The following is a 55,966-nucleotide window of genomic DNA, read 5'->3' on the forward strand; positions in this document are numbered from 1 at the left end:
TATGAATTTACCTATTTTTCCAGTAAAAGAAATTAGAACAAGTGATTGCAGATTGACCGTTACTATTAGTGATTAGTGAGTGGTAATACCACTTTGCTATGATATTTATCCCACTTTCTTATGTGTTAGTCCAAAATTAGTTAATTCTATCTACATGCATAACATGTGAGCTACGTATTCTATGTGACACATGCCGTTATATATATTAACCTTACAAAAAAACAGATTAACAAAAATATTTGAGTATAGAAGTTGACCAGCGATCTGTTAGTTTTGTGTACTCCTAAAGCTATATATACACCCTTCTTCTTTAAAATTGGAGGAGACAGAGCCACAGCAGCTGTCAGTCTGAAACATACAATATTTATGCAACTTCTTCCCGTTTCATAAATTTTCAAAACCACTTCTGGATACACTTTCTGCTCCAGCACTAAACCCCATGGATACATGCTTTTTCTTTGCATGAAAATTAAACAAGGTTTTATAAACTCTTTCTGAACCGTATTGGGAAGGGAAAAAATAGTAAATATGGAGAGTAGTAGTGGAGATGTATATAGAGTGAGCAGTGCTCGTCTGAGCAGTTCAAACATTTGGAGGAACAGTACCATGGATGTTTTCTCCAAGTCTTCACACGATGAAGACGATGAAGAAGCGCTGAAATGGGCCGCCATTGAAAAACTGCCAACTTACTTGCGTATAAGGAGAGGCATTCTCACCGAGGAAGAAGGCGAAGCGAGAGAGATTGACATCAAGAATCTTGGATTGTTGGAAAGGAAGAATGTGTTGGAGAGGCTGGTGAAAGTTGCAGATGAAGATAATGAGAGGTTCTTGATGAAGCTCAAGGACCGGATTAATAGGTAAAGTTTCAAATCTTGATTAGCTAATTGCTTGTATAGTCAACAACTGAATACCTTTTGTGCATTTCATGGGCAGGTTGAAATGCTTCAATGAGCTTTTCTAGTTGTGTTTTGATGGTGTTTGAGAAAAGTTGTGTGTCTTTTCAATTTTTGATTTCAGGGTTGGACTTGATATTCCGACGATTGAAGTCCGGTTTGAGCATTTGAATGTTGAAGCAGAAGCTTATGTAGGAGGGAGGGCGCTGCCTACACTCTATAACTTTTCTGTTAATATCTTGGAGGTAATTCCTCTTTAAATCATGGAATTGAAAATGGTTAATTTCGTTTGTATATGACTCGACCCTAATGTGTAAGACATTTTTTTCTTGGTCAAATTTGAAGGGATTCCTGAGTTTCTGTCGCATTATTCCAACTAGAAAGCATCCATTACCAATCCTTGATGATGTTAGTGGAATTATCAAACCAAAAAGGTAAATGGACAGAGCTAATTACTGATATAATTAATCACCATGCCTACTCTTTTAAACTGTCCATTTCTCATTTTTCTGGTTCATTTATGCAGAATGACACTGCTTTTAGGCCCCCCAAACTCTGGAAAAACCACATTGCTTTTGGCTTTGGCTGGTAAACTTGCTAAAGATCTAAAGGTGAGGATATTAAATTCCAGTCTTGCTTACAATCCCTCAATTTCAGAGTTGTTTAATCTCATGAATTATAAATTTGTTCATGAATTTCCAGTCTTCTGGGAGAGTTGCATATAACGGACATGGGATGGAAGAGTTTGTACCGGAGAGGACATCAGCTTATATTAGTCAGTATGATCTCCACATAGGGGAAATGACAGTAAGAGAAACACTGGCCTTTTCAGCAAGGTGTCAAGGGGTTGGAGGACGTTATGGTTAGTTGAAACATTGAGATATTTAAACTACGGGTTCTAATTTGAAGAATTTAAGAATCTAAATTTTTTTCTGGAAAATTTTCAGAAATGTTGGCAGAGTTATCAAGGAGAGAAAAGGCAGCAAATATTATGCCAGAGAAAGATCTTGATATCTACATGAAGGTATGAAACGGCTGGAAGAGAAAAATTAATACTTCTAGTACTTTTTTTATGTAATATATTTTCACCTAATGCAAACCTTCTTAAAAGAGCCATTTTCATCTAACTAGAACTGCTTTTCAACTTTTGCAGGCTGCATCATTAGAAGGGCAGGAGGCCAATGTAGTTACAGATTACATACTCAAGGTTGGTTCATTATCATTCTGTATGGTTCTGTATGATCCTATATATTACGATATTTGAATTATTTATTTCAGATGCTAATAGAAACTTTTTGCAGATTCTGGGACTTGAAGTTTGTGCTGACACCATGGTGGGGGATGAAATGTTCCGAGGTATATCTGGCGGACAAAAGAAGCGAGTCACAACAGGGGAAATGCTGGTTGGACCAGCAAGAGCACTTTTTATGGATGAGATATCAACTGGTTTAGACAGTTCAACAACATTTCAGATAGTGAATTCCCTCAGACAAACTATCCACATCCTCAATGGAACTGCTCTTATATCTCTTCTCCAGCCAGCACCGGAAACATATGGCCTGTTTGATGACATAATTCTTCTGTCAGATGGGCAAATTGTATACCAAGGTCCCCGCGAAAATGTGCTCGAGTTCTTTGAGTATATGGGCTTCAAATGTCCAGAGAGGAAAGGAGTTGCTGACTTCCTTCAAGAAGTAATATTCTAAATGAGACTCCCCTCTCTTGTTTTACCACTTTATTGTTCTTTAGAAAGGTTGGACTTCATTTTAACCTTTCATTTCTTGTGCACCATAGGTGACTTCAAAGAAGGATCAGGAGCAGTACTGGATACAGAAAGAAGAGCCTTATAATTTTATATCTTCCAAGGAATTTGCTGAAGCATTTCAGTCATTTCATATTGGTCGAAAACTAGGTGATGATCTTGCTACTCCATTTGACAAGTCCAAAGGTCACCCTGCTGCTTTAACAACTAAGAAGTATGGTGTTAGCAAGAGGGAACTGCTCAAAGCCTGCATTGCTAGAGAATATTTGCTGATGAAGAGGAATTCGTTTGTGTACATTTTCAAAATGACCCAGGTATGTGGTATTTAAGCACTAAACCTTTAGTGAGTGAGGATTTCCATGATCTGTTGGAAAATATTTCAAATCACTAGACATTCAACATATGAAATTCAGTGAAGTATGCATATTAATTTCTTGTGGTGTTTGGTTTCAGCTCACTCTATTGGCCTTTATATCAATGACACTATTTTTCCGTACTAAGATGCACCGGGATACAGTTGAGGATGGTGGGATTTACATGGGTGCTATGTTCTTCACAGTCATCATAATTATGTTCAATGGGTTCTCCGAGCTTGCATTGACTATCATGAAACTTCCTGTATTTTTCAAGCAAAGAGACCTTCTGTTCTATCCAGCTTGGGCATATTCCTTACCAGCATGGATCCTTAAGATTCCCATCACCTTTGTAGAAGTTGCCATTTGGGTGTTCATGACATACTATGTAATTGGTTTTGATCCAAACCCCGGAAGGTGAGAAAGAAAACATCATAGACATCATATTTCCTATTTATAGTTCAGACTTTTGGTCTCAGAGTTTGATGCCAACCCCTCAATGGCAGGTTTTTCAAGCAATATCTTTTGCTCCTATGCATTAACCAGATGGCATCCGGATTATTCCGATTTATGGGGGCATTAGGGAGGAATATAATTGTTGCCAACACATTTGGTTCATTTGCTCTACTTGCAGTTCTGGTTATGGGTGGCTTTATCTTGTCCCGAGGTGAATATAAATGAGTTTGATCAATCAAGAGTTTTCATTTCATCCTGATCATATGTAAAATATTACTGATGACTTAAAATATGTTATTTTGCATCAGAGAATGTGCAGGCGTGGTGGTTATGGGGTTATTGGATCTCACCAATGATGTATGGCCAGAATGCTATAGCTGTCAATGAATTTCTTGGAGACAGTTGGAGTCATGTAAGCATAAAAGTTACAGGAATTGGGGAGTTAACTTAGAAAACATTTTTACTGATATTTTTGTGGATGTTTTTGAATTACAGATTCCTCCTGACTCAACAGAGTCGTTAGGGATCATGGTCTTGAAGTCTCGTGGGGTTTTCGTACAAGCATATTGGTACTGGATTGGAGTAGGAGCTACAATTGGATATATATTTCTGTTTAATTTCTTCTACACTGTGGCCTTGCATTATCTTGATCGTAAGTACCTACAATATGTGTTTAGTCTCTTCAAAACTCTAAATGATAAAAAAAATTTAATACTCTGAACAATATTCCTGCAGCGTTTGGGAAACCTCAGGCTGTACTCTCCAAAGAAGCTTTAGCTGATAAAAACGCTGCTAGAGCTGGAGGAAACATAGAGCTATCATCAAGAGGAAAGAACACTTCAGGTGGCCGTGGCTCCAAAAGCTCCTAAACTTTTGTCTCCCTTCTTGCTTGTGTGTTCAATATATAATATGATTTCTTTGTAAACAATGCAGATGCAAAGAATGATAGTCGAAGAAGTATCTCATCTAGAACACTGTCTGCTAGAGTGGGCAGCTTTAATGAAGCCAATGAAAACAGGAAGAGGGGAATGGTTCTTCCTTTTGAACCCCTTTGGATTACATTTAATGAAATCAAATATTCTGTGGACATGCCCGAGGTATTTTTGTTTTTGTTTTTGTTTTGTAAGACACAAAACTTTCTGAACAATTTATGCTGGAGTATTTTCATGAAGAAAGTGTCCTTGGGTTTGATTGTTAATGAAATTCATTACACATAAGTATCAGTACAAGTATTGTAAAGCAGGAACTAATTCCTAGAGCTGAATGCATCTGAACCCGGAATTTTGTGCATGGTTGCAGGAAATGAAAACTCAAGGAATAACTGAGGAACGGTTACCACTTCTAAAGGGTGTGACTGGTGCTTTTAGGCCTGGAGTTTTAACAGCTCTAATGGGCATAAGTGGTGCTGGAAAGACTACTCTAATGGATGTCTTGGCAGGCAGAAAAACTGGAGGATATATTGAGGGGGACATAACCATTTCTGGGTATCCAAAAAAGCAAGAAACATTTGCTCGTATATCAGGATATTGTGAGCAAACCGATATACACTCTCCTCATGTTACAGTATATGAGTCTTTGGTTTATTCTGCATGGCTCCGGTTGCCCCCTGAGGTTGATTCCGCAACTAGAAAGGTATGTTCCTAACGTATCTTTTTGTTTTCATTGGGGTTTAGATGTTGATATAAGTGTATGAATTATGTGCTCTCTGTTCAGTCAAGTTTGTTAAACATAATTATGATTAATGGCTTGCAGATGTTTGTTGAGGAAGTCATGGAGCTTGTGGAACTGACGTCGATAAGGGAGTCTCTTGTGGGATTGCCAGGAGTAAATGGTCTCTCAACCGAGCAGCGTAAAAGGCTAACCATTGCTGTAGAACTTGTTGCTAACCCTTCCATAATATTTATGGATGAGCCAACTTCTGGTCTTGATGCAAGGGCAGCAGCTATTGTAATGAGAACAGTGAGGAATACTGTGGACACAGGGCGAACTGTAGTCTGCACTATCCACCAGCCAAGCATCGACATTTTTGATGCTTTTGATGAGGTGAGATACTTTTTCTTTAGTAGTACTAGACAATTTGAATATGCTACTTATGTTTCAGTTCTTGAAAAATCAATGTTCTACTGCAGCTGTTTCTATTGAAAAGGGGAGGTGAAGAGATATATGTTGGCCCTCTAGGCCGACATTCTTCCCAGTTGATAAAGTATTTTGAGGTAAAGCTTAAAACATATGTTGCTCATATAAGTTTGACATTTTTAGATGAGGTCTCATATCCCCTCTCCCTCTCATCAAAAGAGATGCTGACATAGTCATGTCTTTTCAAGGAAATTGATGGGGTTCCCAAAATCAAGGATGGTTACAATCCAGCAACTTGGATGTTGGAGGTTACTTCAGCAGCACAGGAAGTAGTTCTCGGTATTAACTTTACCGATATATACAGGAGCTCAGAGCTATATAGGTAGGTTACCCTTGATGTTTGAAATAGTAATTCAAAATGCATGTCTAGAATCTTGACCTGCTACTGATTGCCTTTGCAAACCAAGTTCTAGTATGGGAAGTTGTTTGTGGGTTGAAATGCTAACTTCAATAGGCAAATTTAGTCTTTAAACTTGAAGCCAATGGTGCTTAATATTAACTTTTTAATGGTTTAGGAGAAACAAGGACCTGATCAAGGAACTGAGTACTCCTCCGCAAGGCACAAAAGACTTGTACTTCTCTACTAAATACTCTCAGTCTTTCTACTATCAGTGTATGGCTTGTTTATGGAAACAGCATCTATCATACTGGCGAAACCCACCATACAGTGCAGTGAGACTCCTATTCACCACTTTCATAGCCTTAATGTTTGGAACAATATTCTGGGATCTTGGCTCCAAAAGGTAAGTAGCACCTCAAGTTTAAAACACAATATATTACATATTATGTGAGAATTAAATGGAGCCCTTAATCTCTTAGGCCTTAATTTGACATGAACTTTCCTGAAAATGCAGGAAAAACCAACAAGATCTATTCAATGCTATGGGTTCCATGTACGCCGCTGTTCTCTTCATTGGAGTACAAAATGCCACATCGGTGCAGCCAGTTGTGGCTATCGAGAGGACAGTCTTTTACAGAGAAAGGGCTGCTGGAATGTACTCAGCATTGCCATATGCCTTCGGACAGGTATTTTACTCATCTGAAGTACAGAAGTTCAACAAGTTTACGTTCTCAAATGGTAATCAATTTAAGTACTCACCAAATTCCTAATATATGATTTGCAGGTTGTGATTGAGCTTCCATACATCTTTGTCCAGACTGTCATATATGGAGTTATAGTATACGCCATGATTGGATTTGACTGGACAGTGAGCAAGTTCCTTTGGTATCTCTTCTTCATGTACTTCACTTTCTTATACTTTACATTCTATGGGATGATGACCGTGGCTGTTACACCCAACCACAACATTGCCGCCATAGTGTCCTCTGCCTTCTATGCAATATGGAACCTTTTCTCAGGATTCATTGTTCCCCGAACAGTAAGTCCCTACAATATCTGTGTTCATTATTTTTTTACTAAAATTCCGAGTTATGAATCATACTAAACCATTACTTACATTACACCCTAAATTTGTTTTCTGTTTTACAGAGAATGCCAATTTGGTGGAGATGGTACTATTGGATCTGCCCGGTCTCATATACATTGTATGGACTTGTTGCTTCACAGTTTGGAGACATAAAAGAAGTAATGGATTCAGGTGAAAGTGTGGAAGACTTTGTGAGGAACTACTTTGGTTACAGACACGACTTTGTAGGTATTGTTGCAGTTGTGCTTGTTGGGATTTCAGTGCTTTTCGGGTTCACCTTTGCCTTCTCGATCAAGGCATTCAACTTCCAAAAGAGATGAGGGAATCAAGAAACCACTACATCATGTGAATACAAAGAAAATTCCATCCTTCCAAGTTTTGAACCTTAATCTGGTTTGCTGAAATTCCAAGTTCTTTAGTAATTAAGTGTGCTACTTATATATACATTGGTTGGGATATTTCTTCTTAGATTTTGAGCAAGTGGCAAGCCAACTCCATCTCTGTACTGCATGTGGAGTTTGATCTACAAAATTCAGTTGCATTTTTCTTATAACATGTAAATTTAGTTTTTCTTTTATGAAATATAAGCTTTACTGTTGATATGAAGTAAGCAATGACGCTTTGCAATATAGATGTAAGCAATGACGACTATTTCCCAACATAGGTTTTTTTTTTTTTTCCTAATAAGATATCATGACTACAGGCTGGTATAAAAATTGAAATTAAAATTTTTCAATAGAAGAAAACAAATAGTCCACCCCACTTTTACATATATCAGTGAGAATCAAACTCATGACCTTTATAATGTTGGAATTAGGGGTCGTCAATGAGCAGCCCTGCCCAAAATTAATGGACTCGGGCCGGGCCGGGCCGGGCAGGGCCAAAACATATTTTTTTTATTTTTCGGGCCGGGCTTCTCTTAAAAATCAAGGCCCAGGGCCTTATGAGCTTTTTAGGGCCGGGCTTTTTTGGGTGGGCAGGGCCGAGCCCATTATATTTATATGTCATATTATTTTGTTAAAAAAAATACAAAAAGCTATGAAAAAATTATGATATGTTAATGATTGACCAAAATAAAATACAAAATTTAAAAAGCATATGACCTAATGCAATAATTAGTTCAATATAACTACATAAAAAGATATTAATACAAGAATTGAATGGGCTTTCGGGTGGGCTTATAAGGCCGGGCTGGGCGGGCTTTAATGGACATATAACGGGCCGGGTCTGGGCTTTGAACCCTCCGCCCTAGCCCTGCCTCGTGCCCAATGGGCAGGGCCGAGCTTTTGCCCACTGGGTCGGGCGGGCGCCCATGGGCTTTTAAGCCCGCGGGCCAAATGATGACCCATAGTTGGAATTATAACTTACTAACAACTCACCGACACTTGTTATTGTACATGCTAATTTTCAAAGTTCAGTTATTGTCTCTAAAAATAAAGAAGAAAAAAGAAAAAATAGTAGCAAGCGTGTGCATGTGCAAACATCAAGTATTTTAACGGCTCATCACATGGCTCAATTAGCCACTTGCATGTTCTATAATGCACACATGGGAACTCAATTGTGACAGTACTCCATCATGTTGTTATGGTTTTTACGTCATCTTCTTCATGATAGTGATGTAACTCATTTATTATTTTAGTTCGCAATTGCATAAGAGTAAAGTGAACTCATTTTTCTTCATTCGCAGAATTCGTCACATAAAACATGTTTAGTTTCATTTTATTTTTTGTGAAAGACTTTTAACAACACATAAATTAAAAATAAGGGGCTGTGACCACTTACCCAATTTTAGCCTAAAAGTTGTCCACTTGCTCCACTAAGAGTTTTTTAACTTCATTTACCCAATTTAAAAGGAAAAAGACTATTTTAGACAAAGCATGACAAACAATTACAAACCTACCCAGATCTTCGCTCACTTTCACCCTCTGGAACCGCTTCAGCTTTCGCCTCCTCCACTAGCTCCAGCTTCTCGTCTCCGTCGTCTGCCTTTTTCAACAACCACCAGGACCACCATAGCCACTACCACTACCATCGCTCCGCTCCACCGACACATGTCAATCTCTACACCTCCAGTGCTCTGTCTCCAGTTGTCCGCTTCTTCATCGAGCACTTTCTATCTCCCCAAACCGATCCATCACTACTTCCAAGAAGAACAGCCCAATCGCAGCGACCAGGAAGGCGTGTATGTGCTCGCCATGACGAACTCGCTGGTTCGAATTAGTGGAGTCGCTGGTTCGAATTAGTGGAGTCGAGGGCGAGTGGGTGAAGAGAGAGCCTTCACTGCTCTGATTCGTCCTTCTACGCACCAGCAGAGGAGGAGAGCTGGGTTCCATCCACGGCAGAGCCGACTCTCCTTTATGTCCGAGGCTGATGCTGAGTGATGGATCTCTCTGATTTTTTTTGTTTACAGAGTGACACAGATTGGTTATTTTCTAGTCATTTCTCTATTTTTCCAATCTTAGATTCCGGTGAGTCAATTCCGAGTAGCCGCTGGTGAACAAATCCGATTAGATCAATTCAAGGCTCTTGCTTAGTCCAGCTCAACTCTGACGAATTTTGAAGCGGTGGTGCCGAGTCAACCCGGCGAGTTTTGCGTCTGGATGCTACTGAACGCCAGCTGGAAACGACACTGTTGAAGAAAAACTCCATATTTGTAATTTTTTGGGGGGCAGTAGACACATTATTGGCCCCCAGTAGACTTTGATATGAGGGACAGGGATCACTATAGTGTGGTGTTTTGATAAGTTACCTGTTGTTTTCTGTTTATTAAAGTCAAATTATCTGTGAATCCTACAAAATGGTGCATTTTTGGTGGTCTATTGGGAGGCAGTAGAGACATTGGACTTTGTATTGGGGGGCAATAATATGATTATTGGGAGGCAATAATATGATAATAAATTGATCAATTGTGCCTGTAGTGTATTCATTTTGGTTTTGGGAGTTCATACAATTCACTGGACGGCAATAATATGATTTTTGAGAGGCAATATTATGATTACTGGGGGGCAATAATATGATTACTGGGGGGCAATAATATGGTTACTGGATATTATTAGGGACCGGTCGCCGGATTCCGGTCACCGGTAGTCGGATTCCGGTCAGGGTCACCGGATTCCGATCACCATTCGCCGGATTCCGGTCACCGGTCGCCGGATTCCGGTCACTGGTCGCCGGCGCCCTGCCACTGGTCACCGGAGGCCGGCAAGGTGGAGGATGACTTCTCCCTCTAAGTGAAAAAGAAGGAGAGGGCAAAAAAGTCTCAAAAAAAAATAAAAAAGAATTAATTGGGTAAAGGGGAAATAATCCCTTAGAGTGTTTTGGGTAAATGGGGTTAAAAAACAGTTGGTGGAGCAAGTGGGCAATTTTTAGCCTAAAATCGGGTAAATGATCATTTCCCCTAAAAATAATAGTGCTCATTGGGTTGGGGCAATTGGCCCAGGTTTAGTCCACTAGAGTCAGGGTCGCGCTGCTAAAAACCAAATTACATATAAGCATATAGGGTTGAGCCGGGCGTGGGGCTGAGCCTCCCAGCTTGGCTGGATTCCAAATCCTTTAAAAAAAAAAAAAAAAAAAAGAAGATTGGCCTTTAGCTTGCAACTAAAAAAAAAATATATATATATATATATGTCCCCGCCGCCATTATTCATCTCTTCTATAGTTTATTAGGCTTCAAATAGTGTTCTAATTGGTCAACTCTACTAAGAGCTCTGCAGATTCCATAAATGAGGAAACATTTTTTACTACTGTTAAGTACTTTGTTAGTAGCAATTTTTTTTCTAATAGCATATAAAAATTTGTTCGAAGGGCCGGGGCTCACATGCAGTACTCCTGATTGTGTCAGTGACTCTCGTGATTACAGATGGATGAACATCTATTAATAGTAATGATAATGCACGTCGAATCTAATGAATTGAAAATTTGAAATTGTATATTAGTCATGTTTTGTTCAAGCATCAATTTATTTGAGATATTAATCGATTAATATATGATCTCTTACTTTATTTTTGTACAGATAATCTTTAAAATTAATCCACAAAGTAAATTATTCGAATTATGAAATTATTGTCCAGCTGAAACTGTACGAGAAGAGGGATAGTTGGGAAAGATTGTTTAGCTTTTCATTAATTTACTCCAGGATTAATTGATTCATATGTTTTCATTAATTGCATGCATCGGTAACCTCTCAGGACGGTGCTGATCAATCTTGGAAATAACATGATTTTGTGGGTATAAGAAACAATCCCATTACTCTTTCTTTTTTCTTTTGCTCGTAAATGAAGTATTTTTTTTTTTTTTGGCTCATCGTAAAATGAAGTCTTTGAATTAAATACTATCATGAGTCCGCGATATGTGCCACATTTTGTTGAGTTCTTGCACAGTTGAATCCAGTGACTCTGATCTTTCATTGAAGCAGATCGAAAGTCAGAAACAGAAAATGCAAAACTCATGTTCAGTTAAACACTGTAATTTTCGGTGTGCAGACAAGGTGTTAGTTAATTAAAATGCCTAGAAGAAGTGTTACGCGAGCACAAAACGTGTCAAGGGAGCGGAGGGTAATGCTAAGTGTTCAACAAATTACTTGAAAAAATGCAACTAGGCAATCATATAGAGTAAGTGCCTTGCGTGCATGCTTGCTTCTTTATAGTTTATATATTGATAAATGGAATAAGGAAGTTAGATGTACAGACTATAAATAGTAAATACGCGCGTAGTTGAAAAGCCAATGTCTCCATGTATCATGTATGTAGTAATGGATGATGACATGCTCGTGTGACACACACAATTCATGTCATCTCGCTGAACACCGAGGCCGATTTGAATTAATATATGCTGGTGTTGTGCTTAGCTTGCATGGAATGCTGCTTTCTCACATGAAAGTTGGACCAAAAGCTTGGTGGGCTCTGTCTGGTTATGAAGAAAGAAAGTCTTTATTTTGGCCAATGGCTATGAAAAATAGACACCAGTGACTCCTGGAGGTTGTGAACAGTACAATGAGCACAGCAGTGGTGCACGTATATTTAAGCAGTTTTGATATGTCGAGAAGTTAAAGGAATTGAATCCATGGAAGTTTTCTCCAAGTCTTCTCGTGAAGAAGACGATGAAGAAGCTCTGAAATGGGCTGCTATTGAGAGATTGCCAACTTACTTGCGCATAAGGAGAGGCATACTCACGGACCAAGACGCGGGTAAAGCCAGAGAAATTGATGTCAAAAATTTAGGACTTTTAGAAAGGAGGAATTTGCTGGAGAGGCTGGTGAAGATTGCAGATGAAGATAATGAGAAGTTCTTGTTCAAGCTCAGGGACCGCATGTATAGGTAAGAAATACTTACTGAGCTTCTTTAAAATTGAAACTATTGTTGTTTATTATGTGTATGAAGAACTTTTTGTGTCTGTGTTTTTGTTTGAACTCAGAGTTGGACTTGAATTTCCAACAACTGAGGTGCGGTTTGAGCATTTAAGTGTCGAAGCAGAAGCTTATGTAGGGAGTAGGGCATTACCTACAATGCTCAACTTCTCCATTAACATCTTAGAGGTAATTTATCTTAACTATATATATAGCTATGTATTGATAAGGTTTTTTTTTTTTTTTTTTGGTTATATATAGCTTGAACTTTGCTTATACATTACATTTTCTTTTCTCCCTGAAGGGGTTGTTGAATTACCTTCATGTTCTTCCAAGTAGAAAGAAGCGATTGCCAATCCTCCACGGTGTTAGTGGAATTATCAAGCCAAGAAGGTAATTAGGCAATGGTGCTAATAATATTCACACACACACACACACACATGTAGTATCTTTAAACTGTTTTTCATACCGGTGGTCTGGTTTCTGCAGAATGACACTGCTTTTAGGCCCTCCAAGCTCTGGAAAGACCACATTACTACTGGCTTTGGCTGGAAAACTCGGTAAAGATCTGAAAGTAAAGATTTATACTCTATCTAAGTATCAGTCTAATGTCATAAAAAAAAGATCATTCTAATGAATATCCTTTAGTTTTTAAACCATAATTGATGTCATCACTACTTAGCTTTCGGGGAGAGTTACATACAATGGAGAGGGGATGGAAGAGTTTGTACCAGAGAGGACATCAGCATATATTAGTCAACATGATCTTCACATACCAGAGATGACAGTGAGAGAAACTCTGGCTTTTTCAGCAAGATGTCAAGGAGTTGGACCACGTTATGGTACACAATGTCAAATTTGACATGTCCAATCTAGCTTGAAGACCTTTTGAAAATCTGACTTTAAAGCTTTGATTTGCATTTGGGAAATTTTCAGAAATGTTGGTAGAATTATCAAGGAGAGAAAAGACTGCAAATATAATGCCAGATCCTGATCTTGATGTTTACATGAAGGTAACAGAAAAATTGTTGGAAGAAAATGTTAAAGAGAAACTGAATTTGTGTAGAGGTTTCTGCTATAATTCATATATTCCAGAAATTTGTTTAAGTCCCTTAAAAGAGCAATTTCTTTTTTGTACATTCAAGAAGAGCATTTTCAATCTTGTTGGTTCTTATATTCTTTTCCAGGCAGCTGCACTAGAAGGACAGGAAACCAATGTAATTACAGATTATATACTCAAGGTATCCACCATCCACATAAGCGATATTGCCTTGCTTATAATTTTTTTCTTTTTTGAAAATTGTCTTACTTATAAAGATAGCAACTAGTTCTGGCTGTTCTGCATACTTCCTGTCTATATGCTAAAAAGAATTTTCAATTTTTTATTTTTATTTTTTGTTTCTTTCAGGCTAACATCTGTTTCTGCTAAATGACTTTACAGGTTTTGGGGCTTGAAGTTTGTGCTGACACTATAGTAGGGGATCAAATGAGGCGAGGTATCTCTGGGGGACAAAGAAAGCGACTCACCACAGGTAGAACATATAAATTGCTTGTCTGGAACCAGACACAAATTTTGCTACCAGTTCCTACACCCTCGTAGTGTCACAGCATACTTAATTTGGCTGATTATTCTTCTAAGAAACTGATCAATAATTACAGGGGAGATGCTGGTTGGACCAGCAAGAGCACTTTTTATGGATGAGATATCCACTGGCTTGGACAGTTCAACAACATTTCAGATAGTGAAGTCACTTAGACAATCCATCCACATTCTCAATGGAACTGCTGTCATCTCTCTCCTGCAGCCAGCGCCAGAAACTTATGATCTTTTCGATGATATAATTCTACTCTCAGATGGGCACATTGTGTATCAAGGTCCCCGGGACAATGTGCTTGAGTTCTTTGAGTACATGGGCTTTAAATGTCCAGAGAGAAAAGGAGTTGCTGATTTTCTACAAGAAGTAACTCACTTGAGCTCATACAATAACATAACCATGCATCTATACTCTCTCCACAGAGATTGGACTTGATTACAAGTTTCCAAGTTTTATATTGGTTTTTGTTTCTTGCGATACAGGTAACCTCAGGGAAAGATCAAGAGCAATACTGGGCTGATAAAGATAAGCCTTTTATCTTTGTAACTTCCAAGAACTTTGCTGAAGCCTTGCAATCATTTTACATTGGTCGAGAACTTGGTGATGAGCTTTCTATTCCGTTTGACAAGTCTAAAGGTCATCCTGCAGCTTTAACAACCAAGAAATATGGCGTCAGCAAGAAGGAATTATTCAAAGCTTGTATGTCTAGGCAAATTTTGCTTATGAAGAGGAATTCATTTATCCACATTTTCAAAATTTCACAGGTAAACAGCATATCAGAATTGAACTTCAAGTTAAGACTAAACTGAAAATATATGAATTGTATTTCCTAAATCATTCCCTAAATGTGAAAGTAAAAGTTGTGTTCATTCATCAACCTGCAAATTTAATTAAATTATATCTTTCTATTGTTTTGGTTTCAGATGATTCTATTGTCTTGTGTAACAATAACATTATTCCTACGAACTGAGATGCACCGAGATACTGTTGAAGATGGTGGGATATATATGGGAGCATTGTTTTACTCAATGATGATAATTATGTTCAATGGGTTCTCAGAGCTTGCTATGACTGTCATGAAGCTTCCTGTGTTTTTCAAGCAAAGGGACCTTCTCTTCTATCCTGCTTGGGCGTACTCTTTGCCCACATGGCTGATAAGGATCCCTATGACTTTTGTGGAAGTTTCCATTTGGGTGACCATTACGTACTACACTATAGGTTTTGATCCAAACATTGAAAGGTGAATAAGTGATACTAATTAACATTGCAGAATCTACACTTTAGAGTCTAGATTCAGATTCATTGGTTAAGGAATGTGACAAAAATTTGTAATTGCAGGTTCTTCAAACAGTTCCTTTCACTGCTGTTTATTAGCCAAATGGCAACTGGACTGTTCCGACTGATAGGGGCATTAGGAAGAAACATGATTGTTGCAAACACATTTGGATCGGTTGCTTTGCTTGTGCTGTTTGTTCTTGGTGGATTCCTTTTATCACGAGGTGAATCATACTTGGAATAATTTCTTATTTTTACTTTATCTTTGGTTAACTGATATACTTTGATGGTAAAAAAATTTCTCTCTGTGATCCAGAGGATATGAAAAGCTGGTTGGTGTGGGGATATTATCTGTCACCAATGTCGTATGGACTGAATGCCCTAGCTGTCAATGAATTTCTTGGAAAAAGTTGGAGACATGTAAGCATCACTATATGATTCAAATAAAAGATTAGTAGAAGAACAGATTAGAATTAATTGAAATATATCATCTAGCCAATATGTATCTTTTTGCATGCAGGTTTCTACCAACTCAAAAGAACCATTAGGAATAATGGTCTTGAATTCTCGAGGGGTGTTCCCAGAAGCACGTTGGTACTGGATTGGAGTAGTAGCTTTATTTGGATTTATTCTTCTATTCAACTTCCTTTTCATTTTGGCACTTCAGTATCTTGAACGTAAGTACTTCAGTGTCTCAAACTTGAATAACAACCTTGGCTATTTTCCATCTTTGAATGGAAAAGACGTTCTAACAAACCTAAAAATTTTATGCAGCTCTTGATAAGCCTCAGGCAGTACTTTCCAAAGAGGCCTTGGCAAAGAAACAAGCCACTGAAACTGGAGAGGCCATTGAATTATTGTCAACAGGAAAGAGCTATATTGGTGAGTCATAATGCTCCAAAATTTATTCTTCCATTCTACATTATGGAGTTGAAAATGTAACTTCTATGGTGTATCAATGCAGGTGCAGCTAATGAAAGACTAGACAATGTGTCAGTCAATCTTACTGGCCAGAGAGGAATGGTTCTTCCTTTTGAACCCCTCACAATTACATTTGATGAAATCAGATATGCAGTTGACATGCCACAGGTACCTTCAATACAATTTTTGGCCATTTCTTTTGAAAGAAACTTGGACTTTTTATCTATCGTTCACATTGAATTATAGGTGATTTATTTTACTATACACTACAGAAGAGGTGCTGAATGCATTTCACATCCTTCTATGCATGCTTGTAGGAAATGAAAGCTCAAGGCATAACAGAGAATCGGTTAGAACTTCTGAAGGGTGTAAGTGGTGCTTTTAGGCCTGGAGTCCTAACAGCTCTAATGGGGGTCAGTGGCGCTGGAAAGACTACTCTAATGGATGTCCTGGCAGGAAGGAAAACTGGTGGACATATTGAAGGAAACATTACAATTTCTGGCTATCCAAAGAAGCAAGAAACATTTGCTCGTATATCTGGATATTGTGAACAAACGGATATACACTCTCCACATGTTACAGTCTATGAATCTTTGGTTTATTCTGCTTGGCTCCGGTTGCCCCCTGAGGTTGATTCCCCCACCAGAAAGGTATATATGCTTTCGACCTTTTTTCTTTTCTTTTCTTTTTTACTTCATTGAGGGCCGGACTCTTTAGGCAAATGAAAGCAATGGCAGCCAAAGTTTCAAAAGCTAGGTTGCACATAAGTTCTGTTCAGTCAAGTAGCTGACCATCACCTGCTAAATGATTTGCAGATGTTTATTGAGGAAGTCATGGAACTTGTGGAACTGACCCCAATAAGAGATGCACTTGTTGGATTGCCTGGAGTGAATGGGCTCTCAACTGAGCAGCGCAAAAGACTAACAATCGCAGTAGAGCTTGTTGCCAACCCATCCATAATATTTATGGATGAGCCAACCTCTGGTCTTGATGCCAGGGCTGCAGCAATTGTAATGAGAACTGTGAGGAATACAATGAACACCGGGAGAACTGTAGTCTGCACCATCCACCAGCCAAGCATTGATATATTTGATGCTTTTGATGAGGTGAGATTAGAGCTCTTTCTATAATGTAGGATTAGACAATTTGGATATGCTATCTTAAAAATTCGAAATTCCATGGCAGATGCTACTTTTGAAATGGGGAGGAGAAGAAATATATGTTGGTCCTTTAGGCCACCAGTCCTCTCAGTTGATCGAATACTTTGAGGTAAGGCTTATATAAACCTACACAAAATATGATATGCCCCTACTTTCTGTTTAGCTGATAACCTAGATGTGATTTATTTAACCAAGGGGATCAGTGGAGTTCCTAAAATGAATGATGGTTACAATCCTGCAACTTGGATGTTAGAGGTTACTTCTGCAGCACAAGAATCAACTCTTGGGGTCAATTTCACGGACATATACAAGAACTCAGAAATGTACAGGTATAAGATCTGTACATTCAGACCATAGAGCTACAATCGATTCTGGTTCAGCTATTAACACAACATTTTGATTTTTAGGAGAAACAAGGAATTGATCAAGGAACTAAGTACTCCACCAGAAAATTCAGTAGAATTGCACTTCACAACACAGTATTCTCAGTCCTTCTTTACCCAATGCATAACTTGCCTATGGAAACAACATCTGTCTTACTGGAGAAACCCGCCATACAGTGCAGCGAGACTTATTTACACAACTATGATGGCTATAGTATTTGGGATATTATTCTGGGGTCTTGGCTCCAAAAGGTATATTCAAAATGTTACATATTAGTTATATATTGTTATCTAACACTTTCTGAGGAAATGCAAAAGCCTATTGTGTAAGAGCACAGCTACTAACATACCTAATTCTGCCAAAATTTCATCTGAAATGCAGGCAAAAGCAACAAGATCTTTTCAATGTATTAGGCTCTATGTATTCTGCCATACTCTTCATTGGGATACAAAATGCCTCATCAGTGCAGCCAGTTATAGCGATTGAGAGGGTAGTCTTTTACAGAGAAAGGGCAGCTGGAATGTACTCTGCTTTTCCATATGCATTTGGACAGGTATGTGATAAAGATTGATCAAGGTTGCTTAGGAGGGATTTGGATTTGAAGTGTAAATTGCTCAAGGGATATTTTCTTATATTCATAGAACCCACATAAAATTGAAGCACTGCATTCTATTTTGTGAAAATTTCATCACATTTTCTCACCTAATTCCATTGCAATGCAGGTTGTCATTGAGATACCATACACTTTGATCCAAACCACATTATATGTGGTTATAGTATACACCATGATCGGATATGATTGGACGGTCAGCAAGTTTGTCTGGTATTTTTTCTTCATGTATTTCAGCTTCTTATACTACACATTATATGGTATGATGATTGTGGCCATTACTCCCAACACTATGGTTGCTGCTGTGCTTTCCTCATCCTTCTACCCATTATGGAACGTCTTTTCTGGATTTATCATTCCCAAAACAGTAAGTAAAACATGTCAAAGATCATTAGAAATGCTTGTTCATATGATGCACCTTATATGACACTGACTTGCAGTTTCATTGTTGTTTGGTGGTGACAGAGAATTCCAATATGGTGGAGATGGTTCTATTGGTTGTGCCCGATTTCTTGGACCTTATACGGATTGATTGTTTCGCAGTTTGGAGACATTAAGGACGCACTTGAATCTGGCAAAACTGTGGAGAATTTTATTAGTGATTATTTTGGGTACAAAAAAGACTTTTTAGGTGTTGTTGCAATTGTGCATGTTGGGATTGCAGTGCTCTTTGGTTTCATCTTTGCCTTTTCAATCAAAGCGTTTAATTTCCAAAGGAGATGATGAGGACATTGAGAAAGCTATACGTACATCATATGAATAGAAAGCAAATCCCCTTGTGTTGCAAGTTTTGATTCTTGATTGATCATACTGAGGCGCAAGCATATATTGACATATAGAAGTTAAGATCCAGGCCATTTCGTTCACCGGAATATACCTTCGTATCAGATCTTTGGTTAGGCATTATTGCCCATTTAGGCCTCATTCTGCAGGATGTACTATTTTCTTCCTCATCAATAAAACTACTGCTTTTATTAATGGAAAAAATGGTAATAGATCTAGGTTCAAAGTTGACCAAAAAAAAAAAAAAGATCTAGGTTCAAAGAAACTAGGAAACGACGTCCACGTACAGACACTATTTAAATTTTCAAGATATTATTCATATTTTTTTGTTTCTTTGTTGATGTATGAAGATTACTTTCATATTCTACATCTACGACTACAAGTCCAATTAATATTTTAATTAAGGTACTTTTCATACTCACATTTTTTATTACAGAAGTTGCAAGCCTTTGTGACATCTGATTTTTTTGTTTGAATGATCAGGATCTCAGTTGCTAATTGATGATTTATTTTTTTGTTAATGCCTGCTATAATGCAAATTAATAATACTATTCCCCTGTCATTGATCTGTTATTCTCCATTAACATTGATCTTATACTTAGTCAATGACATTAAGGCCATGTTTAAATGAACTGTCTTATATTTAGCAATGTTTTCTCCTTAATTTAGTGTTTTGGTCATGGGGAGGAGATTTGAAATTGGAATCCGATCCGATGTATAGCACTCTACCGGTTCAATTTGTACTATATTTATAGAAAGACCTCATCAATCTTGTTTTGTTAATATGTTTTGGTACATGAAATTTCCGTTGTAGCATATATTTTTTTAGTTATGCAAAAGACAATATAAGAACTTTTAGAAGGAGAAAATTATAGATGAAAACTAAATTCACGTGAAGCTAAATTAATCGATTTAAATCATGTATTATATACCATCTTGGGTAGGGTTCAAAACAAAATTATATATATATATATATATATATTTTGCTAAAGATAGCATAATTTATATTTCAAAGTTTGCTACTTCACGTATATTTCAAAGGTTTAATTTATAGTCCTCGTTTTCCAATTATCAAAATAATACGTAGAACGGTAGAATATTCCTAAAAAACAAAAAATAGTACGTAGGAAGGCGTTACTCGTACGTAAGCCGTAACTCGTGTAACGCATATACTATAGTCAACTCTCTCTCTTTGGGTCAACATCTCTATGCGTGTTGAGAGAGCCTATTCAATTAATCAACAACAATGGCAAGGATAACCAAATTTGGTCACCACATTGAAGGGTCATCATCCCACATACGGTGAGCATGCTGGGACGGCAATGAAGGCAAACATCTCCGTTCCAATTTTTGACATCTGTGATTATTAATTTTTTTTTTATAACTATGAGGGTAAAGTGTTCGATAAATTACCTCAAAGAAACTAAGACAAGAGTAATCAGACAAGTAAAACAAGGAGCTTTTAGGTACATCTTGCCCTCAGGAAGAAAAATTTCCCGATCCACGACTATCACCCATGTCATACATCGAAGTATCCAAGATTAGTAGTGGGTTGGGTATGCTGAAGGGGCGTTAGCTGGTTCATATTAGACTACTAGTTGCTAACTTTCTATTACCAAGTGCTGGAAGCCAAGATCTTAGTTTATTTTAAAATCCTGACTTGCTGTTCAATATTTCAGTTAAGATTGACTTGTTTCCAGCACTTGGTAATAGAAAGTCAGTTATATAATGACTTGCTTCACATGATCTTAGTTATATAATCAATTGGATACAGCTTCCTTGCTTCATAATTTCATATGTTATGTTTCATTGCTCCAACTGTGTACAATGAGCAGTTGTGCACTACTAAAGCCCTGTGTCTCTATGCATATAAATAAAGGTTTGATATAGTTTTCGTTTATATCAAACTCCCTCAACTTTATAGAGTCTTGCTTTCAGCACTAACATCCATGGAATGTAACTTTCTTGGATGAAAGTTACAGAAAAGCTTGGTGGGTTTCTGTTTGGTTGTGAAGAAAGTGTAGACTAGTGGCGGTTGGCTTGGCGGGGCACGATACAAACGAGTAGTAGTGCACGATGATTGAGCAGTTTTGACATGTGGAGAAACGAGGATACTTCAATGGAAGCTTTCTCCAAGTCTTCTCGTGAAGAAGACGATGAAGAATCTCTCAAATGGGCTGCTATTGAGAGATTGCCTACTTATTTACGCATAAGGAGAAGTATACTCGCTGATCAAGAAGAGGGTAAAGCCAGAGAAATTGATGTCAAGGATCTTGGATTACTAGAGAGGAAGAATTTGTTGGAGAGGTTAGTGAAGATTGCTGAGGAAGATAATGAGAAATTCTTGTTCAAGCTCAGGGACCGCATGAATAGGTAAGTAACTATCAATATGGCTTTCTTGAAAACTGAAAATGCAGTTGTGTTTTCCATGTGTAAGAAAATTTAGTTCTCTTGGTTTTTGGTCTAATGTTTGAATTTTAAACACAGAGTTGGACTTGAATTTCCAACAACTGAAGTGCGGTTCGAGCACTTAAATGTTGAAGCAGAAGCTTATGTAGGAAGCAGGGCATTACCTACAATGTTCAACTTCTCCATTAATATGTTAGAGGTATCTAATTACTTCACATTTATGCAACTATGTGTATTTAGTGATGGATTCTTGCTTCTATGAGTTGCTCAGATAAATTTTCCTAGTACATGATCACATTCTGGTATCCCTGTTTTCTCTCTGTAGGGGCTCTTGAATTGTGTTCATCTTCTTCCTAGTAGAAAGAAACCTTTGCCAATCCTACATGGTGTAAGTGGAATAATCAAGCCAAGAAGGTAATTAGGCAATGCTGTTGCAAATTCATCAACATGGAGTAAACTCCAAACCGTTTTCTCATATTAGTGATCTGGTTTCTGCAGAATGACACTGCTTTTAGGCCCTCCAGGCTCCGGAAAGACCACATTGCTATTGGCATTGGCTGGAAAGCTTGGTAAAGATCTTAAAGTAAGGATTCTATAATACTTGATTACCACTAATAGGCTATATGTTTAGTTTTTTCACCTTGTGATTTGGTATCATTTTCTTATAATAACTTAGAGATCTGGAAGAGTTACCTACAATGGACTTGGGATGGATGAGTTTGTACCAGAGAGGACAGCAGCTTACATTAGTCAATATGATCTTCACATACCAGAGTTGACTGTGAGAGAAACTCTAGCTTTTTCAGCAAGATGTCAAGGGGTCGGACCACGTTATGGTTGGTTATAATACCATGAAAGTTTGCCTTATTTATTAATCTAGTCTGAAGTAAACTCTTAATCTGATCGAGTTAATTTGCATTTGTAAAATTTCCAGAAATGTTAGTAGAACTACTAAGAAGAGAGAAGGCTGCAAATATTATGCCAGATTCTGATCTTGATGTCTACATGAAGGTATTAGAACAAGAAAGATTTAGATAAATTTATTAAAGTTTCGGCTATAGTTCATTTATATCATCATGTGTTCTCTAAAAGAGCATTTTCATCCAACGGTTTTTATATTTTGCAGGCAGCAGCACTAAAAGGACAGGAAACCACTGTGATTACAGATTATATACTCAAGGTACCTACGACTCATCTAAGTAAATGCCTTACATCATTCAAAAGACTTCTATATCCTTCCTATTTATATGCTTAAGAGAATTTGCAAATGTTCAACTAATATGTGTTTTTGCTGATAATACTCTGCAGGTTTTGGGACTTGAAGTTTGTGCAGACACCATGGTAGGGGATCAAATGAGACGAGGTATATCTGGTGGCCAAAGAAAGCGACTCACCACAGGTAGAGCATAGAACTTGTAGTTCGATCTTGAACCAGACAAGAAATGGTGCTACTATTGCCTGACTCTATGAGTGTAACAACATACTTAATTAGATGATTAGGCTGATATTTTCTATTAAAATGCTCAATAAATACAGGGGAAATGCTTGTTGGGCCAGCAAGAGCACTTTTTATGGATGAGATATCAACTGGCCTGGACAGTTCAACAACATTTCAGATAGTAAATTCACTACGACAATCCATTCACATTCTCAATGGAACTGCTGTAATCTCTCTCCTGCAGCCAGCACCAGAAACTTATGATCTCTTTGATGATATAATTCTCCTCTCAGATGGGCACATTGTGTATCAAGGTCCTCGCGAAAATGTGCTTGAGTTCTTTGAGTACATGGGCTTCCGATGTCCAGAGAGGAAAGGAGTCGCTGATTTCCTCCAAGAAGTACCTGACTTAGTCTTATATCCTAAGATTAATCTCATTGTTTTCACTAGAGAGATTGGACTAGATTACCAATTTTATTTTGGTTTTGGTTCTTCAATAACAGGTGACATCATGGAAAGACCAAGAGCAATATTGGACCGATAAAGATAAGCCTTATAGCTTTGTCACGTCCAAGGAATTTTCTGAAGCATTGCAGTCATTTCACATTGGTCAAGAACTCGGTGATGAGCTTGCTAGACCTTTTGACAAGTCTAGAGGAAACCCTGCATCTTTAACAACTGAGAAGTACGGCGTTAGCAAGAAGGAACTTTTTAAAGCTTGTCTGTCTAGACATTATTTGCTCATGAAGAGGAACTCGTTTGTCTACATTACCAGAATGACAATGGTAAGTCATTTTATCATTGTAAAGCTTTAAGTAAGCATTGGCGAGAAGTGAAATACAAATTCAACCCACAATTTCAATCACTTTAAATACTTACATTGGTTTTGCTTTCAGTTTCTCATAACTGCTTTTGTGACAATGACACTATTCCTACGGACTGAGATGCACCGGGATACAGTAGAAGATGGTGGCATTTATATGGGAGCTATGTTCTTCACAATGATGGTAATTATGTTCAATGGATACTCAGACCTTGCTATGACTCTCATGAAACTTCCTGTGTTTTACAAGCAAAGGGACCTGCTCTTCTATCCTGCTTGGGCATACTCTTTACCAACAGTGATTATAAGAATCCCCATGACCTTTGTGGAAGTTTCCATTTGGATGGCCATCACTTACTACGGTATTGGTTATGATCCAAGCATTGGAAGGTGAAAAATAAAACATTCTAGAAATTACATGTCAAATTTTCGGCTCAGAATCATCTGTAATTTTGCTGAAAACTTGTAACTGCAGGTTCTGCAAGCAGTTCCTTGTACTAGTGTGCATTAGCCAGATGGCAAACGGACTGTTCCGATTGATAGGTGCATTAGGAAGGAACATGACTGTTGCAAACACATTTGGATCTGTTGCTTTACTATGCTGTTTTGTTCTGGGTGGCTTTATGTTATCACGAGGTAAATTATTCATAAGATTCAACTGGAGTAATTAATTATAGTTTTAGTTCTTTTAGGTTAAGTGATATAAATATTGATGTTAAAAAGATGACCCTTTGTGATCCAGAGGAGATGAAGAACTGGTTGTTGTGGGGATATTGGCTCTCACCGATGACGTATGGAACGGATGCAATGGCTGTCAATGAATTTTTTGGAAAAAGTTGGAGACATGTAAGTATCATTTATTAAATCAAAAGGCAAGAACAAGATCAGGTTAGAAAAATTTGGTAAATTAGCTAACAAGTATGTTATTGTAGGTTCCTCCCAACTCAACAGAATCGTTAGGAGTTATGGTCTTGAAGTCTCGAGGGGTATTCCCAGATGCAAGTTGGTACTGGATTGGAGTAGTAGCTTTATTTGGATATTTTCTTCTGTTCAACTTCCTTTACACTTTGGCACTTCAGCTTCTGGAACGTAAGTACCCACTTGGTCATTTTTCTTTCTTGGAATATAAGTAACGTTCTGACAATCAACTCAATTCATGCAGCACTTGATAAGCCTCAGGCAGTATTGTCCAAAGAGGCTTTGGCAGTGACACACGCCATGAAAACTGGAGAGACCATTGAGCTATCGCCAACAGGAAACAATTCTATTGGTGGGTTCACAAAGCTCATTTTATATTTTGTTTTTACCTTTTGGATGTCCAGGGTTACTCAATTCGTTTCTGTGGTGTAACAATGCAGGAGTAGGGAATGAAGTTCTAGAGAATGTGTCAGCCAATCGTCCCATGCAGCAAGGAATGATTCTTCCTTTTCAACCCCTCTCAATTACTTTTACTGAAATCAGATATGCAGTTGACATGCCACAGGTATAATTTTTGGCCATTTATTTTGATCAGCAACTAGAATTTTTTTTTTCTTTGTTTACTATAAGCAACTTGAATTGTTCATAGATATTTTACTATCCATTTAGTGTCAGATAAATAAGACACAGTACTAATCTATCATAGAGCTACCAGGTTTCATTTCTTATGTTGTAACAACAATATTTCAATATTATGAAATTCTTTTCTATAAACGCTTACAGGAAATGAAAGATCAAGGCATTACTGAGGATCGACTAGAACTGCTGAAGGGTGTGAGTGGTGCTTTCAGGCCTGGGGTCCTAACAGCTCTAATGGGTGTTAGCGGTGCTGGAAAGACTACTTTACTGGATGTCCTGGCAGGAAGGAAAACCGGTGGATATATTGAAGGAAACATTACCATTTCTGGGTATCCAAAAAAGCAAGAAACATTTGCTCGTATCTCAGGATATTGTGAGCAGACAGATATACACTCTCCACATGTTACGGTTTATGAGTCTTTGATTTATTCTGCATGGCTCCGGTTGTCCCCTGAGGTTGATTCTCCAACCAGAAAGGTAGATCTTTTCACCTTACTTTTTCTTTTGTTGGAGGCTTGATTCTTATAGCAAATGCTAGCAATTTAAACCAAAATGGTAAAAGCTATGCAACTTCCATCACTTGCATGATATGCTCATAAAGTCATTGACCATAAATCTGCGCATTGGTTTGCAGATGTTTATTGAAGAAGTCATGGAACTTGTGGAACTGACCTCAATTAGGGAAGCACTTGTTGGATTGACTGGAGGGAATGGTCTCTCGACTGAGCAGCGCAAAAGACTAACAATTGCAGTAGAGCTTGTTGCCAACCCATCCATAATATTTATGGATGAGCCCACCTCTGGCCTTGATGCCAGGGCAGCAGCAATTGTAATGAGAACAGTGAGGAATACAGTGGATACCGGAAGAACAGTAGTCTGCACCATCCACCAGCCAAGCATTGATATATTTGATGCTTTTGATGAGGTTAATTAGATCACTTCATAGGCTTTAGGATTACACAATTTGAATATCCCTTTCAATGTCAAAAGGACTGAAAAGTTCGAAATCCAATTGCAGATGCTCCTTCTGAAACAGGGTGGCGAAGAAATATACGTTGGCCCTTTAGGCTACCATTCTTCCTACTTGATCGGATACTTTGAGGTTAGGCTTCTGAATATGGGAAATGTACTGTCTGCCATGTTTTATGCTCAACTACTTCTTACTTTGTATTCTTATGTTTGACCAAAGGGAATTAGTGGAGTTTCTAAAATGAAGAATGGTTACAATCCTGCAACTTGGATGTTGGAGGTTACTTCTGCAGCTCAAGAAGCAGCTCTAGGGATTAATTTCACAGACATATACAAGAATTCAGAAGCATACAGGTAGATTAAATATCCATTATATTTTCAGATAATAAGGAAATTGTTGTAGTATAATGTATAAATGTATGATGGCTATATCATGTACAAATAGGTACTTGAGTGTATAAACATAGGTATGAAGACTTGTGTAGCATAAAGCTTGTAAAGAGATAACAAGCATGGCATAAATCATCATTGAAGCAGCCATGAGCTGTTGTTTGATGATGAGCTTAGTTATCATTTTGAGTTTCTCTTAGAGCATTCACACTAGCTTTGTATTCCTATAAATACCCTCTTATGTGAGGAGAATAATACACACATTACAACATCAAATCTCTGCCTCTAAACTCTCTCTCTCTCTGTGTCGATTTATGTTTGTTCTTCAGCAGAAATACTTATGTTTATCTGCTAATACTATATGAATGTTTAGGAGAAACAAGGCCTTGGTCAAGGAACTAAGTATTCCTCCACCGAATACAAGAGACTTGTACTTCCCAACAAAATATTCTCAGTCTTTCTATACCCAGTGCAAAGCTTGCTTATGGAAGCAACATTTGTCTTACTGGAGAAACCAGGCATACAGTGCAGTTAGACTTCTTTTCACAACATTGATAGCTTTAGCAACCGGGACATTATTCTGGGGTCTTGGCTCCAGAAGGTATGTGCACTGAAAAATAAAGTAACATATTTTTGTGATTAGTCCCTAAAGTTTTCTGCTGAAACGTAGAAGTCTAATTTGTAAGAACAGAAATCTTCATATCCTGGTTAAACATTCCTATGGAATGCAGGCAAAAGCAGCAAGATCTTTTTAACGCAATGGGTGCTATGTATTCTGCTATTCTCTTCATTGGGCCACAAAATACCTCAACAGTGCAGCCAGTTGTAGGCATTGAGCGAATAGTCTTTTACAGAGAAAGGGCTGCCGGAATGTACTCTGCCTTGCCATATGCCTTTGGACAGGTATGTCACCAAGATCACATTATGAAATGCTCAATGAATCCAAGCCACCAATTTATGTACATGCTTGAACATTGAGTTGATAAACATGCATGGAAGCAACACACACTCTTATGGACTTTCACTATGGTTCTGACCAAATTCCATTTGCATTACAAGGTTGGCATTGAGCTCCCATACACTTTGATCCAAACTATCATATATGTGGTTATATCATACACGATGATCGGATTTGAGTGGACGGTCAGCAAGTTCTTTTGGCAACTATTCTTCATATACTTCACTTACTTATACTTCACCTTATATGGCATGATGAGTGTGGCCATTACTCCCAACATTGCCGTTTCCGCTGTAGTTTCCACGGCATTCAACCCGCTATGGAACGTTTTTTCAGGATTTATCATTCCCAAATCAGTGATTTCTACATGTGACAGATGATTATTATGCATGCTAGTATGTTCACTTGACTTAACTCATCAAACTATGAATCACAATTCACAAAATTGTTGTTTCTTGGTGGCAGAGAATTCCAATATGGTGGAGATGGTTCTACTGGTCGTGCCCAGTCTCTTGGAGCTTGTACGGAATGATTGGTTCGCAGTTTGGAGGCATTGAGGACAGGCTTGATTCCGGCGAAACTGTGGACGCTTTTACCAGGACTTATTTTGGGTATAGAGAAGACTTTATGAGTGTTGTTGCAATAGTGCTCGTAGCTTTTTCAGTGCTCTTTGGATCCGTCTTTGCCTTTACAATCAAAGCCTTTAACTTTCAAAAGAGATGAAAAAGGTAATACGTCTGTATTCATTGTAAAGCAAATGATGCCATGATTTCTTCTGATCCAAGTTTTGCTCAAGTCTATGATTATGATTTAACATATGAAATAGTCAGCATGACAGCAAATTTTCCTTACTTTTATTAGCTTAACCATAATTAATTAAACCTTTTGGGCAAGAAATTCTTTAGTGGAATTGTGACTAAGAAGATAACAATTGGACTAAAACTTTCAGTAAAAAATTGGAGCATATATACTAGACAGCTCAACCTATTGCACCCTTTTTCATGATCCTTTGCACCAGATGTTCTTGCACTCCTGTCAACTAATGATTTGCCCTGCACACTCATTACCAAACACTAATCATCGTACTTCTTTCTTTCTTTTTTCCCTAGGTTTTTCTTTTCTGGTTGACTGTTTCTGTTTTTTTTTTTTTTTTTCCTCAGAAAAATGTCCATTTACCCAAATTTAAATTACATTAACTCCATTTACCCAAACATCTTATAAGATTGCCCAGTTACCCAACAAATTATATATTTTTTGCCCTAATACCCAATTAAGTTATTTTTTATTAATTTTTGGGACAATTTTGCCCTCTCTCCCTTTGTCACTTAGAGATAGAGACTTCACCAGACTCCGGTAACTGGCAGCCAGAATCCGGTGACCGGCCGCCGGACTCCGATCACCTGTTGCGGGAATCCGGTCACCGGCGACCGGTGTCCGGCTTTATTGCCCCCCAATGACTTTTTAATTATTTGAAGGGCAAACTTGTCTTTTTATATTTAAATTGAATAAGTGGTCACACAAATCTTTTAGTGGAGTAAGTGAGCATTTGTTGGGCCCAAATTTAGTAAATGGTCAAGAGCCCTATTTTTTATTTTATTTTTTTGGTTGTTGGTTGACTGTTTCAGTTTGGATGTTGAGTTAATTGAAAGGACAATTTTTGTGAAAAAGTGCCTTTGATGGAATTGACATTTTGATCTTGTGAAAGGTCTCAGCAAAAAAAAATGAATAAATAAATTCTTTTTCAATCACGAAATATCTAAATTTTGATTAAAACAAATTTCTCAAACACGTACTAGTGGTAATCAGATAAAACCTTTCACCAAAATTATACATGTGCTATACTAAGAAATTCAACACTACGTCTACGCATCAACAATCGTTTGCATAAAGTAGTGGACTAGTTTCATGTAATTGGTAAACTAGCATATATGGCTAGAAGTGGATTCTTCCATTATTCTTAATTTTCTTCGCTCTCCTCATTTGGTGCCATGGCAACTTAGAGTAGAGTGGATGAATTCCTTGCACTGCATTTCTCAGATGCATTTCCGGTCCTCACATATCTTTCGTGAAGGTAACAGAGTTGCTGACATCTTGGCAAATCATGGTACTACTTTAACAAGCTTAGTTTGGTGGGACGTGACTCCTCCATTCATTGTTTCGACTTGCAATAGTGACTGTTTAGGTCTTCCACAATTTCGTTTTCGTTAGCTAGTTGTTCTTTAATGTTTGGTGTGTTCTACTATGGAGGTCTTGGCTTCGTCCCCCTCTTTTTGTATCTATTTTTTCTTTAATAACATGGGGTGGTAAGGAGGTTTCTTTGCCTCTCTTATCCCTCTTTTTGCGCCAAAAAAAAAAATACCGAATATAGAATTTATGCAACATAACATTGAGTTGATCTATAATAATAAATAATATATCAATGTCTTTTTTTTTTTTTTGAATAAAGGGCTAGTGCGGCTTCCCTCAAACCTCGATTAATGAAACTGTCGAATACAAGGGGGGGGGCCGGGACATTGAGCCTAAACCCCTTATTACAATAAGCATCTAGAATATTTTTTGAAATAATATTAGAAATCTCTACAGAAGACTTGTATTCTAGCAAGCACCAACTAGCAAAGAGTGCACAAATAACGACTCCATTTGCTTTAACATAGCAGTGACATAGCGGAAAGATAACTCGATATGTACCCCGAGTACAACATAACATAATTACCAGCTTTAGCACAGCTTTCCTCCTATGTTGCTACCGAAAAGTAAATCCGACGACACTTAGTCTCACCTTACCACTAGGCGGTAGCGTCCATTTGACGAATCAAATAAGCGCCGCCGACCTAGAGCACAAAAGAGTTCAATCGAAACAAATGCACCAAAGAGAATCCCTCGATAAATTGTGGTATGAAATTAGCAATGATAGCATGATCTATAAGGCGGTCCTACGCGAGTTTTCTTAAACCACATGTATGATACTTCCAGGCAGTTGCAGGCCACCACTGTAACCCATTTTTGCGTTTTTTTTTTTTACTTTTCTTAGGTGAGCTAGAAAGATGTCCATCCACGTTTGAAACACAACCTTTTATGTGCTTCCCAAATCAATAGGAAAACTATGTGTACCCTCTTTCCTTGATACAAGGACCGAACTCGACCCTCCAAACAATCATGACCTACTTTACTTTCTTCACTTGCACACTTCGATCAGTTCCTCCATCTATTTCTCTTTTCCTTAAATCATTCTTTACAAACAGAGAGATGGAGTAGGATCAAACTTTCCACCATCACTATTCTCGGATATATTCAAAAGAATGTTGGTGGGGAAAAGTGACAGACAGAAAGACACAGGTACTTATTCAAAAGCAACAGCCATTATAGAAGGTTTAGCTAGATGCTAAATTGAATTCATGGTGATATGTATGCAAACATTGTAGTTGTTTAGGCCCTTTGGACTCCAGGGTGGGAAACCTCACCATGGAAGTGTTTTCGAGGTCTTTTCGGGGTGAAGACGATGAAGAAGCTCTCAAATGGGCTGCAATTGAGAGGCTGCCTACTGGTTTGCGTATCGGGAGAGGCTTGTTCATTGATGGTGAGGGCCAAGCTAGGGAGGTTGGTGTCGAAAACCTTGGTTTACTTGAGAGGAAGACTTTGTTGGAGAGGCTGGTGAAAAATGCAGAGAAAGATAATGAGAAGTTCTTGTTAAAGCTCAAGAACCGAATTGACAGGTGAATTTCATGAACATATTGATTATTAACATCCAAACATATTGACTTTTGACAGGTGAATTTCATGAACATATTGACTTTGGAAAAGGTTTCAATGAGTTTGTGTTGTTCTTTCCAAATTTGGATACAGAGTTAAACTTCATATGCCCACAATTGAAGTTCGGTTTGAGCATCTGACTGTGGAGGCAAAAGTTTATTTGGGAAGCAGAGCACTGCCTACGTTACTCAACTTTGCCATCAATACGTTACAGGTAAGTAGTCTTTTACAGTTGGATCAATACAAGTTCTATTCTAAGTTTGGAACTCATCTCTTCAGATTTCTCACTTTCAATAGGGATGGTTACATTATCTTCACATTTTTCCAAGTAGAAAGGCATCCTTAACAATCCTTCAAAATGTTAGTGGCATTATCAAGCCCCAAAGGTAAGTTTTTATATGAAATTGGTATCATCATTCATCATCCATTCTGTATTTACCAAACAGTTCTTATTTCACTTCTGAATGCAATTCTTGCAGAATGACTTTGCTTTTAGGTCCCCCAAGTTCCGGAAAAACCACATTACTATTGGCTCTTGCAGGAAGACTTGGTAAAGATTTAAGAGTAAGAACAAAACTTTGGCCCTTTTATGTCATGAATTTTCTTCACTTCATAAAATCTGGTCTAATAGGGTAATTGATGAATCTGAAGTCTTCGGGAGAAGTTACGTATAATGGACATGGTATGGCAGAATTTGTACCTCAGAGAACATCAGCTTATATAAGTCAAAATGATCTTCACATAGGAGAAATGACAGTGAAAGAGACACTGGCTTTCTCAGCTAGATGTCAAGGAGTTGGATCAAATTGCGGTCAGTCTAAACACCATGTATCTGATATATTTTATTTTAAAGATTTGGAAAGGGCTTGATTTCATATTTGGAAACATTGTAGACATGCTGGCAGAATTGTCTAGAAGAGAGAAGGAGGAAAATATCAAGCCTGATCCCGATATTGATATCTACCAAAAGGTGAGTAACCAGATTGATGAGCCAAAAAGAACAGAACTTTTCATGTATTAATTTAAGAAGATTAAAAAAATAAAAATTGATTTTTTCATTGTGTGAACATCCTTTTGAGTTTAAATTCTTCAGGCAGCAGCATTAGAAGGGCAGGAGAGTAGTGTATTTGCTGATTATATTCTCAAGGTACCATCTTGAAATTCATTTCAGCTTGAAGATACACTAAAGAATTTGAATATTCATGTTATGTTTCTGATTTCAATTTCTTGTAGATTTTGGGACTTGAAATTTGTGCCAATACTATGGTGGGGGATGAAATGGTAAGAGGCATCTCGGGTGGAGAAAGAAAGCGAGTCACAATAGGTATGACATTGACCATGCCATAAATCTTTGTACTGCATTCTCTTTACCTCCTAATTTCACAATGTGTTATTTTTATACCATACACTTTAAATTGGTATCTATAATATTCATGACACAGGGGAGATGCTTGTTGGACCAGTAAAAGCTCTCTTCATGGATGAGATATCAACTGGCTTGGACAGTTCAACAACTTTCCAGATAGTAAACTCACTCAGGCAATCAATCCATATTCTTAGGGGAACTGCAGTTGTTTCCCTCCTACAGCCAGCCCCTGAAACTTATAACCTATTCGATGATATAATTCTCCTATCAGATGGCCAAATAGTGTATCAGGGTCCACGTGAAAGTGTGCTCGACTTTTTTGAATTCATGGGGTTCAAATGTCCTGAGAGGAAAGGAGTTGCTGACTTCTTGCAAGAGGTAATTCTGTTTTCGAATTTCTTCACTTTCTAGCTTGCATTTGTTTATTTACTCTCCAATCTCCATAACTTTCCATTCTGTTTTAACATTATCATTTGTGGGTCTGTGATAGGTGACATCCAGGAAAGATCAAGCACAGTATTGGGCACATTTACATAAGCCTTACAGATTTGTTACTGTCACTGAGTTTGCTGAAGCATTCCAGGCATTTCATATTGGCCAGAGACTTGGTGATGAGCTTGCTAGTCCCTTTGACAGGTCTAAAAGCCACCGTGCTGCTTTAACAGCTAAGAAATATGGTGTTAACAAGACGGAGTTGTTCAGAGCTTGCGTTTCTAGAGAGTTTTTGCTCATGAAGAGGAACTCATTTGCCTACATTTTCAAACTGGCTCTAGTAAGTACAACATTTTCTTTTAGTATTTGACTTCAGTTCTTGAAACTATGGACTGACCATAACCAATAGAAATTTTAATTGAAGCATTAGTACTTGAACTCAAAGTGATTCTAACTTAATGCCTTCCCCCCCCCCCCCCCCCCCTTCCTTTTCAGCTTATCATCTTAGCTTCTATAACAACAACAATATTTCTAAGAGTTGAGATGCATAAAGGCACTGTGTTGGATGGGGGGATCTATCTGGGCGCTTTGTTCTTTGCAGTCATTGTAGCAATGTTTAATGGAATATCAGAGCTGAACATGGCCATTATGAAACTTCCCGTCTTTTACAAACAAAGAGACCTCCTCTTCTATCCTGCATGGGCATACTCGATACCTGGATGGATACTCAAGATCCCAATCACTTTAATAGAGAGTTTCATTTGGGTGATCATTACTTATTATGTCATAGGATTTGATCCACATGTTGAAAGGTGAGAAGAGGAAACATCATAATTTAAACTTCGGCAGAGTGTCTAGGATTTGATGAAAGCTCTAAATTGCAGGTTCCTCAAGCAGTACATGTTACTGGTGTGCATAAACCAGATGGCGTCCGGGTTGTTCAGGTCCATGGCAGCAATAGGAAGGAGTGTAATAGTTGCAAGCACATTTGGAACATTTGCATTACTTATAATCTTGGTTTTGGGTGGATTTGTCTTATCTCGAGGTGATCCAATAATAGAAGATGAGCTTCCTATTCATGAATGCTGATGTAATTCAGATTTTCAATGCAAAACTTTTTTTTTTGTTTTGTTTTATTTTATTTTATTAGAGGCTGTACCAAAATGGTGGTTGTGGGGGTATTGGGTCTCGCCGTTGATGTATGGACAAAATGCCATAGCTGTGAATGAATTTCTTGGAAAGAGTTGGAGCCATGTAATCATCTATCTCTCATTGTACTATGTAACATAAGTATTTAGGATTGAATAACTACGATGAATGCTTTTATGGAAATATTTTTATGTTATAGGTTCCACCTGGTTCTACAGAATCCTTGGGAGTTATGGTCCTCAAGTCTCATGGCATTTTCCCAGAAGCACATTGGTATTGGATAGGAGTCGCAGCCTTAGTTGGATACACTTTTCTGTTCAACATCATCATTATTTTCGCTCTACAATACCTTGATCGTAAGTATCATCACCCATATGCTCTTTGTATTCAGTTTTGTACCTTTGATCCGAATTTTGAGTTAATGTTGCAGCCTTTGGGAAGCCTCAGGCAGTACTGTCCAAAGAAAGCATAGCGGAGAGAAATGGTAATGGAACTGGAGAGTTCATTGAGCTATTATCAAGAGGAAATAGATATTCTGGTAAGTCATTTAGTTCAGTTCCCATGCATGTTTCTGTTTTAAATCCTTGGTATGCTGTATTCGACCACAGCTTCTCTACAATGACAATGCAGAAAGTAGTATTGAAGGTGCAACAAGCTTGTCATCATCTACAAGTGGAGGAAGAAGTGATAATGCAAATGGGAAAAGGAAGAGAGGAATGGTTCTTCCTTTTCAACCTCTTTCCCTTGCTTTCGATGAGATCAGATATGCCATAGACATGCCACAGGTAATTTTTGGTTTTAAACTAGATGTACCCTCTATCTATAAGGTGAATCACTGAGTGAAAACAATTTATATGCCCTTTCAGGAAATGAAAGCTCAGGGTGTTATGGAGGATAGGCTGGAACTGTTGAAAGGGGTAAGTGGTGCTTTTAGACCAGGAGTCTTAACAGCCCTGATGGGTGTTAGTGGTGCAGGCAAGACCACTCTAATGGATGTCTTGGCCGGAAGGAAAACTGGTGGATACATTGAGGGAAGCATCATGATATCTGGGTACTGTAAAAGGCAAGAAACATTTGCTCGCATATCAGGTTATTGCGAGCAAACTGATATCCACTCTCCTCATGTTACAGTCTATGAATCCTTGCTGTTTTCTGCTTGGCTTCGGCTACTGCCTGAGGTTGATTCTGCAACTAGGACGGTACTAGTCTAGTCTTTTTCTATAGCAAATACTATGAAACATCAAATTCCTGCATTTTCTTCAAGATTACCAGGTTGTGTACAAATCTAACATATAATGGGTTGCAGATGTTTATCGAGGAAGTTATGGAGCTTGTGGAGCTGACTTCACTTAGGGGAGCACTTGTGGGATTACCAGGTGTAACTGGCCTTTCAACCGAGCAGCGCAAAAGACTGACTATTGCCGTTGAGCTTGTTGCAAATCCATCTATAATTTTCATGGATGAGCCAACATCAGGCCTTGATGCCAGGGCAGCAGCAATAGTGATGAGAACAGTTAGGAACACAGTGGACACAGGCCGAACTGTGGTTTGCACGATCCACCAGCCTAGCATAGATATATTCGAAGCTTTTGATGAGGTTAGATACAATTTTCAGAGAAGAACCAATAACTTGTACCTTTATAGTAAATGTCTCAAGTACATCATGTTTCATTGCAGCTTCTTCTTCTCAAATTGGGAGGTGAGCCAATATACTCCGGTCCATTAGGCCTCCATTCCTCCTTTCTGATTGAGTACTTTGAGGTCAGGACTACTCGAAAGCAAACCACAACTTTATTTTCCTGCCAAAACACTGCTGAAGAACTAACAAAAATGGGTTTTGTTGCATGAAGGGAATTAATGGCGTTCCTAAAGTTAAAGATGGATATAATCCTGCAACCTGGATGTTGGAAATTACTTCAGCAGCACAAGAGGAAGCTCTTGGGGTCAACTTCACAGATGTGTACAAGAAATCAGAACCATATAAGTGAGATCAGTTTGCTTGCAATTCTCTTTCAGATATTTGCTGATGTACATAACTAATACACTATCCTGTGTGGTTCAGGAGAACTAAAGATATGATCAAGGAATTGTCTATACCTCCCTCAGGTTCTAAGGATCTGTACTTTCCTACTCGCTACTCACAATCTTTTCACACCCAATGCATGGCTTGCCTATGGAAACAACACTGGTCGTACTGGCGAAACCCATCATATAGTGCAGTTAGACTCTTATTCACAACATTCATCGCGTTGTTGTTTGGTATGATATTTTGGGATCTCGGGTCAAAAAGGTATGTAGAACCAATAAATTTAAGTAGCATGAAAATGGTCTTCCGAGTTTCAATTTCTTAACCTCCAACATGTCCTAACTTGTTTGGGGATCACAGGAGCAAGCAGCAAGACATCTTCAATGCAATGGGCTCTATATATTCGGCTGTTATTTTTCTTGGGGTCCAGAATGCTGCCTCAGTGCAGCCGATTGTGGCTGTTGAGAGAACAGTGTTTTACAGAGAAAGAGCAGCTGGTATGTACTCAGCTTTGCCTTACGCATTTGGACAGGTAAATACTTTTCCCTTGGGACATCAATTTCAAGTGCAAACTTCTTATCATCCATAATGTTAATGCTCACCAAGCCACATTCTCTTGCAGATGATGATTGAGGTTCCCTACATTTTCATTCAGACAATTATTTATGGGGTTATAGTATATGCAATGATGGGATTCGATTGGATAGTTTCCAAGTTCCTTTGGTACCTTTTCTTCATGTACTTCACCTTATTATACTACACATTCTATGGCATGATGACCATGGCTCTAACTCCCAACCACAACATTGCTGCTATAACTTCATCTTCCTTCTATGCAATATGGAACCTTTTCTCAGGATTTGTCATTCCTCCATCGGTAAGTTTAGTATACATGCGTAGTACTCAGAGAGGTACATAAATGCAAATATGCAATGTAGAACTGAATTTTGGCTTTATGACAGAGAATACCTATATGGTGGAAATGGTACTATTGGATTTGCCCTGTTGCTTGGACCTTGTATGGAATGGCCGCTTCGCAGTTTGGAGACATAAAGCAGAGACTTGAGACTGGCGAAACTGTGGAGGATTTTTTGACAAGCTACTTTGGATACAGGCACGACTTTCTGGGTATCGTTGCAGTGGTGGTTGTCGGGTTTTCATTGCTGTTCGGCTTTATCTTTGCTTATTCCATTCGAGCTTTTAACTTCCAAAAAAGATGAGATTTTTTTACAAACAGATTTGTACGATATTGCCAAATGAAAAATATACAAGCGATGTTCCAGAATTCAATTATTTTGTTATTCTGCTAAATGATATAGCACAAACGGGACAACGCCAGCACTTTTTCCATAGCAGAACAAACAAAATCCAAAACAATAGCAAATGCCTTGTACCAAGTAAAACCATACCAATGTAATCGGAAAAAAGTAAAATCATCAAGGAGTGCCTAAACAAGTTAAATCAGAGTTATACACGGAAAAGAATTTATGTTACCGACTAGCCGCCGCATATGTTACAGTTGGGAACTCGAGAATCTCAATAAAACTAAAATGGAAAATTTAAATTGGAAAAACATGAGCCAAACAAAACCCTTCGTCATCATCTCAAGTTTTCAAGTCATCCAAGAAGCTTTGCAACTCCCTCAAACCTTCAGCAGAGAAGCTCCTCTGCACTCTTGAGCGAGGGGCAATCAAATTGGGTGGAGGCTCGTGTTGGAAGCAAACTACCACAACAGCCAGATTGTCGCTACTCTTCCTCTTCAAAGCCTCATCAACTAAATCCTTGCTACATGTGGCTGGGTCATTGTGCTCCTGAAGCCTGCGACGAGCAAAATCCACTGCATTTTGACTCCTAAACACATCCCAGATCCCATCACAGCCAATGATAAGGAACTCGTCTTCCTCCGTTAGTTTTACAGTCTTAACCTCTGGCTCTGCACTGAGTGGCCCACCATCCCTGCTCTTCATTCCTTCCATATGCCAGTCTCCTAAAGCGCGAGTGACATTAAGCTGCCCATTAAGGTAGCCATCATACACTGATCCTCCACATGCCTCGACGCGTTTGATCTCTTTGCTGCATATAGGTTTGTGATCGCTTGACATCGCAATTGCTTTTCCACGGCGGCATAGCACTGCTCGACAGTCTCCAGCATTAGCTACCACCAACAGCCTGCCATCAGAAACAAAGATTAATAAACATACATGAATTGAATAAAAAGAGACCCAAATTGTACTCTCATCAGTATTATGTCAGAACTCACAGAACAAATTAACTGAACATGCACAAACTGAATAAATTGAGACCCATATTGAACCAAAAGTTAATCAGCACGGTTTGAGCAATAGATGCAACTAGTAAGCCTCTATAATGAGTTAGGACTGGTTGGCATGACCTGTATGGTATGTAATAAGCTATAAAATACTCAACGCCATAGTTTCAACAGAATCTGGCTGCTGAGACCCCAAATTCTTTTTCATATGCTTTTTATCATGAATAAGAAAACAAAAGTGAGAAAGAATTTTCTTCAGTCTATGATCATTTCAGAGTATATATCGAAAGGCAATAGTGCAGCGGTTACACTTCTAAGGTATGGATCCAAATAATGCATGAATGACATTAACATATATTGAAATCAAAATGACTTCAAAAGTAATAAGCATCAAGGAATGAGATCTATACTTTACATAAATATATGTGAGTGCAACTGACCACAAGGCAGAATGAACCAAAAAGTTGCTGATGTACATTGAAAAGTAATGATGAGTGTTGATCAAAAGGGAAAAGAAAAATTACCTTCCAACAAGAAGAGCTGTCAATGCAGTGGTACCAGAAGCAAGGGTAGCATCCAAAGTGCAGGCTTCTTGAAAGGCAGTGTCAGTTTGCAGAAATGCTGAACTTACAACCTTTTGAATATCACCAGGGAAGTCTTCATCCTCAAAAATGAACTTTGGCAAATTAGAGCAAGCAAAGTCAGCGGCATGCTTTCCTCCATGTCCATCAAAGACCTGACACCAATAACATAAGTATTTCAATTGCAAAATATAGATCGCAGTTTTAATCATATCAATTAGTATACACAACCACGACTATGCAAAATTATAAGACATGATCAGAAGATAAATACCCCGTAGAAGGCACTGGGGCCATCAGTGAAATTCTTGAGACCATAGTCATGCATAAAATTGTCCACACAGACATAAACATCTTCCATGTTTGAGCGAGAACCAATGTCAGTCCATGCTCCAGAGCGCACAATTGGAATGAACTTCGACTCATACTTCTCTTCTTCTACTCCCAGTTCAACCGTGACGTCTGACGCCTTCGTCCTCATCTGCTAAAATTCCATTCACACACTTAAGAAAACAGTAACAACACCCAAAAAAACACATAAACAAAACACTGTTCAAGTCCTATTAAAAACAGTACCCCCCCCCCAAAAAAGTTTACTGTTCACATCAAGTCAAACAATAAACACAGTGGAACAATGCCAGTGCTACACATAAAGACAATTAAACCTAGATCACAGTAGCATACTTTACAATTCATCTTGAACATGAAAACACTAAGATCTTATCACTCAAACAGCAAATTTAGCAAATATGAACACATGGGTATTGATCATTGCACAAACTAAACCAGAGTTAAAACCCACATAGGGAAAAAAAATAAAAACTAAAAATTGCAGAAGCTGAGAACGAAACATACAAGAGATGTGTGTCGAACAAGAGTCTTCTTGCACGGGGCCGCCGGAACGCCGTCGTCGCGGCCGTAGCACCGCCAGTACGCCGCCGGGTTCGGAGGCCGACCCTCGCTAGTACTCCCATTCTCAAAGCTCCCAACTTTACTTCCCTCCATGATTGTAAACCATATTTATGGGTTTACCAAGCTGGGAATTTCTGTTCAGACGAAAAGGGTCGCTTTCGTTTCGACTCTTTCGAGGCAATTGGTGGTGAATTTTAGCGGATTCTGAGATTTGGGGATTTAGGGTTTTTTGCAGAAGCTTTGAAAAGGACAGGAATTTAAGTTCTCTGCAGAGGGGTTTTAGAGAGAGAGGGAGAGAATGGGAATTAGGGTTTAAGAAAGAAACGAAATTTGGGAGTGAAAGCGATTCGCTGTGATCCAGAAGCAGAGAGATTTGGGGCGATCTGCACGATGACACTGCTTTTTCAGCTCAATGCTGAGATTTAACTGGTCGGTTTCTGAGGGGAGGGCTCCGAAACGACGTCGTATTTTGTAGCTACAGTTACTGTTTGACCTTGGCCTTTGTAGGGTCACATGCTTTGAGTCACCTTTTTACCCTGTGGGGGAGATATTTCTGACAGACAAAATATCTGAAATTCAGTTATGATTGATTGGTAAAAATTGATGGTGTCCTTTCTATAACCACCCTATCAAAATCACTATCAAAAAAGGAAAGGTTCGCTATCAAATCTTTTCCCTGCTCATTATTTTTCCTTTTTTTCTTTTCTGTTATCTTTGCATGCAATTTGTGCATTAATATGTGATCATAGTCAACTTCTAATAATTAAAGGCAGAGGCTGCTAAGATTAGCTATTTTTAATACAAAATTAAGATGATTAATCCAATTTTTGTTGACCAAAATATTTGTCATGCCACCTGATTCGATGAAGTAATTGTTTAGAAAATTTGTATTAATCTATATTGTAGGACTAGAACTTTTATGTAAGAGAGATCACTATACGTGGCTTAAGCAGATTTTGAAAAGAATAACAAATTTTGTTTACAGATAAGAGACAATGTTTTATTTCATATAAAGCGCATAACAAAATAGATACTAGGTTGAGATTGACTTTAGAAAAAAGAAAGGGTGGTGCTATTCGCACACCCATTTTCTCTATTCACACACCTCCCTTATTTATCTATTACTTTAATTTAATTTCTTTTATAAATTACCCTAAATATCCTCCTTTACAAGAGTCTTTTTCTTTTTCTTTTTAGCAAATCAATCATTCGCAAATCCTAAACCATTATTTTCCCATGACACAGAGAACTTCATAACTCTTTGTCACACACCTCCCTTATTTATCTATTACTTTAATTTAATTTCTTTTACAAATCCTAAATATCCTCCCTTACAATAGTCTTTTTCTTTTTAGCAAGTCAATCATCCGCAAATCCTAAACCCTTAGGGTGTGTCCTGTAACGTTTTATGAAACTATTTTTGTAATACTGGATTGTAGAATGAAAACGGGGAATTAAACTATAAGTTTTTAAGATGTAAAAACATGTTCAGTACAAGTATTTCAAAACTTGAAATATTAAATACATATCCATCATTAAAAAAAAAATATATCTATAGCACTCAGTTTAGTTTTTCCTCAGTAATCATAAAAGATTGACTATTTTGTTTGTATTGATTATGAATCCTTTATTGGTTGTTATGAGAAAAGAAACAGAGTATTGTGAAGGAGATTGAACAAGAAGAATCAAATCCCTCAATTTTGTTTATAAAATATATCATATGAAGTTGCAAGGTCTTGAATCTTTAGTTCAAAAAGATAATTCAATCAAATGTCTCAACCTTAGTTGTTAATTCCTCTTGCCCATGAGATAATCCAATTATATTGAATCATAGAATACCGAAGCTTTCTTCCTAAATCATCCGTATAAATTAGATCTGACACATGAAAGAATTATTCTCTACTGCATGATTCTGCAAGTTTCAATTGATTGAAAAAGACGGGGAATTATTCAAAAAAAAAAAAAAGACGGGGAAGAAGAAAGTTCAAACAGCAGATAAAGTAGATGAGATCATGAGAAGAGAGGATAAGTCTCAGTGGAAATTGTGGGAAAGAAAGAGAGAAAGATCAAAAGAGAGGAGAAAAGTTTGTGGATCTATGTGCTTAAAAGTAAAAAAAAAAATATCACTTTCTCTAAATTGCAGGGCAGGTTGTTTTCAAGAAACAATGAAAACGTCAAAAAGTCATTTCCCATATTTATTCATAGTTCTTGAATTGTTTCCTAAAATTTGTTTTCCTTGTTTTTCAAATTTAATGCACCGAACGCAAATTACATAAGTTTTTGAATTCGTAAAACAAAAAACAGTATCGCAAAATGATACCGAACGGGCCCTTATTTTCCCACTGACACAGAGAACTTCATAACTCTTTGTGATTTTCTCTTTTATTTTCCATCGAAAATTTCTCTAGCATAGTCATTCTATATCTCTAACATGATGCTTTGAAGTTTAGTTATGGCAGAACAAGCAACTTCAAACCCATCTTTGGAGAAAATTTTACATCTGATTTTGCAATGGAAACATGGAAGAAAAATATGAGTTTAGTGATCATTCGAGCCCCTTTAAATCCATATTCTTAGTAAAATTCTAACTAAAATTATTTGGTATATTTCAATCCATCGCTCTCTGCTAAAAATATCAATTTCTCAGCGATTTGGTGGACTAGGAGCTTTAAATTTGTGTGTTCTGTTTGTCTTAATTTTATTTTGGTATGGTTTGCTTGCTAATCATGGTTTTGACTTGAGTTGATTGATAATTTTGAAATTGTTGATGCTCTGATTTCATTTTGACTTTAGTCATATCATCACTCTATAGAATGTTTTATGTCACTAGGAATGGTATCTTCAATCAACGTTGCTTATCTAAATGTGAGAGGTTTTGGATCTCCTTTAATTTAGGTGATATGCTTATACCTTTTTTCAGTTTTGTATAGCAGTCATGACATACCTAAATTCCCAAACTCGGTGATGTATTTTTCATCTAAGCCCTAAACTTTGCCACAGTAATTGCATAGCTTTTGACAGATTGCACTTCGTCCTGTCCATCTGTTTTTTTTTTTTTTCCTAATCAACAATGATATTCACGAGAAAAATTGGTTTATTGTATAATGATATTTTATTCATGATTGACTTGTCAAATAGAAAAAATAAAATAAAAACATAATTACAAAGGAGGCTAGTTAGGGTAATTTGAAAAAAAAAAATTATATTAAAATAATAAAAAAATAGAGAGGGTGTGAATAGAGAAAATGAGTGTGCGAATAGCACCACCCAAAAGAAACTACGCTTATTTCTCGATCAAGTTAGGCTCAACTTAAGAATACGGCTTTGAAATCTATGGAAATGCAAATTGATGATTCCGTGACATATTGACAAAGCCAACACATGTTTAACTAATTTTACCACTAAACGTGATGGCCAACTCAATTTACTTTTATGTTTATGATTATCGTTAATAATATTTCTCTCAACAATAAAAATTAAAAGTAAACGCATAAAACATAAATTCCAATATACCTAGCCTCATGTAGATTGATCTGACTCTGTAAACCCTGAGTTGTTCTAAAATTTTGGTGAAGCACGATAAATTTGGTAGCATTCATCATGAGCTGATTAGTCTAAGGTCAGAATGAGGAAGGTGTACCTACGATTGTTCTAACTTGTAACTTTTTTTTTGGTCAGAATTCTAACTTGTAACTTAAACTAATTCGCTGATGCAGAAAGCCAAGTAATTGTCGTCGAGCCTTGTGATGAAAGTGACAACTTCACTATATGCAAAAGGCTACAGGAAACTCATTCCAACACGCGTCTCCTATACTGGTGGCTCGAGACGGCAAGCAATGATTCGTCTTTCATGGAGGGTCCAACCCACGTGTCCAATTAGAAGCCCTCACCGTCGCAGTCCTTTGTCTGTTACCCTAGCTCAACCAAACCCATCTTCCTCTCTTTCTATATATGATGATTCATCCTCCTCCTTCTTGCTTAAAGATCTTGATCAAGAGAGAAATGGCCATTACAAGCTTCAGCTGCAGCCTTAACCAGCTGCCTCCTCCAACTCAAAGCTCAGGCCCTTTTCCCCCGTCAAAGACGAATCAAGTACTACTTGCATGGTAAGTTATAATCGAAACCCCCCAACTTCCATGCCTGACTTTTTATATCCTTTATATTTTTGTAATGACCCAACTGAAAGTAATGTAAAATTTTGATTTGTGCACGAACAAAAGTGATGGAGGATCATGGAGTAGCAGATGTGTTCTGGGCATGACTTGTGTTATGGTTGGGTTGGAGATGGGTGGTTTTGTGAGTTGCCAAAGCCATGAAGCTATAGCTAAAGGTATGCCGTTGGTGATGGAGTCAAGTGAGAAAGTTGTGAAATGGAGTGACAAGAGAATTTGCCCAAAGTGGAGAGCCAATGAGCTGGAGACCATTGTGCCGGAGAACCTTCCCAGGCCGTCGGCTCATCGGAGATGGGAAATCGTCGGTTTTACTACTAGGGATGCTCCGGCGGTTAAAATGGTAGCTAGGAGGAGTACTGGTGGTTGCTTTTCTATGTAAATAGTACACTTTGTCGTACGGTACTTATACCATATACGTATAGCCAAATACAGAATTTATGTAAATAACACAAGCAATACAGAATTTATGTAATTGACATCATAAGCAAGCGTTGGGATCGAAGATGCACGTCTTTTTTTTTCTCTATCGAAAAAGTCAAAAAACACACACAACAAGTTAAGAAGCCGCGAGCCCTCGAAGGCGGCTAATTTGAAATCTATTACATAAGAAAGTAAAAAATAGTCTCCTGAGATAGACATTAACTCCATAAACAAGTATTTAATGACGAATCTTTACAAACTTGTAGGTAAAATTTAATTTTCTATAAAAATGTATCGAAGAAAATGTAATTGGTGTTGGTCTTATTAGTTTGGGGCCTAAAATTATTGAAAAAGAAAATTGAAGTACAAATACAAGTGGGCACATTGACCCTGTCTTCTTTTCTTTTGAATTGTAGGAGTTGTAGTACATGTACTACTGCTACATGATGGAAAAGAACAAGAAATAGAAAAGTACAATGAGGAGTTTGTTCTTTTATAATTTATGTTGGTAATGTTCTTTTTTTTTTTTTTTTTTGAATAAACATCATCACAGAGATTTCCATTAATAAAAGGTCAGGCCAGAGCAGCCATTACATACCCTCCCGCTGCCATCTATAGACAGACAGAGAGTTGTGAAGGTAACACGGTGGTACATAGGATAGGTCTACTCATTCGACATGTCTTGCTCACTTATTCCAAGCAAGCCTATTCAACTATGAACTAGTATTGCATAGTAATAGGCTAATTAAACAAAAACTAGCTAAAACAGGGGTATAGAAACCCACTAGTCATTGTGGACCCATGTGATCCAGGTCCAACATCCATCGTCAATGCACAAGGCCCAGCCAGCAGCCCAAAAAGTCCACCAACGACAAACCCTAGGAGCCACCCCGAGTTAGCCGTCATCAGGATTGACGTCGACCGGGAACCCAGCCAGGAGAAAATCCAAGGCAACCTCGCCGCCTTCCTCACCGGAGTCACCAAGAGCAGAGCTCGGATTTGAGCCCAAAATGATCTGGACACCCAGTTCCCGCCGTGCACCTGAGCCCGCATAAACCCATCGCTGACCACTATCGTCGCCGCCATGCCCATCATCGTGACACCCGCGATTGTGTCATCCCGTACCAATAGCACAGCGCCACCGTCTGTGATGCTACTCTTCGAATCAAACCCTTCAAAATCCTGTGACTGAATGGCACCACTATCCCAGGGATACCGGTGCAGTCTCCCTGGACTCTGATTAAGATCTGGCCACCACCAAGGTGTGGAAGAAGCGACGAAATCTCGCCGTGTCCGGAGAGGATGAGATGGAAAGGACCCAGCCCAAGGGGGCGGTCCAACCATTGCAGGATCAACAATACCATGATTTGAGTCAAGAGGTAGGGGCAGACCGAGAGGTCCACCAATTGAGTGGCCGGAGCCGTCGAGTTCGTCGCCGCATAGGAGCAGCACTAGGAGCAGCGCAGGAGAGAACGCTGTTAGGGAGAGGCTAGGGTTCGCCATTATATTCATAGTCTAATACATTTAGATTCAATGATTCTTGATTTAAATGAGTACTTTTCTTGTTGGTAATGTTCTTATAGCTACTAGAACATGTTTATTGAACACCAACAAATGAGTACCTACAATGAACTACTATGAACAAATGAGTCCTTATAAAATTCCATACGTGCAGTTTTTTTTTTTTTTGGTTGAATAGAGGGATAAGGGAGGCAAAAACCTCCTTATTGCCTCAAAATTTATTAAAGGGTTTTCATCCATGTACCTCATTTATAGAGATTTTTTTCCCACTTTCCCCATTAAGTTTTTTTAATTTTCTCTTACCCAAAACACTCTAAGGAGGTCTTCCTTAATATCCCATTAAGATTTTTGTTTTTGTTTTTTAATACCATTTTACCCTCAACTCTTTGTTACTTAGAGAGAGAGAGAGAGAGAGAGAGAAAGAGAGAATTGAAAAGAGAGAAACCATAGGAGACTTCATTGGAGCCCGGTCACCGGCCAACGTTAGCCGGATTCCGGTCACCGGCAGCCGGATTCCGGCCAACTTCACTGGATTCCGGTCACCGGTCCCCGCCCACCAGACTTTTTTGAAAACCTCACCGGAGGTCCCCAAAGAGGTCTTCGGAGATCTCATAGGTCGCCGGAAAGATTTATTGCTCCCAAATAGACGTCTATTGCCCTCTAATAGAGGAGCAATATACGTCTATTGGCCCCCAATAGACGTATATTGGGGGGCAATAGAGGTTTATGAAACCTCGCCGAAAGTCTCCAAAGAGGTTGTTGTAGATCTCATATGGGGCTGGAGAGGTTTATTGTGACACGACCCGCCCCCGGATTTCACCCTGAAATTCGAAGTGGCCATGCGGGGTCCACCTTAGAAGAAATTCTTCCAAAAATTTGGCAGAACTTCCCCTAAAATGGACTACCCAAAACCTGGAGAAATGAAATTTACACTTCTAAATCACTCATCCTTATTCTCCTGGAGCCACCTGCTCCCCAAATCACAACTCCAATTTCACAAATATCAATCTCAACCCAAAAACAATATTAATCCCACAGGTTATCAGAGCAATACTAATCCACTAGGTAACAAAGAAAATAGAAATAGAATGAGTACGCGGAAGCAATGCTGTTGGCTATGCCTCGACTCCATGTACGCCCGACCTCAACTAATTTCGCCTGCAAACTGGGCATTTGAAACCGAATGGCCCAGGGGAAAGTACATAAAAACGTTAGCGTGAGTGGACAAAAATAAATAATTGAAAAGAAAAAGGATTTTATACTTTCCCACATTTATTTCTTTAAAAACTCGATGCATGCAACAATGGTAAAACATTTATCTCTTCAAATCAGGAAACTGGAAACTGGAAACTGTAAATCAAATCCGCTGAGTATCGTATCATCGGACTAGACCCCGCTAGCCCAGAAATAATATAAAAGTAGGGGAAGAAGATAGCCATACGAATGAGCCTCCCAGGCTCGGGTGATAGCCTCCCAGGCTAAAGTGTAGCGATATACCCACACGCCACTAAGTGTAGCGATTAGGATACTGGGCTTCAGCATTACTGTCACAAAGACAGTAACCAACGCCACAAAGGCGGACGGGCTTCGGTAATCCCATCACCTCGCCACAAAGGCGGACGAATCAATGCTAGCAATGATAATAGTCACCCAAAGTATGGCAAAAGAAAATCCGAAAACCACATAAATCCATAAAGCTTCCCCCAAATTCTCACAGTAAGGCGAAATATCATCGACGTGTCCCACACGCCAAAAGTATCTCAAATCAATAGCAGAAAGGCGAGATCAAACAAAATCATAATTCTCAACCCGAAATCATTACTAAGGCATTCCCAATGCCAAAACCAAAGATCGAATAAATAAACAAGAAACATTTCCATCGAAATCCCATTTTGAAAATCTTTCAGAAATCTCAAATCGACGAATGAAAATAATATGAAATTCCGGAATCACCTCGGAAAAATAATTCGTCGAAAATCAACATAAATTATAAATTCGAACCGAGCATGACAAATTAATATCCGCAAGTCATAACCGAGATAAACCGTAATCAATCTCTGAAAATCATTATTGAAAGCAAATCCAAGAGATAAACCGAAATCAATTCATATGCTCGAAAAGTAATATGTTAATTAAATAAAGCAGTAATTCAAGAAAATAAACGCATGCATCATTATTTAAAACAAAAGTCCACTCACAGTACTAGTTGGCGACCACGCAAACGAGTTCCTTCGTCAAGCGGTAACTCGATATATCGTCCTTGAAGTGGCCGAACAATTAAGTACTCCGAAGTACAGTGAAATTTTCCAATTATGCTTTCTTCCTCCACGCTTCAAATCGCTGCAAAAGACCTGGGGAGCATCATCTACGTCTCAAGGCGCTTCTGATCGGCCAAGGTTTGTCGCCGGAGGTGGCCGAAATCGGGAGAAATCGGCGTTGACCACTTTTGCTACAGTGAAACTTCAAGGACCCGATGCGTCGTTTTCCGGCCAAGCCGCCGTGAGCCACCACCGCAGACGCCAAGAGGAGGTCGAGACGAGTCCGTAGCCACCGGTTTCACGCTTTTTGGTGGCCGGAAAAGAGAAAGCAACCGGAGTTGCAGAGGAGAGAGAGAAAACGCGCAGAGGAGAAAGAGAGAGCGCGCGGGAGGAGAGAGAAGGGGAAAAGAAAGTTACTCGGCCCAACAGTGAAAATTTCAAATATATACTACTTACTATGAACAGTAACTTTCATATTTTAGGCCATAACTTTTGCATACGAACTCCTATTTTTACGTACCACATATGCACAAACTCGGTTTAACGTCCTCTACGACTTCCATGAAGAAAGTTTCCTCAAATTTTGACCCGAACGAAAAGTCAACTTTTAGGGCCACTAAAAGTACTGAAACGACAGTAAAAGTGGAAGTAAAGGTCGTTTACCGTCCAATGACTAGTAAACCGGTGAATTCAGGTTCGGGACGTTACATATTGCCCCCTGAATAAACCTGTATTGCCCCCCAATAGACGTCTATTGCCCCCCAATAGAACTTTCGATTGCCGAAATGAGGACTAATCTCCCTAAAATGAGACAAATAAAACTTTAATTAAGGAAAAAAACGAGAAGATTACACAATTCAAAACATCTATTGCCCCCAATAGACATCTATTGTTCTCCAATATAACTTTTTTTTCTTTTCTTTTTTCTTTCCTGGGCTCTGGACCCATTGTAGATAAAGTTATATAGTTGGAGCAATAAATCATACAATTCCAAAACTTTATAAGAACAGTGTTTGCAACATGAAAATGTCCCAATTGACAACAAGTGGAGTTGCAGCAGAGCTCTTCATAATAATTTCCCATAAAACATAAAAATGATAGAGAAAGATAGTGATTTACCCACAAACCATTTTTTCCAGAAAGCATTTACCCACAAACCATTTACCAGAAACCATTTACCCACAGACCATCTCCCTTATCCAAAAGCCATCTCCCAATTTCAAAAAAAAAAAGATGGCTTCCCTTATCCAAAAGCATCTACGTCGAAGCTCTCTCTTCAGCTTCTTCACTTTCACTTTCATAGCTCACTATATATGCTACAAGTCCACAATCTTGTAAAGCAAAGACCCCAAATCAAAAGAAAAAAGAAGAAGAAAGAATCGAGCTCGGAAATCGTCTCCGATTCGACTCACCTTAGTCACCTAGCTTCTCTATCATCATCATCCCTTTTACCCCTCCCCGAGTTCTGGACTCACCAAACTCGTTGGAGACGCTATCTCTCTCCTGCTCCGCTTCATCGGATACGATTCTCTATCGCCGCATCTCTCTTACAGCCGCGCGAGAATTCGGAGCCCAACCCGGAAATTTCCAAATAATCAACGAAACCTAATTTGGGAAATTAGATGCAGCAGCAGCAGTGTTTGCGTTGTCGCCGGCAGAGGTCTGAGGGGGAGGGCGGGTTTGCGTTGTCGCCTGACGGAGGTTGAAGTCAGAAGGAATGAGAGAGAGAATCTGAGAGTAGCAGTGGCTGTAATTTTATAATTAAGTTGTATCTAAAAGTGACTTTTTGCACTAAAATGGGGTGAGTGGGAACAAAATTCTCTTAGTGGTGTAAGTGGGCTAATTTTAGTCTATTTTGGTGCTATGGGTCATAAAAGAGATACAAAGAGAGGGGGACTAAAACAATATCTCCCTAGTGAGTAAGAACAAGCAGAGAAGAACAAATTATTTATAACGATATTGCAGAAGACCTAAACGGTCACTATTACATGATGACAGTATGAAGAGAGGGATCAAATCCCACCAAACTAAGGCTGTAGAAGTAGTACCATAGTTCGCTAACAAGTTTGCAACTTTATTACCTTCCCAAAAAATGTGAGACGAGCAAAATTGCATCATAAAAATACGGTGCAAACAGCTTCTCCACTCAACCCTTAATTGCCAAGGAACCAAATGGGGAGAGCGAAGAAAGTCAAGGACAAGAGAAAAATCTACCTGTAGCCATATATGCTTCCATTCTCGAACCCAAGCTAACTCAATAGCTTTAATCACTGCCATCACCTATGCTGCAATGCAGTTATCCCATCCTTGCATCGAAACCTAGCGAGGATATAGCTCCGTAATCATATCCATATCCTGTGCTGATTTTTGGATCAAGTTACTGGATTTGTTATCCCCTCCCGACGATGTGTTGGATGAGGATCCAATGCCCCCATGCATAAAGAATGCTGGTTGTGAGGGTGCAGGGAGACTGAGAGAGTTGCTGCTATACATGTGGTTAACTGCAGCCATGGTTGGCCTAGCAGCTACACTTTGTTGCACACACAACAATGCAATGTGAATACATCTCATTATTTCAGGTCCTGAAAAACCACTTCTTAGCATGGGATCTATTAAGTTTAAGGCTGTCCCCTCCCTCCAACTATTCCAGGCCTGCATAATTTAACATTGCGATATGATTGTGCAGAAAAACAGAATCAGAGACGATTATGTTGGTCATATTTTCTTTCTTTTCTTTGCAACCAATTGCGATAAATAGTAGTACTATTGAGATTTATATGTAGGCCAACTTTTTTTTGTGATACTTACGTAGCTTAGAAGAACCTCTGCATCTTCTTCATGCTGAAAAGAACTATTTTTCTGTCCGGTTATTATCTCCAAAACCAGCACACCGAAACTGTAAACATCGGACTTCACAGAAAAGTGTCCACGCATTACATACTCTGGAGCCATATATCCGCTGCATATCAACAACAACAAGGTCGACTGCAGTTAGTGTGGATTAAATATTAGTGGTTATGGTATACATTGTGCTCCTCAAATAATCCTATTGTTTGTTATGTTACTTGTACTGTCAAGTAAAATTAATTATAAATCTATAACTTAAGTTGCATGCATAACACAATTATATTATGGTCTAGAACTTACTAGGTCCCCGCAATTCGATTAGTTTCACCTCGTGTTTGATCTGTATCAAATAATCTTGCTAGTCCGAAATCTGCAATTTTGGGGTTCATTTCTGAATCTAACAGAATGTTACTAGCTTTTAGATCACGATGGATAATTTTAAGACGGGAATCTTCATGAAGGTAAAGGAGTCCCCGCCCAATGCCTATTATGATCTTGTAGCGAATAGCCCAATCCAACTGTTCGCGCTTGATTGGATCTGCACATACATTCAAAAATGAAGTTCTATAATGACCAATGATTTTTCTTGCATTCCGCTCTTTGGAAGCATGTCATGAATGTAATTGAACTTTTATATTTCACTTTGAAATAGTAGAAATTCCAAGTTTCCAACCATACCAAATATGAAATGATCGAGACTTGCGTTTGGAACAAACTCATAGATAAGAATTCTTTCGCTTCCTTCCAGGCAGAAACCAAGGAGCCTAACTAAATTCCGGTGGTGAAGTTTGGCCACTAGTTCAACCTCATTTTTGAATTCTATATCTCCTTGTGAAGAATCTCTAGAAAGCCTTTTCACTGCTACATCTATCTCGTCCCAAAGCCTACCCTGCATTCAAGAGTATTTGAACTTTAAGTATTTAACTTATCATAATTTTTTACCCCCATAGAATGACATTTATTTTAGGGAAAATGATCATTTACCCATTTTTAGCTTAACACTTGCCCACTTGCACAACGAAGAGTTTAAAAACCCCATTTACCCAAATTAATTCTTTTTTAATTCTTTTTATTTATTTTTGGGACTTTTTTGCCCTCTCCTTCTTTCTCACTTAGAGAGAGAAGTCATCCTCCACCTTGCTAAGCTCCGGTGACCAGTGGCAGCCTCCGACTCCGGTGACCGGACTCCGGTGACTAGTGGCCGGCCTCGGACTCCGGTGACCGGAATCCGGCGACCGGTCCCTACTAATACCAGTAACCATATTATTGCCCCCCAGTAATCATATTATTGCCCCCCCAAAAATCATATTATTGCCTCCCAAAAATCATATTATTTCCTCCAATAATCATGTTATTGCCGTCCAGTGAATTGTATGAACTCCCAAAACCAAAATGAATACACTACAGGCACAATTGATCAATTTATAATCATATTATTGGCTCCCAATAATCATATTATTGCCTCCCAATAATCATATTACTGCCCCCAATACAAAGTCCAATGTCTCTACTGCCTCCCAATAGACCACCAAAAATGCACCATTTTGTAGGATTCACAGATATTTTGACTTTAATACACAGAAAACAACAGGTAACTTATCAAAACACCACACTATAGTGATCCTTGTCCCTTGTATCAAAGTCTACTGGGGGCCAATAATGTGTCTACTGCCCCCCAGTAGATCATCAAACAAACCCCACAGTTACATTGCAATGTCAGATTACTCACATTGTTGAACAAATAGTAGATCATTGGCCTCCAATAGACCCCGATAAAAGCCAATAATCATATCATTGCCCCCCAATAGACCCCGATAAAAGCCAATAAAAGTTTACACTATCTTCATTAGTAAATTGGTTTCCAACTCTCTCTCCTTTATCAGACCAAAAAAAAAAAAAACTCTCCTCTACACTATCCCTCCCAACCTCCTCTCCACTGTGTACAAGGCCAAGGACAAAGCCACCGGCCAATTGGTCGCTCTGAAGAAGATGCGCGTCCAGATGGACGAAGAAGGCATGCCTCCCACCGCCCTCCGCGAGGTCTCGCTCCTCCAGATGCTGTCCCAGTCGCTCTACGTGGTCTGCCTCCTCTGCGACGAACACGTGGACAACAAGAAGGACGGGAAACCGGTCCTCTACCTCGTCTTCAAGTACCTCGACACCGATCTGAGAAGTTTATCGATTCCGATCACCGAAAGGGCCCGAATCCGAGAGCGCTGGCCCCGGCGATGGTCCAGAGCTTTCTGTTTCAGCTCGCCACTCCCACGGCGTGCTTCACTGCGATTTGAAGCCGCAGAATCTGCTTTTGGATAAGGATAGAGGGATTCTCAAGATCGCCGATCTCGGATTGGGCCGAGCGTTCACTGTGCTTCTCAAGAGCTATACGCATGAGATTGTGACTCTCTAGTATAGAGCGCCGGAGGTTCTGCTCGGGTTTGAGAGAGAGAGAGAGAGAGAGAGAGAGAGAGAGAGAGAGAGAGAGAGAGAGAGAGAGAGAGAGAGAGAGAGAGGAGGCAGAAAACGCAGATCTGAGGGATGAGAGAGAGAGATAGATATGAGTGTAATTTATAAATTAGAATGAGGGCAATACTGTCAAACACTGTTAGTTTGAGTAAATGGGGTTTTTAGACTCTTCGTTGTGCAAGTGGGCAATTTGTAGACTAATATTGGGTAAGTGGTCACGGCCCCTTTATTTTAAGGGAAAATGCTCATTTACCCAATTTTAGCTTAAAATGTGTCCACTTGCCCGACTAAGAGTTTTTAAACCCCATTTACCCAAAACACTCTAAGGGATTATTTCCCCTTTACCCAATTAATTCTTTTTATTAATTTTTGGGACTTTTTTGCCCTCTCCTTCAATCTCTCTACTCTCAGTTTCTCTCTCTCTCTCTCTCTCTCCCCCTCACCGATTTCTCTCTCCTCCCCCCTCACCGATTTCTCTATCTCTCTCTCTCTCTCTCTCTCTCTCTCTCTCTCTCTCTCTCTCTCTCTCTCTCTCTCTCTCTCTCTCTCTCTCTCTCTCTCTCTCTCTCCAGAAGACGTCGGATCTCTCTCTCCCTCCCTCCATCCCTCCGGCAGGTCGCCCACGACGCCTGCTCTAGCCATCGCCGCGCCGAAACTCGTCGTCGTGCTCTCCGCTGCCAGGCTCGACTCCAAGCCGACGGTCCTCGTCGCTGAGAAGCTCGGCGAGGCCAGGGTTGACCTTCTGAAGGAATCGACGACGGACTGAAAATGGCTATCTGCTATTGTGCAGTCATAACCATAAAAGTTGTAACATTAGTGCCCCCCAGTAGACTTTGTATTGGGGGCCAATGATGACTGCTTTATTTATTGACGGACTGAAAACTGCTATTCCAAAGTAAATGTAGTGTTAAATTGTAGCAGTTGATAAATGAAAAAAATTGTGTTGTTTGTGTCAGTCTAGTGGGGGGCAGTAGACAGAATATTGACCCTCATAATGTGGGTTTTTAGACATTATCTGTTGTTTTGAGTGTGAATAACTTGTATAATCTGCGAAACATAGGAAGCGGTGTAATGTTTGATGGTCTATTGGGGGGCAGTAGACACATTAGTGCCACCCAATAATGTCTTTCTTAGGAGACAGTAATCATCTCTTGTTGATTTGTTTGTGATAAAGTGCAATACACTGTGAATCCTTGAAACTGGTGCAAGTTTTAATGGTTTAGTGGGGGGCAGTAGACACATTACTGCCCCCAAATAATGTCTTCATACGAAGTCAGAACCCTTCACTTAACTGGTGCAAGTTTTAATGGTTTAGTGGGGGGCAGTAGACACATTACTGCCCCCAAATAATGTCTTCATACGAAGTCAGAACCCTTCACAAAACTGGGGCAAGTTTTAATGGTTTAGTGGGGGGCAGTAGACACATTACTGCCCCCAAATAATGTCTTCATGTTAAGTTTAGGGTTTAGGGGCAGCGTTAGGGGCAGTAGACACATTGCCGATGAACTGCGACGAGGACGTTGGAGTGGCTGGATCGCCGATCAATCGAACGGCGACGAGAACGTTGGATCGCCGACTGGAGCTTCATCGTCGTGTTCAGATTTGGACTGCATCTCCGGCGCGGCGATCAGAGAGAGAGAGACAGACCGGAGGTGGAGATCATGGGGAGGAGAGAGAGAGAGAGAGAGAGAGAGAGAGAGTGGAGGTGGAGATCGGGGGGAGAGAGAGAGAGTTTGGGAAGGAGAGAGAGACTGATAAGAGATGGATGGGTTTTAATTTAATTAACAGGGGCTAAAATGTCAATAGATGTAAGATTGGGTAAATGGGGTTAAAAAACTCTTGGTGGAGTAAGTGGGCATTTTTTGGGCTAAAAATGGGTAACTGGTCACAGCCCCTTATTTTAATAAACTAATATTGTATTACTCTGTAAACAACACCAAATCCACCCCGTCCGAGCTTATTTGATTCAGAAAAGTCATTCGTTGCATCTCTAATAGAGCGAAAGGGGACTTGCAGGTCATATGTTTCTGCACTTCTCACTTCAGATGAGCCTATGAGAAACAATTAAACAATAAATAGATAAGTTCATTTCACATTATCTCATTCATGTGTCAACTCTAGTTCTTCTAACGCAATAGTTCACTTTGTTTCAGGGGG

The 55,966-nt window shown here is 38.8% G+C and overlaps 7 protein-coding genes and 1 pseudogene across 11 annotated transcripts in view; 6 read left to right on the forward strand and 2 right to left on the reverse strand.

The window, feature by feature from the left end:
* The first annotated feature begins 332 nt into the window (after window positions 1-332).
* LOC133739082 (pleiotropic drug resistance protein 1-like) lies at window positions 333-7,562 on the forward strand. Its single transcript, XM_062166797.1, has 23 exons — window positions 333-857; window positions 1,018-1,138; window positions 1,239-1,327; window positions 1,420-1,504; window positions 1,596-1,755; window positions 1,841-1,917; window positions 2,047-2,100; window positions 2,195-2,587; window positions 2,688-2,969; window positions 3,109-3,425; window positions 3,515-3,675; window positions 3,773-3,876; window positions 3,960-4,116; window positions 4,200-4,307; window positions 4,398-4,561; window positions 4,764-5,096; window positions 5,217-5,507; window positions 5,594-5,677; window positions 5,789-5,922; window positions 6,116-6,343; window positions 6,455-6,626; window positions 6,725-6,979; window positions 7,090-7,562. The coding sequence occupies exons 1-23, from the start codon at window positions 529-531 to the stop codon at window positions 7,345-7,347; spliced, it is 4,356 nt and encodes a 1,451-aa protein (XP_062022781.1). The 5' UTR covers window positions 333-528; the 3' UTR covers window positions 7,348-7,562.
* Window positions 7,563-11,906: 4,344 nt separating this feature from the next.
* On the forward strand, window positions 11,907-19,273 carry LOC133740742 (pleiotropic drug resistance protein 1-like). The gene is made up of 24 exons (XM_062168685.1): window positions 11,907-12,342; window positions 12,440-12,560; window positions 12,676-12,764; window positions 12,861-12,945; window positions 13,054-13,213; window positions 13,308-13,384; window positions 13,559-13,612; window positions 13,813-13,903; window positions 14,031-14,332; window positions 14,449-14,730; window positions 14,890-15,206; window positions 15,305-15,465; window positions 15,558-15,661; window positions 15,762-15,918; window positions 16,016-16,123; window positions 16,206-16,330; window positions 16,480-16,812; window positions 16,978-17,268; window positions 17,348-17,431; window positions 17,518-17,651; window positions 17,730-17,957; window positions 18,088-18,259; window positions 18,429-18,683; window positions 18,782-19,273. Exons 1-24 carry the CDS (start codon window positions 12,089-12,091, stop codon window positions 19,037-19,039), a joined length of 4,242 nt encoding a protein of 1,413 aa, XP_062024669.1. The 5' UTR covers window positions 11,907-12,088; the 3' UTR covers window positions 19,040-19,273.
* Window positions 19,274-20,599: 1,326 nt separating this feature from the next.
* LOC133740277 (pleiotropic drug resistance protein 1-like) lies at window positions 20,600-28,864 on the forward strand. Of its 4 annotated transcripts, XM_062168208.1 has the most exons (24): window positions 20,600-21,472; window positions 21,587-21,707; window positions 21,834-21,922; window positions 22,007-22,091; window positions 22,185-22,344; window positions 22,443-22,519; window positions 22,635-22,688; window positions 22,817-22,907; window positions 23,045-23,346; window positions 23,450-23,731; window positions 23,843-24,159; window positions 24,245-24,405; window positions 24,512-24,615; window positions 24,702-24,858; window positions 24,932-25,039; window positions 25,128-25,252; window positions 25,471-25,803; window positions 25,961-26,251; window positions 26,345-26,428; window positions 26,516-26,649; window positions 27,059-27,286; window positions 27,417-27,588; window positions 27,745-27,999; window positions 28,109-28,864. In XM_062168208.1, exons 1-24 carry the CDS (start codon window positions 21,195-21,197, stop codon window positions 28,364-28,366), a joined length of 4,266 nt encoding a protein of 1,421 aa, XP_062024192.1. In that variant the 5' UTR covers window positions 20,600-21,194; the 3' UTR covers window positions 28,367-28,864. The 4 variants fall into 4 exon arrangements, with proteins under 4 accessions (XP_062024192.1, XP_062024193.1, XP_062024194.1 ...); XM_062168209.1 differs by lacking the exons at window positions 20,600-21,472; window positions 21,587-21,707 and having other exon boundaries at window positions 21,819-21,922; window positions 27,745-27,828; XM_062168210.1 differs by lacking the exons at window positions 20,600-21,472; window positions 21,587-21,707 and having other exon boundaries at window positions 21,819-21,922; window positions 27,745-28,038; window positions 28,109-28,248.
* Window positions 28,865-30,666: 1,802 nt separating this feature from the next.
* Window positions 30,667-37,659, forward strand: LOC133739995 (pleiotropic drug resistance protein 1-like). The gene is made up of 24 exons (XM_062167823.1): window positions 30,667-31,356; window positions 31,487-31,607; window positions 31,691-31,779; window positions 31,873-31,957; window positions 32,045-32,204; window positions 32,287-32,363; window positions 32,487-32,540; window positions 32,627-32,717; window positions 32,836-33,137; window positions 33,250-33,531; window positions 33,687-34,003; window positions 34,076-34,236; window positions 34,342-34,445; window positions 34,540-34,696; window positions 34,771-34,878; window positions 34,971-35,125; window positions 35,207-35,539; window positions 35,647-35,937; window positions 36,018-36,101; window positions 36,191-36,324; window positions 36,403-36,630; window positions 36,727-36,898; window positions 36,989-37,243; window positions 37,329-37,659. Exons 1-24 carry the CDS (start codon window positions 31,106-31,108, stop codon window positions 37,584-37,586), a joined length of 4,269 nt encoding a protein of 1,422 aa, XP_062023807.1. The 5' UTR covers window positions 30,667-31,105; the 3' UTR covers window positions 37,587-37,659.
* Window positions 37,660-37,780: 121 nt separating this feature from the next.
* On the reverse strand, window positions 37,781-40,547 carry LOC133739996 (probable protein phosphatase 2C 22). 2 transcript variants are annotated; one of them, XM_062167824.1, is made up of 4 exons: window positions 40,072-40,547; window positions 39,491-39,700; window positions 39,160-39,371; window positions 37,781-38,535 (listed from the first exon to the last, which is right to left on the reverse strand). In XM_062167824.1, the coding sequence occupies exons 1-4, from the start codon at window positions 40,219-40,221 to the stop codon at window positions 37,971-37,973; spliced, it is 1,137 nt and encodes a 378-aa protein (XP_062023808.1). In that variant the 5' UTR covers window positions 40,222-40,547; the 3' UTR covers window positions 37,781-37,970. The 2 variants fall into 2 exon arrangements, with proteins under 2 accessions (XP_062023808.1, XP_062023809.1); XM_062167825.1 differs by having other exon boundaries at window positions 39,491-39,697; window positions 40,072-40,546.
* Window positions 40,548-44,076: 3,529 nt separating this feature from the next.
* LOC133740222 (protein CHLOROPLAST VESICULATION) lies at window positions 44,077-44,824 on the forward strand. Its single transcript, XM_062168162.1, has 2 exons — window positions 44,077-44,234; window positions 44,349-44,824. Exons 1-2 carry the CDS (start codon window positions 44,080-44,082, stop codon window positions 44,677-44,679), a joined length of 486 nt encoding a protein of 161 aa, XP_062024146.1. The 5' UTR covers window positions 44,077-44,079; the 3' UTR covers window positions 44,680-44,824.
* Window positions 44,825-50,818: 5,994 nt separating this feature from the next.
* LOC133737902 (cysteine-rich receptor-like protein kinase 44) overlaps window positions 50,819-55,966 on the reverse strand; it is an 18,927-nt gene continuing 13,779 nt past the window's right edge. The window contains exons 3-7 of the mRNA XM_062165370.1: window positions 55,733-55,860; window positions 52,025-52,235; window positions 51,647-51,884; window positions 51,308-51,458; window positions 50,819-51,151 (exon numbers count right to left, since the gene is read on the reverse strand). Coding sequence (XP_062021354.1) covers window positions 50,819-51,151; window positions 51,308-51,458; window positions 51,647-51,884; window positions 52,025-52,235; window positions 55,733-55,860 — 1,061 coding nt within the window. The remainder of the gene's footprint in view (window positions 51,152-51,307; window positions 51,459-51,646; window positions 51,885-52,024; window positions 52,236-55,732; window positions 55,861-55,966) is intronic.
* On the forward strand, window positions 53,246-54,010 carry LOC133735658 (cell division control protein 2 homolog C-like; annotated as a pseudogene).

Source organism: Rosa rugosa, chromosome 3, assembly GCF_958449725.1.
Source record: "Rosa rugosa chromosome 3, drRosRugo1.1, whole genome shotgun sequence".
Lineage (NCBI taxonomy): Eukaryota > Viridiplantae > Streptophyta > Magnoliopsida > Rosales > Rosaceae > Rosa > Rosa rugosa.

Bases quoted from the DNA above. Each gene is read 5' to 3' on its own strand.
- LOC133740742 (XM_062168685.1), top strand. From the start codon at position 12,089: ATGGAAGTTTTCTCCAAGTCTTCTCGTGAAGAAGACGATGAAGAAGCT. The intron at 12,561-12,675 runs GTAATTTATCTT...TTCTCCCTGAAG, and splicing joins TCTCCATTAACATCTTAGAG to GGGTTGTTGAATTACCTTCA. The intron at 12,946-13,053 runs GTAAAGATTTAT...ATCACTACTTAG, and splicing joins AACTCGGTAAAGATCTGAAA to CTTTCGGGGAGAGTTACATA.
- LOC133739995 (XM_062167823.1), top strand. From the start codon at position 31,106: ATGGAAGTGTTTTCGAGGTCTTTTCGGGGTGAAGACGATGAAGAAGCT. The intron at 33,138-33,249 runs GTAATTCTGTTT...GGTCTGTGATAG, and splicing joins TTGCTGACTTCTTGCAAGAG to GTGACATCCAGGAAAGATCA. The intron at 35,540-35,646 runs GTACTAGTCTAG...AATGGGTTGCAG, and splicing joins TTGATTCTGCAACTAGGACG to ATGTTTATCGAGGAAGTTAT.
- LOC133739082 (XM_062166797.1), top strand. From the start codon at position 529: ATGGAGAGTAGTAGTGGAGATGTATATAGAGTGAGCAGTGCTCGTCTG. The intron at 5,097-5,216 runs GTATGTTCCTAA...AATGGCTTGCAG, and splicing joins TTGATTCCGCAACTAGAAAG to ATGTTTGTTGAGGAAGTCAT. The intron at 6,344-6,454 runs GTAAGTAGCACC...CTGAAAATGCAG, and splicing joins TGGGATCTTGGCTCCAAAAG to GAAAAACCAACAAGATCTAT.
- LOC133740277 (XM_062168208.1), top strand. From the start codon at position 21,195: ATGTGGAGAAACGAGGATACTTCAATGGAAGCTTTCTCCAAGTCTTCT. The intron at 22,520-22,634 runs GTATTAGAACAA...TATATTTTGCAG, and splicing joins ATCTTGATGTCTACATGAAG to GCAGCAGCACTAAAAGGACA. The intron at 24,859-24,931 runs GTAAGTACCCAC...CAATTCATGCAG, and splicing joins GGCACTTCAGCTTCTGGAAC to CACTTGATAAGCCTCAGGCA.
- LOC133740222 (XM_062168162.1), top strand. From the start codon at position 44,080: ATGATGATTCATCCTCCTCCTTCTTGCTTAAAGATCTTGATCAAGAGA. The intron at 44,235-44,348 runs GTAAGTTATAAT...CACGAACAAAAG, and splicing joins AATCAAGTACTACTTGCATG to TGATGGAGGATCATGGAGTA.
- LOC133739996 (XM_062167824.1), bottom strand. From the start codon at position 40,221: ATGGAGGGAAGTAAAGTTGGGAGCTTTGAGAATGGGAGTACTAGCGAG. The intron at 39,372-39,490 runs GTATTTATCTTC...TATTGGTGTCAG, and splicing joins GCCCCAGTGCCTTCTACGGG to GTCTTTGATGGACATGGAGG. The intron at 38,536-39,159 runs GTAATTTTTCTT...TTCTGATGGCAG, and splicing joins ACAGCTCTTCTTGTTGGAAG to GCTGTTGGTGGTAGCTAATG.